This window comes from Suillus discolor, assembly GCF_016758755.1.
Source record: "Suillus discolor strain FC423 chromosome Unknown F5147scaffold_114, whole genome shotgun sequence".
NCBI lineage: Eukaryota > Fungi > Basidiomycota > Agaricomycetes > Boletales > Suillaceae > Suillus > Suillus discolor.
The window spans coordinates 72,090-123,067 of NW_024541361.1; the positions used below are offsets into that span (position 1 = coordinate 72,090).

At 44.6% G+C, this 50,978-nt stretch overlaps 12 protein-coding genes across 12 annotated transcripts; 8 read left to right on the forward strand and 4 right to left on the reverse strand.

The window, feature by feature from the left end:
• Window positions 1-877: 877 nt before the first annotated feature.
• Window positions 878-1,570, reverse strand: F5147DRAFT_780743 (uncharacterized protein; the record flags this gene model as incomplete). Its single annotated transcript, XM_041442502.1, has 1 exon — window positions 878-1,570. The coding sequence occupies one exon, from the start codon at window positions 1,568-1,570 to the stop codon at window positions 878-880; it is 693 nt and encodes a 230-aa protein (XP_041285803.1).
• Window positions 1,571-7,283: 5,713 nt separating this feature from the next.
• Window positions 7,284-7,801, forward strand: F5147DRAFT_587331 (WD40-repeat-containing domain protein; the record flags this gene model as incomplete). Its single annotated transcript, XM_041431983.1, has 3 exons — window positions 7,284-7,371; window positions 7,419-7,604; window positions 7,680-7,801. Coding segments are annotated over 3 exons (396 nt in total), but the record flags the coding sequence as incomplete, so codon positions are not given.
• Window positions 7,802-9,018: 1,217 nt separating this feature from the next.
• Window positions 9,019-9,685, forward strand: F5147DRAFT_780744 (uncharacterized protein; the record flags this gene model as incomplete). Its single annotated transcript, XM_041442503.1, has 5 exons — window positions 9,019-9,096; window positions 9,144-9,219; window positions 9,288-9,506; window positions 9,554-9,592; window positions 9,627-9,685. The coding sequence occupies 5 exons, from the start codon at window positions 9,019-9,021 to the stop codon at window positions 9,683-9,685; spliced, it is 471 nt and encodes a 156-aa protein (XP_041285805.1).
• Window positions 9,686-19,526: 9,841 nt separating this feature from the next.
• Window positions 19,527-20,045, forward strand: F5147DRAFT_780750 (uncharacterized protein; the record flags this gene model as incomplete). The annotated part of the gene is made up of 2 exons (XM_041442504.1): window positions 19,527-19,814; window positions 19,863-20,045. 2 exons carry the CDS (start codon window positions 19,527-19,529, stop codon window positions 20,043-20,045), a joined length of 471 nt encoding a protein of 156 aa, XP_041285806.1.
• Window positions 20,046-20,422: 377 nt separating this feature from the next.
• Window positions 20,423-23,133, forward strand: F5147DRAFT_658498 (uncharacterized protein; the record flags this gene model as incomplete). Its single annotated transcript, XM_041434450.1, has 7 exons — window positions 20,423-20,514; window positions 20,754-20,823; window positions 21,062-21,433; window positions 21,488-22,142; window positions 22,221-22,511; window positions 22,568-22,716; window positions 22,780-23,133. 7 exons carry the CDS (start codon window positions 20,423-20,425, stop codon window positions 23,131-23,133), a joined length of 1,983 nt encoding a protein of 660 aa, XP_041285807.1.
• A 2,337-nt stretch (window positions 23,134-25,470) lies between these two features.
• F5147DRAFT_780753 (uncharacterized protein) lies at window positions 25,471-27,632 on the forward strand (the record flags this gene model as incomplete). Its single annotated transcript, XM_041442505.1, has 9 exons — window positions 25,471-25,516; window positions 25,580-25,638; window positions 25,690-25,761; window positions 25,821-25,928; window positions 25,988-26,095; window positions 26,155-26,388; window positions 26,446-26,658; window positions 26,730-26,747; window positions 26,808-27,632. 9 exons carry the CDS (start codon window positions 25,471-25,473, stop codon window positions 27,630-27,632), a joined length of 1,683 nt encoding a protein of 560 aa, XP_041285808.1.
• A 4,532-nt stretch (window positions 27,633-32,164) lies between these two features.
• On the reverse strand, window positions 32,165-32,586 carry F5147DRAFT_658500 (uncharacterized protein; the record flags this gene model as incomplete). The annotated part of the gene is made up of 2 exons (XM_041434451.1): window positions 32,165-32,181; window positions 32,214-32,586. 2 exons carry the CDS (start codon window positions 32,584-32,586, stop codon window positions 32,165-32,167), a joined length of 390 nt encoding a protein of 129 aa, XP_041285809.1.
• Window positions 32,587-33,068: 482 nt separating this feature from the next.
• Window positions 33,069-33,664, forward strand: F5147DRAFT_587320 (uncharacterized protein; the record flags this gene model as incomplete). The annotated part of the gene is made up of 3 exons (XM_041431980.1): window positions 33,069-33,362; window positions 33,419-33,511; window positions 33,563-33,664. 3 exons carry the CDS (start codon window positions 33,069-33,071, stop codon window positions 33,662-33,664), a joined length of 489 nt encoding a protein of 162 aa, XP_041285810.1.
• A 2,449-nt stretch (window positions 33,665-36,113) lies between these two features.
• F5147DRAFT_522814 (uncharacterized protein) lies at window positions 36,114-36,272 on the reverse strand (the record flags this gene model as incomplete). The annotated part of the gene is made up of 1 exon (XM_041429942.1): window positions 36,114-36,272. A coding segment is annotated over one exon (159 nt), but the record flags the coding sequence as incomplete, so codon positions are not given.
• Window positions 36,273-39,260: 2,988 nt separating this feature from the next.
• Window positions 39,261-42,023, forward strand: F5147DRAFT_788514 (uncharacterized protein; the record flags this gene model as incomplete). Its single annotated transcript, XM_041442991.1, has 4 exons — window positions 39,261-39,390; window positions 39,448-39,722; window positions 39,774-40,659; window positions 40,717-42,023. The coding sequence occupies 4 exons, from the start codon at window positions 39,261-39,263 to the stop codon at window positions 42,021-42,023; spliced, it is 2,598 nt and encodes an 865-aa protein (XP_041285812.1).
• Window positions 42,024-42,146: 123 nt separating this feature from the next.
• On the reverse strand, window positions 42,147-45,848 carry F5147DRAFT_841199 (uncharacterized protein; the record flags this gene model as incomplete). The annotated part of the gene is made up of 9 exons (XM_041444357.1): window positions 42,147-42,489; window positions 42,543-42,595; window positions 42,649-42,719; window positions 42,776-43,160; window positions 43,236-43,448; window positions 43,504-43,602; window positions 43,652-43,791; window positions 43,849-43,959; window positions 45,776-45,848. The coding sequence occupies 9 exons, from the start codon at window positions 45,846-45,848 to the stop codon at window positions 42,147-42,149; spliced, it is 1,488 nt and encodes a 495-aa protein (XP_041285813.1).
• Window positions 45,849-46,584: 736 nt separating this feature from the next.
• Window positions 46,585-47,317, forward strand: F5147DRAFT_658504 (uncharacterized protein; the record flags this gene model as incomplete). Its single annotated transcript, XM_041434452.1, has 5 exons — window positions 46,585-46,597; window positions 46,672-46,705; window positions 46,822-46,915; window positions 47,007-47,091; window positions 47,205-47,317. The coding sequence occupies 5 exons, from the start codon at window positions 46,585-46,587 to the stop codon at window positions 47,315-47,317; spliced, it is 339 nt and encodes a 112-aa protein (XP_041285814.1).
• Window positions 47,318-50,978: the final 3,661 nt, after the last annotated feature.

Here is a 50,978-nt window from a genome sequence, read left to right on the forward strand (position 1 = left end):
GTAAGTGAGTAAGTAAGTATGTACTGCTGGCGCTTAAGTATGGCGCCTAAGCGCTGTCATGCGGAGCCGAAGCGCTACCGAGTAAGGTATGTAAAGATATATGTAAGTAAGGGTCCATGATAAAAATAAAGATGGAACGATATGCAAATGTGAGAAATGGAAATATACGCACTAGGGAACTTGGTGGACAGTGGATGGATGCTTCTGGATGGCTGGCGCTATAGGGCGCTACAGCGTGGGAAAGCGCGCGCGCATATACATCGTGAAGCGCGGGAAAGGTACGCGCGCATGGCGCGCGTTGCGCGGGAAAGCTGCGCCTCATATAGAGATAGCTGCAGGTAGCACACAGAGTGATGCTACAAGTTCGTGCCATGTACTCCCCAGTGAAAACTGCCATATTGCACAATGAGAGGCATGAGTCTCTACAACGTTCAGGATCATAAATGTAGATTTGAGTGTATGAAGGCCGAATACCTTCAGGGGGAATCAGGCTGCCCATAAGGTGGTGAAGAGATCCATGGATATGAAAAGAATTTGGGCCAGAGCCTTGAAGGGCCCTATCCTCGATGGTGACGCCTATGGATGTGAATGCAAGAGCACTGTTGTACTGGTGAATCTTGGAGACAAATGTTCTGTCTCCATATGCCTGTTGCAGCTCAAGTGGCCATGCTGGAAAGGGAGGAAGGTCAACTTTTCCCTCCAAGCAGCACATACCAAACTGTGGATTTTGTGCAGATGATTTCATGAGTCTTTCACATGCAAAATGCATGGCATGGCAGTTGGGGCACTCCACATTAAGAGGACCAAGAGTGTGGCGATTGATGGGCTCTGTGTATGGTTGAGCTCCATCTGGGATAGGGACATTTCGGACAGGTGCCTAGTTGATATATTCATCATCCTCTGCATCGTGCTGCTGGCGACGTTCTTGCTCTTGAGTTCTTCTTCTTTCCTCGTCATCTTCATGCTGCTGCTGAGAAGCAGGATTATCATATTTGCGCAATGCCTCTTTAAGACGCTCCTGTTGCTTACGATTCCTCTGCTCCTGGCAATGTTGTCCCTCTTCTGCCTGTTGACCTGCTCGCTGAATATCCTGAGCCTGTCTATCAGCCCGCTCAGCTTCCTCCTGCTGTATGTGATGAACCTCCTGATCTTGTCTATTACGCCTCTCAGCTTCCTGCTGCTGCAAGTAAAAGGCCTCCAAGTTTTCTTGAGCTTGTCTATGGATGCGATTAGCTTTCTGCTGCTGGAATTGCTGCTGGATCTGCTGTTGATGGAATGTCTCCTGTGCTTGTCTCTGAAGTAATTCATCTCTAATCTGCTCATTTTCCATCCACTCCTCTTCAAAACGATGCTGAAACTGAACATTAAATTGATGATAATTATGTTCAGGAGGTGCAGGTGGTGCAGGATTGGCTGCAAAGTAATGGAGGGGATTTCCAAAGTTGTGAGGACCAACTGCACCCTCATAATGAATAAGGCCATACATAGGATTAGGAGCAGCAGCAGGAACAGGAGGAGCAGGTTCATTATGAATGTGAGGCACCTGTGGATGCTGCATTCCAGCTGCCATGAGCTCTGCCTGTGCCTGCTGGCTTATCTCATCTCTATCCTGTGGACATCAGAGATTCTGCTGACGGTGTCTGTTGTTTCCAGCTGCATTCATTTGCTCATTCAAGCACGCATTATAATCAACAGGAGGAAGATGATGAGGACGCTCCATATGTGCAATGGCATTTCGTGGCAAGCCAGGATACCACTCAACTGGTAGCAGTTGATATGGGAAGTATGCAGGGGGTTGCCATGCAAAAGGTTGTAGAACAGGGCCCGGTTGTGGCTCATTGGCTGGCATAAAATTTGGCTGTGGTATAGCAGGCAGTGGTCTGTCTTGATTGTCATGAGCAGCATGGTGACAATTATGCCTGGCAGGTGAAGTCATTTGAAGTCGATCAAGTCTATCACGTTCTCATTGTGACTGACGATCATGCTCGGGGGTTATCTGTTCATCTCTAAAAATGATGATTAGCATCATGTAGCAATATATATCATCAATAGTCAGTGACTCACTGAATAGGGATATTTTGAGCCATCTTTGTTATGTTATTATATTCAAATGGTTGTTTAGCAAGTGCAAAACTTTGAGTTGCCTAAACTCATTAATAAGCCAAACAATTTATCATTGTTGATAAGAAATGACACCCACAACAAGTGTATTGCACTTTATTACACTTGGCTGCAGGGGAAGGCAATTTAACTTGAGAATTCTAATCAAAAGCAGCAGCCAAGTTGTGTAATGATTTGTGTCACCAATGTAACCACAATTTTGTGTAACCAAATTGTGTAACCAATGTAACCAAATTTCTATTATTGCTTTTGTTATTCTCAATGCCTTTCCCCCATGGTAGGAAAAGTGAGTTGTTTGTCCCTATTGTACCTGTGGTGCAGTAAGCGTGAGGATTACTGTCCACTATATCGCATTTCAGACTCCATAGAATTTTGCTTGTTGAAAATCTCATTTTGGAAGTCTTTTTCACACAGTCACATGGTGAGTTGCCAAATCGAGCTCTAAGCGAGCTAAGCACTCCCATGTGGCCTTTAGCGAAATAGGCAAAAGCCACGCGAGCGCCCATGCATTTCCGAAAACCGTCGTACTTTACTTCTTAGATGAGCGAATATTTGAGGCATGTTCTTATAGAAAAAAATGTGATGTTTCACAGGTTTCAAACCTGTTGTGCTCCAATAGAAACAGATTTGGATTCTGTTACATACAACTACCACTTGGCTAAATACAGCTCTGATCAGCTTGCAAGCTGACCAACCATAAGCATATGTCAAGGTGTGCCTTCATAGAATAAGAATAAAAATGTTATCATTGGCAGGTTTCAAACCTGCACTGTTCCAGAGAAACAGATTTTGACTGTGGTGATCACTTGATATTTTCATCTTTAGCGGGTTTTGAACCCATGCAGACAGATTTAGATTCTGTCATATCAACTGCTTGGCTAAGACCAGTTAGATTCCTGTCCAATGAACCCATTCAGAAGTGAGTACTCAAGGTATATTTATCTGCATTTTTTCAGCTCTTTCAATAGCATGGTCAGTGTTGATTTTTTATCCTACTCTTATTGAAAAGACACAGACTTCCTGCTGGGGCTCTTGACTTCAAGACCTGTTTGTCTAACAATTTCCCTGAAAAAGTGCTGATGGAAGACCATCACAGTGGTCCATGAGTGAAAACTGACAATGAAAGGATCACACAGTGTATTTTTGACACAGAGTTTAATATATGACCAAAGTCTTAATGTGAACTTGAAAGGATAAGTAAAATAACAATATAATTCTTTCTAAAGGTCTTGACTTGGTTGAAGAAGAAAAAGAGCAGATTACACATCAAACTTTCAAGTTTGATCCTAATAACCTGGGGAATTAGTAAAAATACAAATCTATTAAGGCTGAGGTTCTTTATTTTGTTTATTCAAGTGATTGCCAGAGTCAAAATATATTTCTCTTGAACTAAGCAGGTTTGTAATCTGTATAATGACGTGTATTTTGCATTAACTCATGATTCGTCACATTCCACCATTTTGGATTTCATAGAATGAAAATGTTGTTATTGGTGGATTTTAAACCTGCACAGTTGAAGAGAAACAGATTTTAAATCTGGTGACAACTTGACGAAGACCAATGAAGATCAATGGCTGAGATGCTGTCTATGAGCAAATATTCAAGTCACACATTCTTAGAGAAAAAATGCAACATTCAACAAGTTTCAAACTTGTTACACTCTGATGGAAATAGATTTTGATTCTGTTATGACAGCCACTTAGCTAAACATGACTGTGATCAGCTTGCAAGCAAACCGACCATGAGCAGACTTCAAGGTGTGTTTTTGTAAAATAAATTGTATGACTCAGTGGCAGGTTTCAAACCTGCACAGTGCAAGAGACACAGATTTTGACTCTAATGATCACTTGGCAAATTCATCTTTAGCAGGTTTTGAACCCACACAGACAGATTTAGATTCTGTCATATCAACTGCTTGGCTAAAACCAGTTAGATGTGCTCCCAATGAACCCATTCAGAAGCGACTCACATACTTTTGCCTATTGGCTGCACTTCTGACTTGCTTCCACGCGCTGAGAACACAATTAGAATTACTTACATAGCACCATGTATATTTCGACTTTGAACAACCCTCCTGTTACGGTCAACTCACACCCCCACTTTTGACTATAGAACCGGACTATGGACTATGGAGGTTAAGACCACAAAGAGGGTCATCACGTTCCAGTACATTTGTCATGTCATCACTAAATCCACTTATCACGTTAGCAACCAATATTGTCCCCATGCATAGCCCTTATCTTTGGACCTTACCATCTTCTTGTACTTCTACCTTGATAGTGCATCCTATGCCTTCCTTTCTTAGCTTGGTCTGTGCGCTCCATACGGACTATTTAAGCACAGTAGTGACTGATTGTATTCCTCACTTTAATCTACTGGGTTTTACCTGGAACTCGTCCTTTAGCAAGGTCTCCAACCTTGCTATCTAAGAAACACTATTCTAAGGGAGTTGCCTACACTTGCCTTAGCCAGAAACCCCTTGACCTCTCTTTAGAGAGAAGAACCACGTCTGTCTTGCTCATAGCAGATTGTCCATTCGGACTTAGACAGCTCGACTTATCCCAGTCGTAACACCTCCACCACCATCTTGCTATAACTGCTATTTGACACTGAGCGCTCAAAAGCACCTAAGTGCAGAATGTTGCACTGTTGTCTAAATACTTCTGCTTTATCTCAGAACTTCCTCAGGTCATTAGAATCAAACTGGAAAGTTTGATGTGTAATCTGCTCTTTTTCTTCAATCAAGTCAAGATCTTTGGAGAGAATTAAATCATTCTTGTACTTATCATTCCGAGTTTGCATCAAGACTTTGGTCATACATTGAACTTTTGTGCCTTGAGGGTTCACTTCTGAATGAGTTCATTGGAAGTGCATCTCACTGGTCTTAGCACCTGAGACAAAGCCAACAAAGTGCTATTGGCAGATGCAATACATATCCTGAGAAAAATTGTACCTCCATTGAACCATTTCTTTATTGTGCAGATAGCGGACAATTTTATAATAAAACCATGAGCGTGCATAAGGATCAATTGTTTGAACTAAATTCAAACTATGTTAGCTAAGCATAAGGAAAATTGGTCCAAGAATCTGGATACGTCGCAGATTGACTTAATTTGCTAAATGTGTAGATGGCTGTGAAATTGCCTCAGATGTTGCAACTGGCTGTGCATATTACGTATGATATATTTGAGGGAAGATTTAGGAACAAATCACATATCAGGCGTGAAATCTGCCTCAGTAATTCACCCGAAATCAAATTCATAATTGTATTATTATATACTGAGACAACAAATTCAAAACCAATTTAAAAATATGTCACAAAATATGTACTAGTGGGGTGCTGAGTTCCCTGCCTATTGCCCTACTAGTACTAACAACAATATTACCATGTTACCATATTGCAAAAAACAATGTTAAAGAAAACCGATGCCAACAAGGTTTCATTCCCTAAGTTTGATTCAGCAGCCACTCGCTGCTTGCTAACCGGGCGTGGGATAGTGGCAATACCCAGGCTGAGTTCTATTCACTATATAGGCCTCTAAACCTTATACGATTGTTTTTCTTCTTTTCCCTCATCGTCTAGTACTTTCATTACACAAAATTGTACTATAGGACTTACAGACTTTATGTAGATGTTTAGTATTGTTAGTACTAGTGATCAATATACAGTTATTGTTGTAGATTGTAACAAAAAAATGCTTGCCATTACGTTCTCTCCGGGCTTCCATCGGGAATGGTTCATCATAATTGGCAAGCACAAACTAGACAATGTACGTGTACAATTTAGATAATACATTCAATGTAATGACTTATTTTACAGTGTTGCATCGAATCCTCCTGGCATTGTTGTAGGGTATACTACTTCGCCTTCGGGAGTTACATCATGTAAACTAAATTTAAGCTATGTGCTCTCACCTGCATCAACAATCGGTTCTACTGACTTCAGGTTTGCACTCAGTGTATTTCTGATTGACCGCAGTCCCTTAGCCACACAGTTCACGATGCCTCGTGCTACTGCAGGAGGTATGATATACTCATTTGTTGTTTGAACCTAATAACATATCAACCAACCATACAGATAGCTGAGGTCAATGTTCGGCCTTACTATTGTCTCGCCCTCCCTGGGCTGAGCGTAATCTGCGCTCCGGTAGTGTGGTATCATGCCATGTATATCAATCCCCAGCATGGCAGCGCGGAGTGCTATGTTCACGCGCTTGCATAGCTGTTCGGTGCGCAGGTCATCTGTTTTAAAGTGATGTCATAAATACTTATCCACAGTTTTCTGCAGGCCGCGAATGAGTTTGGTCCTTTTAGTGCAGTAGTTCTCGCAGCTCTCGGTGTGCGCCCTATTGCCAGCTGCAACGACAGGGAGGGGTCCAGTCTCTCACTCACGTAAGCCGTGAGATGTACCAGCATAGTTGCTGTGCTAACCTCTTTATCTGCCATAATGGTGTCCGTACATCCATATGTCCTGTTGGAAATGATGGGCAGGTCAATCTCCATATCTGATCCCATTTGCATCTTCTAACATGTTTAAATTATCACGAATTATAGGTAATTGATTGGCTCAACATCGTCACGACTCTCAACTCATTTTGATAAGATCTCCAGGATGATTGGATGCCCCATTCAAGGTCTTGACTGTCGTGTGTCGCCAATGACCTGATGGCGTGCGGGGACACTCGTTCATACGGTTTGAACCATGTAAGAGTGCTTTGTTTGCGGAGAGGTAATTTGGATTCCATGTTGTGTAGTAGCAACTTACTGACTTCGTGACTTAGAATTTGATCGAACAGTTTTGTTGCTGTATCCGACTCCGCAAAATGTCATGCTCTTGACAATAGTGTAACCGTATTGATGTACTTATTGTGAATGAGTGTTACGCAATTTCGTGGTAATTCTTGATCGAGTTCTATTTGAAATGTTCAGCGATGCCTTGGCTGTCTCCATGACAAGTGCAAACAATCGATCCTTGAAGTGTTAATTGTTGAATGGTAGTTTCCTCTGCATCTTGCAGATCCTCTTTGTGTCCCGTTTCTTTGGGTGACACTGAATACTCGAACACTTATATATCGCTAATCACTGCGACATAGATCAGATCCTCAATTATGGAAGTATGTATTCAATTCTACTGTGATGCTATGTTCGCTAATACCACATAGTTTTCCAACAATTTTACACTAACTCATCACACTAAGGCGGTCAATGTATTGGCTGTAAGCAAGCTCAGAGCATTGCTCCTCACCAGGGGTAGCTCGTCATTTTTGTTACTATACTTGTGCTGAAATTGCGTATAGGCAATGATGGTCGGGTTGTCCTGTGGAGCCTCGCATCAGGTGAAATGATTCAAGAAATATATTCACCAGTGGCAGGATATATCAGTGCAATTACCTGGACAGATATTGATGATCGCGGAGAAACCATGTTCGCATTTGGGGCATCTGACGGTAACATCCAAATGTATGAAAGAATCAATGATGTAAGTACATGATACGTGGTGCCATCGAGTTCGGCTTACACTTACCGTCATTATATTAGGCACTTTTTGAATTCCAGAGTACTACCATTGGTCACTCAGGCACTGATTGAGTCGCTTGCATGGGATCCCTATCATTGCAGACTGGCAAGTGTTGGTGACGGTCACCCGCAGGTTTGGAACCTGACACCAGACAGTTTGTAACCATTGTAGTGTTGTGTGTGTATTAATAAATACATTTTGTAGAGACATTCATGTTGGTGGTCTCGCAGCCCTAGAAGCAGGCATATGTTGCGCACACTGTTCACTTTTATGACAAGGTGCTTCTTTGTTGGTGTCATACCTGGAGAGCGGTGATGTGTTAGTCAACATTTCTTGATTCTGGTTCTTTATCTGACACATTCTCAGATTTTGTTATTCAATAGAGCCTTGGGATCTCAAATGGCACAAAAAAGTATCAAGCAGGATGTATGTCGGTTTTGACTCAACACTTGTACTTCCATTAACCAGCACGTTTCAGCGGCAATACCGCTCTCAATGGCAACTACTTGCTCGTGAGCAACCTCAAAGACGGGGTTGACAAATACACCATTCCCGCCCTTACACAGGGTGCAGTCCTTCAACCATGTAATCTTGCGCAATGTTCCTTTGCAAATTTCTGTTGCTCGACGGTCAGGGTTGCTATTTGTTGGCGGTGACGATGGTTTTGCTCAAATTTTTGATTACACCACAGGTGCATACTGTGGACAATTGGACCACAGTAATCATGGCGATTGCATCACACCTGTAGTAGTAAGTAACATTCTTCTCAGCGGTTGATGACGTAACTATAACAAGAGTTAGTCTCATGAAGGACACTCAAGGTGTGTTGTTGTCACCGGCACCTGCCTTAATGGGCACAGTAGTGTGAAAGTGTGGGGGGAGGGTGATGTGGTACGTTAAATCTGCTTGATTTATGGCCATTTCTAATTTGGATCAGATGTTAAAGGAGCATGCGACATCCCTTCCATCCTCATTCCCATTGACCACACTTCAATTGATTCAGATTTGCCATCATCTGCATTCTTGTGAACATTCTCATGCATGCCCTGCAATCAGGTGCCTTTTTCCACTCTTTACATGCTACTTCAACATGTACACATATCCCTGTTGTCTGGACGTAAGATCATACTTGACATCAGAGTTGCAGTGCAGAAACTGTATATATCCATACACTTCATTTTTGTGTACTTACTACTTATACTCGAATAAACTCGAATAAAGTCATATGCTTAGTCACACAATGCCCAAATTGGCATTCACTACAAATAGGTGCAGGTGCTTGTATCATGCTTTCCTTTCCTACTTTCATCATCCATTAGATATTAGTAGAGTAAGCGCTAGACTTGATTAAAACACTTGAGTAGTCAGTTGCGTACAAAATGCATAAGTGCCCATCTAGTACCCAAGCACATGGAAGACGTCATAAACGTAGCAAATCATCTCGTGAAAAATCTCAAGTAAGGCATTTACTAGGTGACGGTGTCGGTACTAACAATGCGCAAAGGTCGTGTCCTTTGTGAGTCTCGAGGCAGAAGTCGCCTCAGAGGACAAAGATTCGGAAGGTGAAGAAGATGACGATGGTGAAGTTTGCTGGTTGCCTTATCATACACTGTCTGATTCCTCTTCATGCAGATCGATTGTTTGTCAGTCTCAGACAACAACATTGTAGACGATGAGTCTGATGACAATGTCATGCATCCTTCGTCCTCATTGAAGGATGTTGGTGCTTGGGACATCTTTCGGGAACACCTAACGACCAACATGTCGTTCGAGGAAATGCTAGAAAAGTTGCGTGCTGTTAAGAACGTGCTCAAGGGTTGGATCCAAAGGGCTTGGCTTCAGCTCGTGTGCTGTGCCCCTTACCCGAGTACGTGCCCCTAACTTCCGAGGGCTGTTGGATGATGTCTGAACTAGAAAGGAAACAGCAGAGGACTACCAGAGGTAGAGGCAGAGGTGAGAAGTCTATAGGAGTTGATCCTAAAACTAGCAGAGGACGACGAGAGGAGAAACTCAAGTCAGACGGAGGAGGGAATGAGCAGAGTCTAAGATAATATTTGAACTGAGGAAATACAAAGATTCTACAGGGTTTATATACTATCGAGGACTTAACGGAGAATCAGTCTGTGCAGTCCGAAGCTATGTGAGGCTGTGGGTGGAGTGTATAGAAAAGTCAAACACTAGTCTATCGGAAAATAGTAAATGAAGATGGAGATGAGAACATAGGAAAATAAAGGCGGAAATGAAACGAGGTATGGAAAATGAGTATAGTCTAACTGGAGAAGGAACGTACAAAGGGATAAGGCATGGAAGATAGACTGCGGTTTGGATCTGGACGATAGATAGAAGTCAGCTGGATCCGGAAGTCCGGAAATGATGTGTGTGATAGGTCCGGGTCTGGAATGCAGGATATGACAGTATCCCCCCCTTAGGGCCGAGCCCATGAGGCTTTTGATCCAGAAGTCTGGACCGGACTTCTATGAATGTGGGATGATGGGCGGAGCTCGTAAAAATAGAACTGGACATATAAGTAGGCCAGGGCGCCCATGGGACATCTAAAACTTTCCCCCTAACTCCTATTACTGCTTTAACATGTCTAACTCCACTTCCGGCAACACAAAGTCCGCCTGGCAACTCCTCCAAGAGAGGCAGGCAGAAATGGCGGCCGAAATCATGCGACTCGAGGCAGACACTCAGAGAGAGGCAGAGGAGGAGGAACACAAGCACAAGGAGGCGGAAGAGGAGTGGAAACGGATGGAGGAACAGAAGCGGAAGGATATTGAGGAGACTTGGAAAAGGTTGGCTGAGCGCAAGCAGGAGCATTTGGCAAAGGTTAGGATGGGCAACAGCGTCGGAGGTGAGTCGGATGAGGTTTTTTGTGTTTTTCCGGAGTTCAACAAAATGTTAGTCCTCCGGTCCAGCAGACCCAGAGGTCGCATGTGAGATGTGCATCCTTAGGTGCAAGATTTGCACCTGGGCAGTAGCAGTCTAAGATGCCTAGGGATGAGTTTTCTGTTTTGTCCGGATCCAGATGATTACTGATGATTCCGAAAGATCCAGACTTGTGACCAGTGCCGCACGTCCAAGGAAAAGTGCGTTGGCGGAAATCCGCCTGTCAAGGCGCCAGCCAGCAAAGGCAAAGGCAAGAAACACGTGCGTCCGGAGGGATCTCCGTCCCCAAAGGGCAAGGGCAAAAGACATCAGTGCAGTCCAGAGGACATTGACAACAATGTGGAAATAGTTTCCAATCCCCGGACGGTCATTGGGGAGGATCAAGACTGGGCGGAGTATGATGACCAGGCCTGGGTTGCAGCCGCCAACAACATTGTGGCGGAACTGGCCTGGACCAATGGGCTGATGGAGAGAGGTGTTGCAGTGGTGGAAGGAAGTAGGGCTGCGATGGACCGGGTAAGTGAAAACATGCTCTGGTTCATGGAGGAGCAGAGGGTGTTTCAGGCTCTCTTCATGGAGAGTCTGAGGAACGGTTTCTGGATGCATGTGGAGGATGCTCCGGAGGAGGAAAATGGGGAGGAGGCGGAAAAGGAGGCCGGCAGATCCGGCGGAGACATGGAGATGGATTCTTAGGTCGTCAGATCTGAAGTCCGGAATGTCGGACACTTAAATAATGTACATATATGCATGTCCCTCTTACTCTTTGTTAGAAGTTGGTCCTGGCTTATCCAGATATGCCGAGTGGAAATCCGATAGAAGTTCCAGCGCATTTGCGAGTTCGGTTGTGAGTATCCAGGAAGTTTCTTTGTCTGTTCCCTCATATCCGGCCCAACGTACTAAGTATAGTAGTTGGCAATGACGTCTCCGGCAGTCGATCTTTGAGTCCAGAATTTCGGAGATTTCATATTCCAGTTCTCCGTCGACTAATACCGGAGGCGGAGGAGGTTGGATGTGATTGTTACAAGTAACATTGGTCACATGGCCCCCCTATCATTTTCCCTTCATCCTCGCCCTCACCATCTACCCACTCGTCCTCCTTTACCAACTTTCCGTTGACCGGATCCTTGGGACCGTTCCCATCCCTCACATTGCCCGCCTCTATGCACGTGCACGCACATTCATCCTCTGACTCAACCACCAATGTGGTCCCACACCTATGACTCAGTCTGACTCATGCCACCAATGTGGCTTCCCTTTCCTGTTCTCTTCTGACTGCGGATTCGCGCACGTTGTATTCTTACTGTTGGACCATTCCAATGTTTCTCGGTCTCATTCCACATTCGACCATCCATCACTAATCCGGCTCTGTTGCCAACGCACCTATACCATTCTCATTTCCCCTTTACCCCTACCTACTGTGCGGTAGCCTTGCCCTTAACCCTCTCCACTTAGTATAAGTAGTCGGTCACCCTGTACTAAATTCTCTAACTTGAATCTACTCAATCTTCCCTGGAACATACTCTTCTCTGAACGCCCCTTTGGCTTCAGTCTCTAGTATCTTTTCTTAGTTGCTCATCGCGACTAAGTCTACTTCGATCGACACTCATCGTTCAGACAAGACTGTCCTTACTTTGAGCCTGGTGACTTCACAGACATCCGTCTCAGAAGTCATGTGACACGTGCGTCAGTGATCACTGCTGACTCGTCGTCGCCAGTCTCACTCGCCATACCGAATCCTTCCGGTTATGTCAACGACTGTTAGCGGACGACGCCCCTCTTAGGGCTCCGCATAACAGACCTATTTGAGTGCGTAACAGCAATTAGGAATGGTGTTCGGAGTTGCGGGTTCTAACTGAGAGACGTGGAATACGGGGTGCACGGATCGCATGGCGTCCGGAAAACTGGATGGTGAAGGAGTGAGTGCCTGGGACGAGTGATGATGTCGAATGGACCGAGATTTTTTTCTGAGAGCTTCTTTGATGGTCAGGTCGAGTGGAAATATTTTGCTTTAACGAAGACCTGATCTCCGACTTTGAAGTCCAGAGCGGGTTTCTGTCTAGCATCCGCAGGTCCTTGATATTGTGCTTGGGCATGGGACATTTTTTCTTGGAGGAATTGGTGAAGCTCATCTAAATCTATAGCATAATCCCTGGGCACAGGCGGAGGAAAAGATCACGCTCCGGATGTATGGAAATGTTCGGGTGATAACCCTTATTGGCAAAGAATGGTGAAACTCTGGTGGTAGCACTCAGAGCATTGTTGTACGCAAACTCGGCCAAGGGTAACAGTTCCGACCAATTATCCTGCTGATAGTTGCAGTAGATCCGGAGGTATTGTTCTAGGGTTTGGTTAGCTTGCTCGGTTTGTCCATCACCTTCCGGATGATATCTGGAGGATATCCGGAGGTAAAATGCAAGATCATGTCAAGTGCTTTTCTGAGCGACCAGAAGAAGTGGGATACAAATTCCGTACCACGATTGGAGGTGACATGGGACGGAACTTCGTGCTTAGAAAACACATGGAGGAGGAACAACCGGGCGAGCTCCGGAGAGGTGATGGTGTCGTAGGTTGGGATTGCTTGGATAGTCGATCTATGACTACCAGGATGGCGGTGAATCCAGAGGAATCAGGGAGTTGTTCGATGAAGTCCATGGATATCGAATTCCACGGCTTCTCGGGGATGGGGAGTTGCTTCAACAATCCGTATGGTTTATGCCTCGGAACTTTGGCTCGGTGTAGCACTCGAGCTCGCGCTGAGCATGTATTCAGCTATTTTCCCATGCATGTCAAACACACGAATCACTTCCAATGTTATCCGACACTCATCCGCTCAATCCAATGTTTATCCGCTAAACCCGACGCTAACCCGCTAAACCCGACGCTAATCCGACGGACCCGACATTTCCCGCGCATCGGACCCGATATTTTCCCGCGCACTTGTCCTCCCTATGTCTTGTCCTGTCGTATCTATCCCCACTAGGTGCGCAGTTATTCATTTTCATGTCGCTAACATTGTAGAATGTGTTATTACATGTCCGCAGTACATCGTGTCTTATTACATAGGACATCGGACCCAAAAATCAGCACTACTACTTTCGCCTATAGCACTCCGAAATTCTATATAGATACTATATATTTCGCATACCTCCTACCTATTTACTTTACCTTTCTACCTCCGAGTAGGAGGAGGTCATCCGATATTCGTAGTTCTTAGTTGGATTCCGCAATATCATCCATTCTTTATCCGAAACATCTGACAGTAACCCACCATTTGCTATCCCCGACATTTACTATATTCCCAATGCAAACCCGACTGCTAACCCGACGCAACCCGACGCAAACCCGCTAACCCGAAACCCGAAAACATCGGACCCGACGTTTTTGACATCAGGACTCATAATTATACCTTCAGACTTTGTTTCCCATGCTTCGGACTATCTTCCTTTTGATATAACTGATTATTCTAATACCAACAGCAAGCCCCTCGGGTCGAATGCACTTGTCTTGCAAGTATAAGCAGACTAGGCTGTGCACGACCACAACATTTTTTATATTGCTGGCTACTTACTTTGTGTAGTGCCCAGCAATTGTTGTATCTCTACATCAGGCACAGGTCATGCAAGACTTAACATAGTCCTTGACATATGCGCGGATTCCGGGCCAGGTATATTCCTGACGGATAACTTCCAGGGTCCGGTTCTGACCGAAATGTCCGGATAGCGGGTGGTCGTGCGTATTCCGGAGCACTCGGAGACAGAGGTCATTGGATTCTGGAACGTCTATATGGTTGTCGCAACAGAGGAAACCACTCTCGTCTACTGTCCATCTCAGGTCCGACGGACCTGGAAGATGACTAGAAGCGATAGGGTCATTAGGGAGGGCGGACAGAATGTCCTTATGAAGCTGCTCGACATCCATTAGTACAGCCGCCCAGAGCACCGTAATTGCTAGGTGTGATGCCCGGAGGGATGAAGCGAGCTGTTCTGTGGTAAATATCGGCCGGAGGTTGTGTGGATTAACTTGAGCATAGTCCTTATCCCCCTCTTTGGGGTAGACGTCCCAACGTCTAGTTAGGCAGTCAGGCTTAGCTCCGAGTTTTCCGGGTTGGAAACGGATAATGAGGTTGAACTGATGGAGGTATTCCGACCAGCGGGCCTAGTGGTGGGTGAGGAGTTTTGTTGTAGCAAAGTACTCAAGGTTCTTGTGGTCCGTGACAATGTCTATTGGCTCGGCAGAGCCTTCAAGGTAGTGTCGCCAGGACCGGAAAGCTTCGTAGATAGCTAGGAGTTCTTTATCATGAGTGTCATAGTTGAGTTCCGGAGCCGAAAGGGTTCGGGAGTAAAAGGCAACCAGGCGGAGCTCCTGGTCCGGACATACTATAGAAAGTATTCCGGTGATAGCATAGTCAGAAGCGTCCGTCTCAACGACTGATAGGAACATCTGGCATCCAGTGCGTAAGCACCGGAGCGGTAGTGAAGGCTTTCTTGAGAGTTTCGAAAGATTTCCAGCAATCCTCGGAGAAATTCCAGGGAGCATCCTTGCGAGTGAGCCGCGTAAGCGGAACTACAATATCCAAGTAGTTAAAAATGAAGTGACAATAGAAATTGGCGAACCTGAGGAACGATTGAATATCCTTAACTTTCTGGGGTTCCGGCCAGTCACAGATAGTCTGGACTTTGTCTGAAGACATGGTAAGGCCGGCTGGAGATAGGAGGTAGCTGAGGTATTCTACTGGAGTCGGAATGGAATTCGCACTTCTCCGGTTTAGCATATAGATGATGCTTCTGGAGGCGTCGGAGAACTTCAAGGACGTGTTGTTTGTGGGATGCAAGGTCTGCGGAATAAATGAGGATGTTGTCGAGGTACACAATAACGCATATGTCAAGCATGTCGGCGAAGATGGTATTGACAAAGCGTTGGAAAGCTGCCGGAGCATTGGTGAGACCCTTGGGCATAACCAACCATTCATATGAGCCATAGCGCGTTCGGAAAGCAGTTTTCCACTCAGTCTCCTTCCGCCATCCGGACTAGATGGTAAGCGGACCAGAGGTTGATTTTAGTGTAAACTTTTGTGCTGGCTCGGAGAATCGAGAAGGTCAGAAATGAGGGGAAGCGGGTAGCGGTCTTTCTTTGTGATTTATTAAGGCCTCGGAAATCTACACAGAGGCATAGGGAGCCAGTCCTTCTTTTTGATGAACAGGACAGGGGCTCCATGCGGAGAGGATGAGGAACGGAGAAGTCCGGTCGCAATATTCTCATCAAGGAATTTGCTGAAGATCTACAAGCTCAACCAGAGAAAGGGAATAGATGGTGCCAAGGGGCAGAGCCACTCCTTCCAAATCGATCTTAAGATCATAGGGATGATGGGGAGGGAGCTGTCCGGCTTTGCCTTTATCAAAGACATCCGCATACTCGTGATATTCCAAAGGGATTCCAGATAGGTTCGGGGGTTTGGAGGAGAGTGTAGCGGAGCGGAGATTGACACCGGTGGGTCGGATGAAAATACTGAACTGTACCGATCCCTCTAACTTGCAGGCCCGGCAAAAGGCAACTGCATTGATCAGGGAAATATTGGGAATGGCGTTATCAGCGGAGGGACTCGGCGAGGTTATGGATGGGATTTCCGCCGGAGCCGGCAGAAGTGAGGTCAGAGGGGTCGGAGGCAGTCCATGAGGAATCGGATGGAAAATGATGCTGCCCTTTACCCAGTCAATCAATGGATTGTGTCGGGTGAGCCAGCTATATCCTAGAACAATGGAACAGGATGAGTCCAACGGAGTAACATAAAATGTTTCGGAGGTAACCATGCCGGTTGGAAAACGGATCGGTAAATCTACTGCCTTAGTAATCGTGGCATTAGAAGTACCATCAAACAAGTGAAGTGGAAGCGGAGGGATTGCATAGGTCAGAATGTTAGTTTCTCGGATTAGTCTGGTTTCTACAAAACAATGGGAAGAACCACAATCTACAAGAGCCGGAAACAGAGAGATATCGGGAAAAGTAGAAATGGAAATATTTGGCATAAGCGAGTTCGGATCAGAAAGAGAAACAGCATTGAGACATAGCTCCATTGCGCGGGTTGAGTCAATGCAACCCTCGTCCCGCGCGGAGTCAAGAGGGTTGCGGACTAATTTTTTGTCTCTTCCGAGACCTCCGGTTTGGCTTCCGGAATCACCATGCTGGCATGACCTTTGGCCACACGGGAAGTGGACTTTAGGCAGTCCTGGGCAGTATGACCAGGTCCGCTGCAGAAGAGGCAGAGCTTCTTTTCCATGCGCCTCTGGCGCTCCTTGGAGGTGAGTTTACTGTCTTTTCTGAGCTTGGACGTCAAGTCTGGAAGTTTGGTAGAGGAGGAAGCCAAAGTGTTTCCGGATTTTCTGCCGGAGTATTCTTTTCAGTCGGAGGTGGAAGCTGACTGCTTAGCAGGAGGGGTGGATGCAGAGGGTTTGGTTTCGCGGGAGACTTCTCCCTTGCGTTCCCAGTATTGAGCGTCGATAGTCTGGGTGTGTTACACACTCAAATAGATCTGTTATGCGGAGCCCTAAGAGGGGTGTCGTCCGCTAATGTTCGTGACGTAACCGGAAGGATCCGGTATAGCAAGTGAGACTGGCGACGACGAGTCGGCAGTGATCACAGTACGCGTGTGTCACGTGACTTCTAAGACAGGTGTCTATGAAGTCGCTCAAAGTAAGGACAGTCCTGTCCAAACGATGAGGTCGATTGAAGTAGACTTAGTCGCGATGAGCAACTAAGAAAAGATACTAGAGACTGAAGCCAAAGGGGCGTTCAGAGAGAAGTATGTTCCAGGGAAGATTGAGTAGATTCAAGTTAGAGAATCTAGTACAGGGTGACCGACTACTTATACTAAGTGGAGAGGGTTAAGGGCAAGGCTACCGCACTGTAGGTAGGGGTAAAGGGGAAATGAGAATGGTATAGGTGCGTTGGCAACAGAGCCGGATTAGTGATGGATGGTCGAATGTGGAATGAGACCGAGAAACATTGGAATGAACCAACGGTAAGAATACAACGTGCGGGAATCCGCAGTCAGAAGGGACAGAAAGGGAAAGCCACATTGGTGGCACGAGTCAGACTGAGTCATAGGTGCGGGACCACATTGGTGGTCGAATCAGGGAGGGATGTGCGTGCATGTGTGTAGAGGCGGGCGATGCGAGGGACGGGAACAGTCCCAAGGATCCGGTCAATGGAAAGTCGGTAAAGGAGGGCAAGCCGGTAGATGGTGAGGGCGAGGACGAAGGGAAAATGATAGGGGGGCCATGTGACCAATGTTACTTGTAACAGGGTGAGAGTTTTGTATTGGGAAAACGTAGTAGGTTTCCCTTGACGACTGATCTTGTCTTTGATGCGAGCCGGAAGTCCGTTGTAGAACTGACGGCGCAAAGCTCTGTCGCCCAACCTCGGACTTGGGAAGCTAGCCATTGGAACTCTACAACATACTTGTTGATGCGCTGTCCGTCGCGCATATAGAGCTGTTCCAGCTGCATTTCCGCATCTCCGACCGGGTCATGAGGTCCGAAGTTAGTTTGGAGTTCTAACATGAACTCGGAGTAGTCATCCATCCATTCCAGACGATCCACGAGATCATCCGAAAGGAGGTCTGGCTCAAACCATTCAAGGGCCATGCCCTTGAGGTATGATTGTGTGAAGTTGACCTTAGTGCGGCCGGTGCGGAAAGACTTTGGCTTAGCTTGGAAGTTAAGCTCACATTGGACAAAGAACACCCGGAGCTTCCGGGGCTCAGTGCCATCGAAGGTGTCCGGTTCTCGGACTTTGATTTTAGAGTCATCAGGGATGGCAGACCGGCGGTTGTTACGCGCCAGGTTATTGATTGCCTGAGACAGGTGGAGGAAGACTAAGTCTTGTGGACTGAGACCTTCGTTTTCATCGTCAGTTGGGTCTTCTGGAGGTTCATCATCCAGGTCACCTCCCCCGTCATCTGGCGGATCTCCGCCCGGAGTATCTTCGTTTTCCAGAAGGAATCTGGCTGGTGTGCGAGTTGGGGTTTCTGGGTGTGGACGATTCATGAGTTGAGAGATGCTGGATGCAGCGCCCTGCGCGCTAGCGCGACACTGTGAGAAGCTAGTGAATGCATCGACTATGGGAGTAGAGTCGCATCGGGCAGTTACTAAGCCCGCCACGTGGAGGTTGGTCTGAGTGGTTGTTGGTGCCATGAATTTAGTTGTAAGTATACTCGGTAAGGTGTGAGTTCGAATATACTGTTAAGAACGTGCTCAAGGGTCAGATCCGAAGGGCTTGGCTTCAGCTCATGCACTGTGCCCCTTACCTGAGTACGTGCCCCTAACTTCCGAGGGCTGTTGGACGATGTCCGAAGGTTGTCGGACGAGTCCGGAGTCCGATGTCCGATGTGCAGGAATTCCGGTGGACATTCGGGAACGAGGGATAAGACTAATCCGGACAATGTCCGAACTAGAAAGGAAACAGTGGAGGACTACCAGAGGTAGAGGCAGAGGTGAGAAGTCTATAGGAATCGATCCTAAGACTAGCAGAGGACAACGAGAGGAGAAACTCAAGTTGGACGGAGAAGGGAATGAGCAGAGTCTAAGATAATATTTAAACTGAGGAAGTACAAAGATTCTACAGGGTTTATATACTACTGAGGACTTAACAGAGAGTCAGTCTGCGCAGTCCGAAGCTATGCGAGGCTGTGGACAGAGCATATAGAAAAGTCAAACACTAGTCTATCGGAAAATAGTAAATGAAGACGGAGATGAAGACATAGGAAAATAAAGGCGGAAATGAAACAAGGTATGGAAAATGAGTATAGTCTAACTGGAGAAGGAACGTACAAAGGGATAAGGCATGGAAGATAGACGCGGTTCAGATCCGGACGATAGATAGAAGTCAGCCGGATCTGGAAGTCCGAAAATGATGTGTGTGATAGGTCCGGGTCCAGAACGCAGGATATGACAGATCCACAGATCCCCCACTCCAAACTCCTTCACCAGCGAGACATTTTATAATGCCCTCTGCCATCGAAAGTCATCTTGACCGGCTTGTTACACAGCGCCTTCTCGAACTGTCTCATAACGTGTTGATGCCGACTTTGAAGAATGCTATTGATGCCATGATTCCTTCCATGGTTGAATGGCTATCAGCCGATATGAGAAACGTCCCCATTGGTCTCCAGCGTCATACTCATAAGGAGTATTCTTCGTCCAATACTCAAGCAAGTGACAGTAATGATGATTTGACACCTCATCCCTGCCGGAAGCGCCCTGGTAAGAGAGGCCCAAAGAATCACTTGCATGTACGTATGTCAACATTTTGATTTGACCATGGTAACAAATTATATCAGCTCGCATTCCGCAGCTATTTACAAGAGAAGAAGCTACTCAAGGGTAAACATGGCTCACTGCCTCAATCTCCTCCAATCGAAACCATTCAAGCCTTCAATCACAATCACGACTGCTGTCCCACCCTACAAGACCTCTTCATTGACTGGAGTGACTCACTAAAGAAGTCTTCATGGAACACATAAGTAATCAACCTCGTAGTCGTAGACTTCCAAGCAAAGATCAGGAACGGCACCTATGCGCAAGTTCTTTTCCATGCGGAAGCCATGAGTCTCGACAATTTGCATTCATTGTGCATTGAAAAGCTACGCAGAACTCAATACCAATGTTGACAACGTGCACAGATCAGTAACTATATCAATCTCGACGAGATTAATCATGTGTCTCATCAATTGTTGACACGCAACGAGCGAAGGCAGCACTTAGATAGGTGTAACACTCGGAAACATGGGGTAGGCAGATAGTGTTTTATCCTGGTATCATCTGAATGCCTTTTTAGACTCTTGAGAGGCGTATAAAGATAGTGGCACAAAACCGACACCACAGCCCTGATACTTGGGACATGATCGAACATATTATCAATCGGTTAGATGTTGATGGTGTTAGTGGGGATGAAATGGACACGCCAATTGGGGCGACACCAAAGGTAGTAAGGTGAGTAAACCTTCCATGGCTCAATCCCGACATCACTCATTTACTCCATGCTGTGGAGTCATATGCTCCAGCAACTCATGAGGAAAATATGACCATTCCAATTGGAAACTCGTCTCTTCCACATATCTCGGAGCCGAAACACATGGCTCAAAATTCCATTGCCATCCAATGGCTTCCATGCAACTGGTATAATGACCACTGGTATAAAGCTAATTCCACCAGTGCCCGCGCTCTCTTAGGGGCTCGCAAGTCATTGATCATCCCAATGTTGGAGCCCTATGGTTCTCAGAAACACCCATAAACTACAATGTATGTCTATCTGTACGTACTCCCACCCACTTACATAGTGGACAAATACCGGAGAGTGGATTGCGGGAATGTCTGGCTGAGTTCCATTCATTGTATTCACTATATAAGCCTCCGAATGTTGTTCTTCAATTCTCTTGTCTGACTTGTCGTCTGCATCACATACCCGTTCCGTCATACCAACATTTGTATTAATAAATAAATATATTCAAATATCATGTTCCCTATACCCGTTTTACAGGTGTCTGCTGAGCCAACCGACAGTGACACCACTCCTGCAGAACTAAGGACGCCCAAGCTGCCGCTACGGACACTAGCACAGTCTACCACACAGGACTTGCAGCCAGTTCTCCCTATGAATGACACACCCATCAAATGTAGCTGTTCTACGATGCAACCTTACACAACCAATACACGCTGCCGAGATACCACTCTCAATGCCATGGGCAAGGAGATGAAGGGATGTTTGGTTGGTCCAATGCCGGTGGAACAATTTCTCAAGGAGTTCCTACCGCCTTCAGCGATCCCAAATTATGAACCTTTAACCTTCTCTGATGGCGCGTTCGAGAGCACACTCTCTGCTCTCCATGAGACGAAAGCTTATGAACCATTTGTAAGTGCTTCAACCATTATATTAAGATCGCTGCTAGTCTGACTCCGAGTGCAGATTGACACTATGTCATCTTTTGCCCCTGGTCTATCGTTTATCGACACCCACAACCATCCAGACACAACCAATTGCAAATCATTTACATTTCAAATCAAACCCGACATCTGTGTTTATGCTGATGGAACCTCGCCACCCTGCGCTAGACAATCATCCTGCGATGTCTCTGCTGCGGAAGTGATTATCGAATTCAAGTGGGATCCCCATCATAATCCATTCTATACGCCTGCAAGTGGCCCAAGTACTACAGCACACTTCATATCTGAAACTGACAAGGCCATGGACACACTGGGCCAAATAACGAGTTATACCGCAGCTCAGCTTGGCGCACAATACCGAACTCACGCATTCTCCATTCTGATCATATATGATCAAGCTCACATAATAAGATGGGATAGGGAGGGAGCTACCATTTCTTCTGCCATCTTCTACAATGAAGAACCACATCTAGCTGATTTTTTCCATCGTTACGCACAAGCATTGCCTGCATTGCGTGGTTTTGACACTTTGGTAATGCTTGCTAGTGCCGAGGAGGCTCACCTTGCAAGGCTGCAGTTAGGCCTTTCCACTACTAGACGCATGTTGAAAGTGGCTGTCCCTGATGTCGATGACACTGGCTCGATTACCTTGGTGTTTCCTGCACCTTCACCGGTCGGTCAATCCCCTATTGGCTGATGTACATGCGCATGTCCTGCGTACGATATTGACAATGACAGAGTTGTCATGTTCAAAGACTCTTGGTGGGTCACGATCACCGATGTCCTACCAGAAGGCGAGACATACAAAATATATATAAAAAACAATGTTTCCAACATTGCGTCATGCATTGCGTGTCACGACGTACCCTCTATCCCTCAACAAACCCTGCAGACTCACAAGTTCGCAGATGCTGTCTGGGCATGTTCACATGATGTGATCATTCCGCACATTCATTATCGCCTGGTCCTCAACATTGTGGGCAAACAGTTATGTGAATTTGCAAGCTCTCGCCAGCTCATTACAGCCGTTTGTGATGCATTAATTGGTACATATTTTTGCCACCTCACCCTCCCAAAAAGCATTATATTCATATTGCTACAGCTCACAAGGACGCATATCACAAGGCGGGCGTATTGCATCGGGACCTCAGTGCAGGAAACGTTGTCATCCACGATGGCAAGGGCATCCTCATTGATTGGGACCTATCAAAGTTAATTGACATCAAGGGTGCTCGGAAAGTAACGTGTACGGTTCGTTCATTCTGTGCCAAAGTTTGTTAGTATACTAAATCTGTTGAATCTGTTGTCAATAAGGGAACCTGGCAATTCATGTCTGCCCACCTGGTCGAAAATGAAGACGCCACACATGATGTCGAGGATGATCTAGAGTCTAGTCTCTATGTCGTCCTGTGGGTTGCCTTACTGTGGGCAAAGACTTACCTGACTGTCCCTGCGTGGTCATTACTCATGAAGCAGGTCTTCGAAGTTGATGAATTGAAGGGGGTTGGATCATCCACTAAATCGGCTTTTCTCAACTCGAGAACACAACTTAGGGGTGATGTGTTTATCGACTGCAAACTGCTCGACAGGCTCATTCTTGCACTTACCAAGCTCTTCGCACTTCGGTATATTGTGGTCACTCAGGAGCAGCAGGATGCTTATGATTAAACATGCGAGCACATGGAGAAGACAGACACCACTAACATGACCTTCATCATGAACCTCTTGAAGGTGAATCCTGCTTACAAGTTGAAGATGGACATGGAGATCTTGAAGTTGCACAACAGGATCATTGAAGTTTATGACTTTCACCTTCAATTAGAAGGCTGGCCTCAAGATCCTCCTGTGGAGCAAATTCTCACTTCCAACGGGAAGTTCCCCATGAAATGCCGTGTCTTCACGAAGTCACTATGTCCTTCACAGGTAAAATTAACGACATCTAGCAAGAGACGTAGAGTTGGGGATAATTAGCCATATGGGCATATTGCCTTGTGTTTGGTTTGGTGGCTGTCTCGATTACCTTGTGTTTTAGCCTTATGATACTTTTCAAATACTCGCTCTGTTGCATTGCATATCAATCTTGATTCATGACTCACATATGCGACATTGATTACTGCAACAGTAAGGCGCATATAAGTTACAGCCTGAATAGAAAAATCGGATGTCTTTTGCCCCAAATGCGATACCCACTTATACCCACTTAGATAACTTAAAAGCATTCATATAGGGTCACCATGTTCACAATATCGAGCCCTGTCTCATGATTTCATTGCCATTGACAAGTGCCTTGGCGGTGAAGGTTCAACGATACAGCGAGGCACGAACAATGCTCCTGACTGTATCTATATAATTGTTGTAAGGTCGTGCGTTGCCTAGTCTGCTATACTTGAGATGACAAGTGCGTTCGACCCTAAAGGGGAAGCGAGTGCAGCAAGGATCTAGAGGTATGCGCTGAAAGCGCTACTGGTTGGCCAATGCGAAGCGCGAGAAAGCGCAGGTGCGCGCAAGGCACGGGAATGCGCGCGTGTATGGCACGAAGCGTGGGAAAGCGTGCGTGTGTATACAGATACGAGAGAGAGTAAGAGTGAGTTTGCTTAAGTGATGATATGATGTAAGACAAGAGAAGAGAGATGCGAGGTGTAAACAAATAGATTTCTACTATGTTCTGCTAGGTGAATAGTGGGTAGTAACCAGTAAGTCCTCTGTCGTTCTGGTGGGAGAGTAAGTGAGTAAGTAAGTATGTACTGCTGGCGCTTAAGTATGGCGCCTAAGCGCTGTCATGCGGAGCCGAAGCGCTACCGAGTAAGGTATGTAAAGATATATGTAAGTAAGGGTCCATGATAAAAATAAAGATGGAACGATATGCAAATGTGAGAAATGGAAATATACGCACTAGGGAACTTGGTGGACAGTGGATGGATGCTTCTGGATGGCTGGCGCTATAGGGCGCTACAGCGTGGGAAAGCGCGCGCGCATATACATCGTGAAGCGCGGGAAAGGTACGCGCGCATGGCGCGCGTTGCGCGGGAAAGCTGCGCCTCATATAGAGATAGCTGCAGGTAGCACACAGAGTGATGCTACAAGTTCGTGCCATGTACTCCCCAGTGAAAACTGCCATATTGCACAATGAGAGGCATGAGTCTCTACAGCGGATCGAACGTGACGAAGGAGTTCGAACTTGTCGTCATTATTCAGCGGGTGCGTCTCCAATACATCTGCCATGATCTTGGACATGACTACCTTGTTCTGCAGGAGAGAACCAACTGTAACCAGGCACAAGAGGGACTTATAAAAGGGACAAAAGAGAAAATACATGCGAGAGGCTGGTAATTATAAGACCGATGCGCAACAATGTACAGGTGCCTCGCCAATAAAATCCTCTCTACTCCATAGGTTGGGGATTGTTCATACTACATTATTACTATATTACTACGTACAGCTAATCATGATGGAAAGAAAAAAGAAACAAAGCGAACATTTGAAGCTTAAGTAATGAATGGAACTCAGCTGTTGCCGGTCAGCCGGTCAACCACCTTTGTCAGCACCTTCCGGCAATTTCCAGTTCACTATTTAATCCTCTTTAGACCTTTCTGATTCTCTTTTTTTTTTACCATGCACTCAGTCATAGTTATGGCGCTTTTAGTATATTTGTGTTGGAGTGTCTTCGTCATAGTCGAGACTCCTGCTGACTTTTGGGTTGCTTGTCGCGATGCTAGTGTTTCATCTTGTGTCTTGTCCCTCACAATGTTCATAAGTAAGTTTCTACTGTATTCGCAAGTTAATGAACCATTGTAGTCTGTAGATTTACCCTATTGTCATCCCAAATGTTGATTAATTATGTTTAGTATTTATAATGCTCCCAAGCAGTTAGTCTATTGATTGTTGTTCTACTAAGTGAGTCTGGTAGCAAGACTTCCATCGAATGAATTGTCAATTTATAATCCACTCAGTCATTCACAATAAAGAGAAGGCATGCACCCTCCAATGCGGTCATTGCACTGTGCAATGCATCCCGGACAGATCACAATAAGACGGACTGGTATTGAAACAAGTGAGCAAGTTTGCCATTTTTACAGGATGGCGCTGATCATATAAATTGGATACTACATTGCAGCTATTCTTCATAAGCCTCATCCTGTCATGGGTATCTTTCAAAGTCAACCCTGCGCAAAGGTAATACCTCCTGTACGACATGTTTTGCAAGATACATGAATTTCTCTGCAGATTTTGTTAGGCATTGGAAATACAGATTCTCTGGCATCACTGGACTGCCTCTCATTGTTGCACTTCATGGAGGTATGTTTAAATAAATCAAGATCTCATTGCATATTACTCAATAGCTAATTGTTCTGCAGGAGCACGTTCCTTTGAAGCGAAAGGCTGTAGATCACTTTCTTGATGGTTGTGAGCGGCCCACTCACAAGAGACGTATGGACTGCCTTTCATTGTTGCACTCCCTGGAGGTATGTTTAGATAAATCAAGATCTCATTGTGTATCACTCAATAACTAATTGTTCTGCAGGAGCACGTTCCTTTGAAGCGAAAGGCTGTAGATCACTTTCTTGATGGTTGTGAGCAGCCCACTCACAAGAGACGTATGGACTGCCTTTCATTGTTGCACTCCCTGGAGGTATGTTTAAATAAATCAAGATCTCATTGTGTATCACTCAATAACTAATTGTTCTGCAGGAGCACGTTCCTTTGAAGCGAAAGGCTGTAGATCACTTTCTTGACGGTTGTGAGCAGCCCACTCACAAGAGACGTACACCTGCCTTCTGGAATGGAAAAAATCAATCTTCACAGGATCCAATCCACTCAGATCTTCGACAGGCCCAGACATTGTCATTTGTACGTGACTTTTCCAAATCCTCAATCCCTAAGAAATGCACTCTGGTCTGCATGTATGTCATCGAAGACCTAAGTGTAGGTCACCCAGTTCATTATTCATATATGTTGTTTAAGTCTCATTGTGTTTCATAGGTCCAGGAAGAAGGTCCTCTAGGCCATTTCTCGAGGACTCATGAAGGGCTCGAACAAATTGCCAGTATCACAAAGCCATATGTAAGAGCCAAAAAGCAAGTGTCAGAGAATTTTCTGGAGCAGGATAAGGAAAGGGCAAAATGCAAAGCCTCTGATGTGCCCAGCAGATCTTCTCCTCCAATGCCTAAGAGGTGCTCTTGGTCCCGCTTGTCTGTAATTGCCGACCAAATCATGAGTGCGCCAGATAACTCATGGCCAAACTTGTCTCATCACATTTTTGACAGGGATTACTTGTAACAGAGGTTTTAACTGTCCAACCACCATCCTCATGTTAGCCATTTCCCAATGAACTTGTTTTAAAGATTCTGGAAGACATGCCAACTCAGGATCTGCGAGTTGTTGCGCAGGTATCTTGTCTCTCTCAGGAGTTAGCCGGTCCTCTTTACCTCCATTACGTAGGCTTATCATTTGATGATACCTCCCTGTGCATCAGCACACAAGCGTGTTTCACCCTTCTCATGTACAGGTGCTCAACTTTATTTCGTGTGCCGAAGTATCTGCGATGCAATCTCCTCGATGCGGATGATCGCCACCTCCAGGCGCTCTCGAGCTTCATAGAGTTATTGGGAAGCAATTCATTGTTATTTGTCTCCATTGTGAAAGATGGCGAGATGCTGGGAGATTTTGCGCCTCTTTTTCAGTCCATCCGAGACTCAGGCTGCAGGAGTCTTCGGTTCTTGGATCAGTGGGGGTCTCACCTTGCATACCCTCTGCTGACTCTTCCTGATTTCATTGCTGCTCCAGATCCTGCCATCACAAATAACTTTCACATTTTTCATGCCAACTCCCCAATATTTTTCTCCCGATCTATGGTCGCACTTACCCTCTCGTCCTTGCGGGGCTCTTCATTGACCGACCTCAGCCTAACTCATACTTCATTGAGCGTTCTCCAGTGGACGGTGTTAATGCATGACATTCACTTCCCACGGCTTCATTTTTTGTCTATCGATGTCGAGTGCCCTGCCACCACGCTCATCGAGTTCTTGACACGGCATGAAGTTCACCAACTCTGGCTTTACAGTATGTGTCCAGAGATCGTTTCTCTTGATGGCATGGACCTTACGCAAAATGTAACCATTCCCCGCATTCCCATACATAGCTTGCACTCTCTCGCTGGACCGCACTAGTACATTTTGTCGCTATTAGACAAGGTTCGTTTGCCTCTACGCATTCAAAACCTCGACTTGGAGCTGGATCACCACTTTCTGACATCCACTCCCAATTACTTATCGGCAATAATCAATATTACCCAACAATTTATCTCCATAGATCACCTGCGACTCAGTTTTTATGACGGATCATTGATTTCCCAAAGTTTTGATGTCTCATTGGACAAGTATCGAACTATCTTTCTACAACACTGGTACAAATATTCAGATCAACACCCTTTGGTGAGCACTTCATATGAGGCCTTTTCACGTTAAGCTAATGTCATTTTAAGGTCAGCTGCAGTCCTTGGCTACAGCTGTTATGACTAGAATAAGTCTTCTCAACACTGGTCCGAGTGGACCATCGTGCGAAGCGTGTCAAGGTCTTCTTACAGGTCGACAGAACATCGAGAGGTCTCTCCGTCTATCTCGGTAAGGGCGGCACCTCATCGAGATGAAGGTCTAGTGAGAATATGGCTAAGGCGCGGGGAGCGACTTAGAAGTGCAGCGAGGTGTTCAATGAAGCAAGTGGATTAGACAAGCTAAAGACCAAGTTCTGGGGATCTACCTAGTAGATTAAAGTAAAGAACTAATACAATAATCTATCTGCTTATATACTGTCTGTACATAAGGGTTCAAGCTCAATCTGTATCTATGGGATCTATGGTATCATGATAAGAGAACATGAGGTCAACCATGAGGATTAGATAAGATACATGAGGCTTAACCTCTGATCAAGCATGAGGCGCCAAGAAGTGCTCCGGATCTACATGAGGCGGCAACAATCAACATGTGCCGATCTAGGGTGACCATGAGGCGTACAGCCTCAGAGGATCAGGTACAAGGCCTTCTAGGCCAGGGGCGGTGTCACAGCAGTCCAGACCGCCTGCTTTCTAAGTGCTGGCGGCGTGCCGCCGCTTTGGGAGTCTAGCAGAGCGGGGGCTCTTGTAGATGTTGCAGATGACTGTAACACAAGCCTTCCAGCACATTGAGAAAGTTTTTCTCAGGCCTGGAGATGTAACAGCATCTGAGCGGCAGGAGTTGGAGGCTGCTTATTGTCGTCCAGAAAATCCTTATTGTTTGGACATTGGCCATTTTGTGTAACATCTATATCTATATCTATGTTGTACCACTCCAGGTGTATTGTCTTCCTCTACTGCTGATGATCCTTATACTCACTCAAATACCCACCTAGTTTACTCTAGAATGTACTGCATCTGAATATACAGAATTTCCAGGCTGAGTTTCATTCACTACATAATTCTCGAAGCTTTGTGTGTGTTTCTCTTTCTGCTTCAATGTTAGATTATTAACATAGCCATGATAGTTGTGAAATAGCAATATACTACAAGGTAGCATCGTGCTTTGGACTACACATCTGCTTGCAGACATACAGCGCTGAAATCCTGAGAACTGTCAGTCATCATGATTGTCCAAACCATGCCCTAGGACTTACCCGGTTCAAAGGTTTCAGCACAATGTTGGTTTCGCCCCATTTCATTGATATTGAGTGGCAAATGCAACTAGTGCCTACTGGAACGATGTCGAGATGCTGGCTGTGGGTAGAACTCCAAAGCTGTGTGCCAAAGTCCCCATACACTTGGAAAGGATCTTGGTGTTCTGCCACTAGAGGTATGTTACGCCGCAATGCAAAATAGTATGTTTGCTGATCTTCCTCCCCTGTGGAAAAAATGTACTTGATCACGCCAGGCACAAATTCTTGAAGCGTCCGCTGGAAGAACACATTTGAGTCTTCATTTGACCAGGTGTGACTGGAGTACTGCACATCCAAAACATTCATGCACTTGTATAAAATAAGACACTTGCTTCTAGCATGAGGACGCCCCTGACATAGGTGAGTTTCTGCTATTTGCCATGCTTTCTCAAGATCATTGGGAACAGGGGTCTTGAGGATGTGGATATCCTGATGAGAACTGGTGTTTTGTCTAACCGTGGATGGAATGTTTATGTTGGTTTTCTCGCCTCCTGTGAATGGGTCACAGCATTGACCCAAAATTTTCGCTGCTTCATTAAGAATGACAGGTCCTGTAGGATTCTGCATCATAGCTTTAATGTTCACAGCCGCACAGAACGTCTCCAACATTGTCTTCTCCAGTTCTCCTGTTATGTCGTTTATACTGTTCATGTCTTTCTCTATTCTTGGAACATATGCTCACCTATCTTGTAGTTCGTGTTTGTTCTTTGCAACGCACCGATGATTCTCTCAAACGGGAACATCCACCAACCATGCATAGGACCATATCTCAAGAGGAACTCATGGATGTGTAGAGCTGCATGATGATTGGGGCGCCACAAATGGTGCGGAAATATCTCTTGGATGCACTCGAGGTACGCCTTCATATACATGGTGTATTGCTGAGCGTGATGAGGTGATGTTACATGTGAAGTTCCCCAGCGGATCACAGTCGCAAGCAGCATTGTGCTGTGAACCAACTTCTGCCTTTGAGATCTGTGCTCCACGCCATCAGCTGCACGTCCTGATCCCCACAAATCCATAAGGGCCACTGGTAAGTCAAATTCAATCGATGATTTCCATTGTTCTGCCTTAAGTTTGCCGTGTTCCGCATCCCCTTGGTTTTTTGGTGGGCCACGGTGCCACGATGGTCTCAGAACCCTTCCTAGCCTTTCCTGAATATTGTTGATCTCCCTATCCACCAAGACTTCAGCTGATCTGCTCAGTTTGGTCGTATGCACTTGTGCAGCGTACTCCTCTATCAATTCATCGGTGACAAACACCTGATCACAAGGACGCAGCTCATTCTCCCCAATATTGACATCCATAGGGGCACATACTGGGAGCGCAGACTTTGGACTCGTCAGATGGTTTGTTATTCCCCCTCAAACCGTTGACTCACTAGTAACGCTCCCATCATATCTTTTTTCCTAGGATGTGTTCTATTGGACAACTCCACCCCATATTCCTGGACCAGTGCTTCCAGGACTGCGACACGCAGGCAGGTCATTGCGGACACGGTAGGGTTTGACATTAAAGTTTGTCTGCCTTTCTCTAATTCTTTCAGATTGACAGGTCTATGGTTGCCCTTCCTGAGCTCCTTGTTCACTTGCTTGTCTATCACGATCAAATCCCTGAAGTGGTGTTGAACCAATCCCAAGAATAGATTATGCATGCCATCGATTACGATTAACCTCGTTGGATCCCAGTATGGCAGCCGTAAAAGTTCTGACCATCTCACCCCATATTGCTTGAATATCTTGTCGCAATTCGCCTTTGTCTCCGCATTTTTCCACTTTTCGGCAGCCGCTTTATGTTCCTCAAGTGTACGTCGCGTCCATCTTTCACAATCAAAGTTTGCGATATTTGACTTCATGAGCCAGCACAATCCACACATTTGGTTTGCAGTTGGGCCCGCGCAGCCTGCTAGTTTACGAGCCGCGGGCAAATCGTTGACTGTGATGGCAATGACAGATTGGGACAGTCTTCCTGTTGCGTGCTTGACTGTCTTTGTGAACCACATCCCGTCTTTCCAAGATGGCAGGAAGAAATCGACTACTGGACAAAGGAAATGATTTATCCCATCGACAGCCAGCTCTCTGGGCCCTGGGATGATGCCGACTAGGTACATATTTTCAGCCTTGTACTGGAGGCTTGGTGGGAGGTTCAGCAGTCCCATTGCGATCGACCCAATAGACTTCTTCTTACCCGAGGTTTTATTCCTGTAAGGGTTGAACCAATCCACCGAGAGACTTCACGCTAACCTGAGATTGGTTCTCTTCAATCCATTGATGAAGGGCTTCCCATCAGAACCCAGAATCTCTCCAATCGCTGTGCCATCCTTGATGTCCCATATCTGCAAATCATTGCTGACCCTCGTTCCTCGGTCCATGGCCTCTTCCATACCAGGACGTCTCAGTAGGCCAGTGAGAAAAGAGTTGAAGTCTTGTACGACGTAGGGGCACACGTGTACGTACAATACTTGACCGCTCTCTTTCATACGTTTCACTAGCAATTGCCCGCATGGCTTGCTTCCACAGTACTTCTTGTAGGAACAGCGCTCAGGGTAACCTGACTTCTTCTTCGTGGCTGGTGACTTTTTCTCTGCATTTGGCGGGTAAGTGCATGAACATCTGGTGCAGGTGGCAAAGGTTTTTTTAACAGCTACCAGATTGAACTTCTTCCATACAGAACGGATATCACGAGGAATGTATCCCTTCGACCTGTCATATCCTTCTGAGGTGTTCCCGAGCGTGGTCTTTAGGAGAAGATTCAAGAGTTCCAGAACTGCATTACACCATGGCCGGGTAACATGGCCCAGGATATTCAAGACCAGTGCGATGAACATGGCGAGGAGTAAGGCAGGCTTAGCATTGCTGAATCTTTTCAAGTGGCAGTCTGCTAACAGTTAAGTGATGTGCTCTGTGTAAGTATGCACTCCTGACCTGTTTCATTAGTCTCTGATGTGTTGTCCTTGTAATTCGGATTCTGTGTGGTCCTATGTGCAATTACATGCATGACACTTTCCGTGGCCTCTTTAGTTTCCTGTAACAACTGGAGATGTGCGTGGCAAAATTGCTCATTACAGGCGTCAGTTCCGACGTTCATGTTCGTCACCTCCCTCAACGTCTTCTCCATCCAGGCATGTTCGTCTGAGAGTGCTGCCAGTGTTTCATCATCGCCGGTCGTATCTAGCTTATCTATGACATTCGTCACTGCACGGACATGGTTGTGGGCTTTGCAGTCGAGAAGATAGAGTATGTGATAGTCTCTCCATGCTTCCTCTTCATGCTGACCTGAATGCTCTCTAGAATTGACATCCTGGTCCATGAGTTTCATCTGTGACATGCCCAGGGCAATACTGTGCACATAGGTATCATCTTTTTCTGCTACATCATCTTCCAAGGTTACCCTGAAAATGTTCCTGGCAAGATTCTCATCAGCAGCAGCCTGTGCCATTGATAGCTTTTTCTCAATGGGCTAGATTCTTGGTGCCAGTTAGTGTTTCATTTAGGATTTGAATAATGAATGCTCACAAAGTAAATCCCAACAAGGGTGCAAGTTGAGATACTGAGAAAGAAAAACAACATGTCGAACACCTTTTTGTAGTGAATGCTGGAGTCGTGATCTTTCAGGTAGTTGTTGTTTTTGCTTTACTGTTTTGTCTCATTGTTGTGCTCCTTGTATTCAACCTTTCATTTTACAGTTTTGAGTTGTCTATGTATTCTCGGTGTTGTACTCCTTGTATTTAACCTTTCACTTTACAGTTTTGAGTTGAATCTATGTATTCTTGGTCTTGTTCTTTTGTTTCCATCGTTGCCATTGTCTGTGTCATGTCACATTTTGACATCATCGAGTAGTAATGTTTGATATATACCCCAAAATACTTTGCTTTTACGTGACCCTTCTTGCACCCATCTAATTTAACCCCCAGCCTGCCCATGCCCAGAGTTTGCTCACACTGGCGATATAATCGCCATTTTGTGCCTCTTACGATGCATTGTAAATTTCCTCCAGAACGCCCACTGGACCCTCCTGTGTTAACACAGCATAAAGTCTTTCCACGAGAAGTCGATTCAATTCCTCCCATAATGCCAGGCTTACCAGCTCCTTTGACATTATTTGCTTCTCTCAACATTCTGAAACCTCGAGGCAAAGTCAGCTGTCTTAACCGAGGAGGCTACAACTTGCAAGAGAAATTAGGGTGGTCATTATCAGAGTACAAAGAAGTTTGCGTATGTGTCTACTATGCTGGGTTTTGTGTGCGTGCCTACTAACACTTACTTTGTAGAGTTTCGTCATCCATTTAGCTCACAAGCACCTTAATGTGCAAAGGTCCTGGAAAATGCAGCTGGTTCCAAAATTGCAATTAGTTTTTTCAGAGGTGAACACTAATTACTCCTCATCTCGAGTTGATGTTTACTTACTTCACCAGGCAAAGAGCCACTATCCTGTTCTCAAAGAATATAAAGATGATTGGGTAGTGTCGGATTTCTTGCGGGTCTATCTTAAAAATAGTAGCACTCGCGCGAACTAGCTGACAGAGAATGTAATCGGAGTATGTCTGTTGATGGCAAACCAAATCTTGGCCTCCCCTCCATTTAGTTTCGTTTCCTAACTTCTATGGTTGAGCCTTTTAATTCAGAACTGAAGCCTCGATTTCATCTTCCAGAAGGGGCAAGGGAAAGAAACCAATCACAGTTGTCTCTGATGCCTTGGGTCTTTGTGGTGGATTAACTCCGTGAACCGTTGGGCGAGTCGGGATTGGCGCTCGCGCCTCTACGTTAATGTAAATAGCATTGATTTTATAGTAAGGTCGTGAGTGCTCCGCTTAAGTGGCCCAAGTGGCCCATAAATATGGTACTGAATGCCCCACCTAGCGGGGCACTTGTATGGTCTAAGTGCAGTTCTAAAATTGTGGCTAAAATAAGGCTCTCGACATATTCATGCACATGTTCAGCATATTTCTTAGCACTTCTCGCACAACATAGTCAATGTCTATTCTGTTGTCAAATGTAGAACAGAGTTAAAATATAGTACATATTTAATCATTTGACATATCTAAAATTTACTATTGTATCTGCACATGAATTACAGACGTAACATCTCCTTTATCTGGCTAAGAATCTAACAATATATCAGCCCATGTCCACATATTTAACATTTTTTACCCACACATATTCACCATTTGATCACAAATATTTGACCACAACTAATGGTGAACATGTTCCAACTCTGGTCTTAGATCTTTAGTGAAAATACAGCCTTGTAAATATCAATAATTTGTCCCTGAATTTGAGTAGGACATGTTGTGGAGGCATATTTGGCTGTGTCTCAGGTGTAGCCAAGCAGTCGATACAACAGAATCTAAATCTGTCTGTGTGGGTTCAGAACCTACCAAATATTAAATAGCCAAGTGATTGCTAGAGTCAAAATCTGTTTCTCTTGGACTGTGCAGGTTTAAAACCTGCCAAGGATAATTTTTATTTTCTATAAAAATGCGCCTTGATATATTCCCATGGTTGGTTTGCTTAAAAGCTCATCAGAGTTGTGTTTGGCCAAATGGTTGTCATAACAGAATCAAAATCTGTTTTCACTGGAACGTAACAGGTTTGAAACCTGTTGAATGTCGCATTTTTTTCTATTAGAACATGCCTTGAATAACATTCACTCATAGACAGCATCCCAAACACTGATCTTCATTAGTCTTAGTCAAGTTGTCATCAGAGTCAAAATCTGTTTCTCTTCGACTTTGTGGGTTTGAAACCTGCCAATGATGACATTTGTATTTCATGAACTCACACCTTGACATTTTCTCATGAATGATGTATGTTTTTTTTGTTTTCTGTCAAAACATGCCTTGACATGGACTCATGTGTACTTTTCTGAGAGCACCATCTCACTGGTGGTGTAATTTCATACAATAAAAATATTATCATTGGCAGGTTTCAGACCTGCACTGTCCAAGAGAAACAGATTTTGACTCTGATGTTCACTTGCAATTTCATCTTTAGCAGGTTTTGAACCCACACAGACAGATTTAGATTCTGTCATATCAACTGCTTGACTAAGACCAGTTAGATGCACTTCCAATAAGCCCATTCAGAAGCAAATCCTCAAGGTACATTTATCTGCATTTTATCAGTTCTAACATTGATTTCTAACATCCCCCTTGAGTCCAATCATATGTGATCCTTCCATTGTCGGTCCTCACTCATGACATAGCTGTTAATCCCAAGACATCACAAACATCATCGGCCCACCATGGTGGTCTGTCATCAGCACTTTTTCAGAGCAATTGCTAGATAAACAGGTCTTGAAGTCAAGAGCCCCAGAAGAATTCTGATATTTTTTGCAATAAGAGTAGAATAAAAGAATCAATCATGGCGACCATACTATTGAAAGAACTGCCTTGAGGATTCACTTTTGAACAGATTCATTGGAAGTGCATTCAACTGGTCTTAGTTAACCAGTCGATACAACAAAATCTAAATCTGTTTGTGTGGATTCAAAACCTGCTAAAGAAGAAATTGTCAAGTGATCATCAGAGTCAAAATCTGTTTCTCTTGGAATGTGCAGGTTTGAAACCTGCCAATGATAAAATTCATTTTCTATCAAAACACACCTTGAAATTTGCTCATAGTCAGTTTGCTTGCAAGGTGATCAAAGTTCAGACATTCATCTTTTTTTTTCATGCAAGCTTGCGCACCTTGCGAATAAGTTGAATTCAATGGTGAGTTTCATTTTCTTGCATGCACTTACCTTGATAAGTGCTAACTTCACTGGTTGAATCTCTTTGTTCAGTGCGATGTGACATGCTCACCCTCATCCAATAACTCAGCCTTTTCAACAAATATGTCTTCATTATATACCTCATATGTCATTCCTGCCTCATCTATCATCCCTGGATCCTCTTCCACCTCCATACTGAGTTCTTCCAGCTCCATCTCAGTACTACCCACTTGGTTGGCTCCTTGTTTCTTCACATTGAACTCGTTGATCAACAATTTCACTACCAGGTTTACCATGTAGAGGAAGCACCTGGTGTGTATCGCTGCTCCACTGAACCCGAGCACTTTATCACTCAGTTTGCAAATTATTGTGTCATTATTGGACACATTATCACATATAATACTCAGCATCTGTGCCCCATGGATTCATTTGCATATAAGTGTGTTTTGTTTTTATGAATCATACCTTTTCTGATATGCCAAATTCTTCTAGCATCTTTGCAAATATCTCTGCAAGCTCTTTGCCAGTGTGGGACTATGAACCTCTTAGCTCACATACACCTACTAGATAGGTAAGTTTTTACCTTCCCGACTTTGACCACATCTAAAAGTACATCCAAAGTACCAAAGTACTTGTCCAATGCAAGTGAAGGTGGTCCAAAGTCAAGAAATGAAGGTCTGATGATGCACAGAGGCTCTGAAGAGCTTGCAACTAAACAGTGAGGTTTCTGAGAGTCAGTATAATGGGTATGTCAAAGTATAAGACTAACGAGAGTACAAAAGTACAACTATGCAAAGCATATTGAAAGACTCAAAGATAGTGAGATGCAAAATGGCAGCGGTCAAACAAAACAAAAGGATCGATTGGGTGAAGTACGACTTATCTGAAAGTGACTCTACTAACTATGACTTATAGCAAGGGAAGGGAAGGAAAGTGAAGTACAAATCAGCTGGTGAGTGAGATTATATACTACAGCATGAAAGTCTGGAATTGTGTAGGCAAGAACAGTAGTGAGATAAGCTATCTGAAATGTAATAAGACTTGAGGCAAGTCGCTACACTGATATCCATGTAATAATGCATGAGGCATGCTGCTATATGCATTATTTGAGGCTCCCTATAGGCCGCCAACATATATGTTCCTATGACATATTTACTCATATGCTAGAGGCTTAGGCGAGCAAGACCCAATATATTGTTCAGTATCCATCAATCTGAATTATTGTACCTACATCGGGTTGCAAATATAATGTGTGGTCAATAGTCCAAGCACAGGAAACAATGTCTGAAGGTATAATTACGAGTCCAATGTTTTTTGGGTTAGTGGATTAATGGGTTTTGGGTTGCGGGAAACAGGTATAGTGAATGTTGGGGAAGTGAGCGGTATGTGGATTAACAATGATGATGGGTATTTCAGATAGAAAGAGCGGTAATATTTGCAATGTCAACTAAGAACTATGAAATATTGGGTTTGACCCCTAAGCATCAGGAAACAGCTCCCTACTACTTGGATGATGAATGATACTCAAAGTCGGTCCAATATATATGTAAATACACATAAATGCAGAAACCTATAGGCAAAAGTAGCAGCAAAATATTTGGATCCAAAGTACATGTAAACAAACACTACATACTCTGGATGATGGGAAAACATGTGATAGAGCTGGCTGCAATATGGGTAATGTGCAAAATAAGAACTATGCACCTAGTGGGGCTAGCAGGATAGGACAGGACATGAGGAGGACAATTGTGCAGGAATATGTTGGATCCGAGTCGGCCTAAATGATGTGTTGATCAGATAAGCATCGAGTTGAGTGGGTAATTGTCGGGTTGTCATCAGAAAATGATTAGCATGCAGCAGACATCTGATGTGTATCGGAAAATAACTGAACACAAGCTCAGCGCAAGGCTGAGTGCTACAGTGCTGTGTCTCTTACTCAAGTAATTACCCTTAATTTCCAGTGGCTGAGAATGAACTCCAGAAGTTCAGTGGATATTCAGAAAACTACAGAAGGACTACTATGGACAAATTCTGGAGTGGAACCAAACAGAGTATGGACTGCCAGAGGTAGAGCTGAAGATGTGAAGTCTTCAGAATCAATCCTAATACTTAAGAGAAAGACAAGAGATGAGACTCAAGTCAGACAGAGACAGGAATGAGCAAGGATCTAAGATGATATTTGAACTGAGGTGTTACAAAGAGTTGGAAAAAATGTGGTGTTCAACAGGTTTTGAACTTGTTGCACTGCAATGGAAACAGATTTTGACTCTGTTATGACAGCCACATGGTTAAACACAACTTTGATTATCTTGCAAGCAAACTGACTATGAGCAAATTTCAAGGTGTGTTTTGATAGAAAATGAATTTTATCATTGGCAGGTTTCAAACCTGCACATTCCAAGAGAAACAGATTTTGACTCTGATGATCACTTGACAATTTCTTCTTTAGCAGGTTTTGAATCCACACAAACAGATTTAGATTTTGTTGTATCGACTGGTTAACTAAGACCAGTTGAATGCACTTCCAATGAATCTGTTCAAAAGTGAATCCTCAAGGCAGTTCTTTCAATAGTATGGTCGCCATGATTGATTCTTTTATTCTACTCTTATTGCAAAAAATATCAGAATTCTTCTGGGGCTCTTGACTTCAAGACCTGTTTATCTAGCAATTGCTCTGAAAAAGTGCTGATGACAGACCACCATGGTGGGCCGATGATGTTTGTGATGTCTTGGGGGACCGACTTCCGTCAGAATACAAGGACTGAAAAGTCCCTTTCTGACGTTGTATTGAACCGTCACTGTTATCCACGGACTACCCGTTTTGGGTACATCTCGATATCTCGGGTTTTATCTGCTTATATACTACCTCACCATCAACATCACCTCCCCATCGCTGTCAACGCTATGCTCCTGCCGCTGCCTATCTGAAGCTACACCAGTTGACCGCACCTCCTCCTACACTGCACATCCACCTGCTTCTTCGTGCTCATGCAGCAGCGCTTCATCATGCCCTATCTCTGCCTCTGTTTCGACGCGGCCGCGATTCAATGTATATTGGGCCCATCGAGGTTCCACCAATGCGGAGAGAACGACGTTGCATGGAAGGACCAAATCGAGGACATCGAAGGTGAGCAAGTTGAGCAGTGATAACTATCTGACTACTCATGTTGACTAGGCCCACGACACCTGATGTGAATGCCGAAGGGGGCAAATCATGATCAGATTCAGAACTGGCGTCAATGCCATGAGTGAACGGTGAGTCTGTGATCAAATTTTAACGTCATTTGTATCCTCATGTGCTCGTTTGTGCAGCCATCATGTCCGGTTCTTCCCGAAGAATTCAAGAAACGTTGCATCTCAGGAATGTGATGCTAGGGCAGCGCTCTGTTTTTGCAACCACCATGTCTGCCCAACCACTTCGGGGAAGTCGCCTCGTCATTCAGACTCTGAACCCTACACTGCTACCTCCAATGGCCCGTGGACCAAGTGGTTCTAGTCGTGTACTCATCAATAACCTTACGACGAGCACTGGTCAGAAGCGCAAACGTGTGCAAACTCTCATCTCGCAGACTTGATCTACTGGTTTAGCAGACTGTCAGCCCATAGAGTTGCCAGTACTTCCCCCTTCAAACGAAGGTGATATCCAGCCAAATGTGTTGGAGCAGCCATGCCTGCTACTGGAGACAACGCCGTCTGATGCACCAGATGATGACCTCGTTTGGAATTCTGCGTTGCTGCACACCAGTGATCTGTACACCCGCACCTTGTACTGGGATGCTTTAGTAGCAGCGGATGCTGTTTTTAGGATTAGTGTGGATCTGTGGGTATTGCAGGATTGGGATGGCGAAGAGGAAGTTCTACAGGTAGGAGAACAAATGCATAGCAGAATTTTTGTACTGACTGGACCTTCTCAGCTTGGATCTTACTTTCATGTGGTCTACCTACCTCGGAGTGACGATGAATATGGGGTTGCGTGTATGTGTCCACGCTGGAAGGCTGCTCATGCCTGTATCCACCAGGACACCCTGTGTTCCTTCATCGACACCTTGCGCTGCCTCCCACTTATTGCTCCATTCCCGGCCCCTCCTGCAGTTTTATTACAGTCGACACCCTTCAATGACAAGTTTATTTTCTCTTGTGCGTCGGCTATGGGTCGCTATGAGTCTGGAAAACGTGTTGTTGTTACGTTGCAGCAAGATGGCCGTTGGCATTGCCATTCGTGTCGCTACTCAGATGCTTGCAAGCACAAGCCACATGCGAAAGCTTTTGCATTGGAAGCCGGACTTATGGTGAACATGCAGGATGGTCATCAAATGGGTGCGACGGATGATGCAGCTGGTGATGAGGAGAGCGCTGTCCTTGTTCGTGCGGCACAATGTGGAGTTAACTTGGCAAAGCATCGTGCTATCTCATATCTCCCCATTCCTCCTCCGCGATGGTGTGCTCTACCTGCTGAACGAGCTACCCTTCCTCTCCGACAAGTGTCGACCAACTCTCACTTCGCAGTTGAAGATTCATTGCAGTGTGTCTGTGGGTTATCGATGCCACAAGCAGTCCTCCAAGGCCATTCTGGTCCTCGAGTGTTAAAGACAGCTGTGTTATATGGACTTACTGCCCGACGAACAGTGTCAATTGAGTTGCTCCCTTGTCCAGTCTGTTGCCATTCTCGTCGTCACATCGGCCCTGATCTCAGAGACCATGGTATATTCAACTGGAACAACACAATGTTATTTTTGCACAAGCTGTTGAATGCATACACGAATTCATACACTGCATCGGAGACACCATTCTCTGCATTTTGTTTGACTGTGTGACGTTCCTATCAAGATGCTGGAGATGAAAATAGCTTTTGTTCAGATGACACCTTTGTTCGAGTCTGGTTTGCCTTCACTCGACGACAGTGTCTTGACAGTGGTATGCAATGCCCTACATGTGGCTCATCTCCTGACATTGTAATTGCGGACGGAGTCAGTCTGGGAACTCATGTATCCAAATTGACGAAGTCCATCTCACCACCAACCTCTGTTGATGAGAGGAGTGAGCGGGTGGACTCCATATCATCATATCGTGCTCGATGCCTTCCAGCTATCCCTCAGAAGGACATTCGTACCACGGTGAACAAAATTTTAGATGCTACAGTCACACATATTCCTAATATCCTGCCGGACATGTCAAAGATCGACGTGCAATACCCAGAATTGTCATCTTTCATCCGCCTCTATTGTTCAAATGGCACAAACAGCCCATATTATCGGACTTATCGAGATCTCATTCAACAAATTGCTGCACCTGATATCGTATTGCAGCTAATACCAGTGGCAGCAATTGAGCCATTGCAACAACTGAGAGAACGAGGGAACCCACCAAACTGGTTACAGAGTATATGTCCAGCGTTCGGAGCTGTCATCAATGCACATGTGAATGGGCAATGTCCCATCCCAAATGACATCCGAAATATTGCAGGTTGGCTTGCAGCTCGTGCGGATGATGTTTACACTCGTTTAGCACAACATGAACCTAGTCCCATGCTTCAGCCCACATCTGAGCCATGGGAGAAAACAGGGACGTGCTATGGCTTACCAGAGATACGGAAACGACGTATATACTCAAAACTTCGGTATGACAACCAAGGACTTGATCGGGATGCAGAAGAAATGGGTGACTGCAACAAGTTTTACAAAACCTACTCCAAAAACAATCTCACTGGCGGCATTCTCGTACTTTGTTGCACACATTCTGTCTGTCTCGGCTTTCACTCTATCCCAGTTGCAGAAGGCCGAAATGATGTCTTTTCTGCAATCTACACCCGATTTCTGGTTGCACCAAAAGTCATAATTTATGACTTTGCTTGTCAACTTGCACCATACAGCTTCGTTCGTGAAGCCCGCTATTTCCAGCACACACGGTTCCTTATTGATGAAATGCATGCTCATGATCACACTCGTTGTGGTAAAGCATGTTTTGCAAGCAATGCTATGCGATTTGATGATCGTGTTCGTGCTGTAAACACCAGTACAGCTGAATGCGGGAATAAAGGTATCAAGAGGATACGCAAAAGTGTCAGTTTCATGATTCACGATCATGCAGTACAGTACACCAAAGTTTTTCTTGATATCTGGAATTGGAACACGATCAATAGGATATATACCATGCATGCTAAGTAGATTTATTGCCTGTTGTGATTAGCCAGTCATAAATGTATGTACGTAGTAGCCAATTAAGTGATTGCAGTAGAAGTTGCAAGTAATGTATATGTAGATGTCCATTGACATCGTCTCGTTAAAACCTTAAATATTATATGCACTAAGTTCAAGTTGCTGGGTAAGTGATGCAAGCTGAGCTTCGACTGCCTGACAACGTTGCTGCTCAGCCAAAAGCTCATGACTATGAGCCTCCTGAAGATTTTGGAGCTCATTCATGACTTGGTGCTTCTCAGCCTGTGCCTGATGAACCTCTGCATTGATCGCAATAATGTCCTTGCTGCTCAGTACTTGTTTACGAACATATGCCATTGCCGTCTCATGAATGTCCATGATGGGACGGTGATCTCCCTTCGCATCAAAAGCTGCCTGTAAGGCAGGAGATATATGGATCACAGATTTTCCGTTCTTCGATAAGATAGATTCTGGTCTATAGAATGGCAATAGTAAGTAAATATGAAGGAAGAACAAAAGCACTCGTACCTTGCAATATATAGGAAAATGAAAGGTCTTGACACTTTGTCCAGATCCTTGACCTAGTAGGAATGATCACCAATGTTGAATGAAAGACATAGCATTCAAAACATACCACACGCACGAGTCTACTTGCTCGTTCACTATGAGCTTTGGTCCTATTACGATCATTTGCAATATACAACACTGGCAAATAGTCAGAGTCAGTACCATTCAGCGGTCAGCACAAAAGAACATGTTACCTGAGCGACGTCGTTTCTTATTCAGCCGCTTGCCTTCAGTTTGCACCCGCATGCCTTCAGCAGTGTTATTCCGATACTGCAAAGGAGGAGCAACGTCCCCTGCAACATCATGAACAAGTGTGAAGTCAGACGAGCGATATTGACCATCAACAATCTGATCTGGCTCATCTGCGCGGCAACTAGCAGGAATCAAGACATCACTATCAACAGCACTAGCACTCGGCTCCAGCGTGACATCAGTACCATGCACATTGGTATCCTCGCTGCTCGACTCAGCAGTCACACAAGTGTTCATATCTCCGCTGTTCATCTCCAGAGTTACACCAGTACCTTCAAGCATATCAAGTTCACCTCCGTCATCACTGAGATGCCCATCCATCATACCCTGCATTGAACCAGCAACCAGCATTCAGGAGGTCTTCATGCACAGTACACATGAGAAATGAGTTGAGAAACAGACATAGCACGACAGACCTTCCAATGGATACCAGCCAGGAGGTCCTGACACTTTATCTGGCTCCTGCGTCTCAGCAGAGTAGCCCTCGAGAAAACGAAGAAAATCAGTAAAGTTAATGTCGCCATCATTTGACTCAGAGTTGGCAGGTTCTACCCCATCATCAGAGGGTGTCGCAGACGAGCTAGCTGCTGTATCAATAGCATCAAAGATGGGCAACTGAAAGGCATGTGAGTCGATCAATTCAACATCACAAAACATTGCCATCACTTACTGTGAGCAATGGCCCAGGGACAGAAACGTTCACTGTATCTACAGATGATATCACATGTGTCGGATCCCCAGGGGGGCTGCTCACATAAGACCGAGTCTTCTATCAAGCAAAGTCAATGATTATAGAAAAGAAAGCTACAAAAATCCACCTGTCGCTTGGATGGCCTAGCACTATCATCCAGTATGTGTATGGGTTGAGCTTGAGATGCTTTGCGAAAAGGGCACTTGTGACCCTTCAAAGGAGGTGGTTGACCAGAGTCGTCAATACATCCTTTCCTGCATTTGGGGGCTATATTAAGGTCAGAATCAGCGTGTTATAAATGAGTCTGTGGGTACGTACACATACTAGTACTTGCACCAACTTGAAGTGGAGGTGGGTGTGCAAGGTGGGAGAGCACGTCAAGGTCTGACTCAAGGATAAGAAGTAGGCTAGATTCAGGAGGTGGGAGAAGACGGACTGTGGGAGGCAGGAGATTGTTGATGAAGACGAGGTGCAGCAGGTGGGATATTATCAAAGATGGCGAGCCACGGGAGGCAGGAGATTGTCGACAAAGACGAGGTGCAGCAGGTGGGAGATTATCAAAGACAGTGAGCCGCAGGAGGCAGGAGATTGTCGACGAAGACGAGGTGCAGCAGGTGGGAGATTATCGAAGAATTGATGAAGACAAGGCACAGCAGGTAGCAGAGTGCGTCGCAGAAGACAAGTGGGACAAGCTGGAAGAGGTTGTGCACGAGGGGCAGATACTATCCAAGGGAGACCCGTGCAAGAGAGTGTCAGAGGCAAAACCTGCTCATCGTGCTCACCGGCGAGCACAGTAGCAGCGTTTCAAGTGTCAAATGGGAAATGAACGCTTAATGAGAAGTATGAGAGGGTATAAGAAGGTTTCGAAACGGAAACTCCCGTTGTTTCCCGATTCGGTGATCCTGGTAAAACACGGACAGGTCAATCCTTGTCAAACGCGGTGTTATCAGTCTTGGTACTTCCATCAGCGGTTATCCCTGTCTTGGGATTAACAGCTATGTCATGAGTGAGGACCGACAATGGAAGGATCACATATGATTGGACTCAAGGGGGATGTTAGAAATCAATGTTAGAACTGATAAAATGCAGATAAATGTACCTTGAGGATTTGCTTCTGAATGGGCTTATTGGAAGTGCATCTAACTGGTCTTAGTCAAGCAGTTGATATGACAGAATCTAAATCTGTCTGTGTGGGTTCAAAACCTGCTAAAGATGAAATTGCAAGTGAACATCAGAGTCAAAATCTGTGTCTCTTGCACTGTGCAGGTTTGAAACCTGCCACTGAGTGATAAAATTTATTTTACAAAACACACCTTGAAGTCTGCTTATGGTCGGTTTGCTTGCAAGCTGATCACAGTCATGTTTAGCTAAGTGGCTGTCATAACAGAATCAAAATCTATTTCCATCAGAGTGTAACAAGTTTGAAACTTGTTGAATGTTGCATTTTTTTTCTAAGAATGTGTGTCTTGAATATTTGCTCATAAACACCATCTCAGACAGTTATTTTCATTGGTCTTAGAGATGAACCTGAGCACGCGCCAGACACATAGTGTACAACCACTTCCCACATATCACCTGACACTCTACTTGTATATTCCACTCTCCATATCATACAACAAAACAAAGGTGTATTGGCGCCAATAAGCAATTCTAATCTAAAGTATGCTAACCAATGTCATCTACTCCCCAAGCTCCTTCTCCCATGACCCCCAATTGTGTGACAGCAAGTAAAGGTGGTTGCTCATATGGAGCAACTCTGATTCTTGTGTCCAGGAGTGCTGATCATCAATCAGTGTTCTTGAGCCAGAGCTGCGCAGCTTTGGTGTGTGCTTTGTCCAACTGGGCCTCAATGTTGAGGCAAGGACACTTAGGCTTGGGTGTAGGATGAGAAGCAAGCAGCCTCTTCATGCACTGGACCACAATAGTCCTAGGACCGTCAGCAACCTTTCCACCAGTAGTCCTATCTACACAATGTCAGACGCACTAGCTTTTGACATGTTTTGAGATCAATGCCGATGTCTGTAAAGCATAAAATGCTTAGAACTGTGAGGTAGTAAGTTTTATGCAACATTGTCAAATTGCAGCATGTATTCACGGTACATCCTGATGCCAATAGTCTTGTATACATATTGGCTTAATTTGTAATGATATGATCAGAGATGGGATTAGTGTTGGTATCGGATAAGCTTGTCTAAGAGGCATCCCTGCGCACTTTGTCAGTTTATAGTTTTTCAATAATGTGATAGCTTACCCTGCACATTGCCAATGCATCTCCATCTCCATTGATCATCGCAAGCTTCCTCATGTAAATATGCGGCAGTCATGTATGTATGAACTAGTACTATGTAATTGTAGATGGCGACCAAGATGATTCATAAGTAGTAGGTGGTTGGCATGCATTGTGAGGGTATGATTGGGTTATGGAATGTGATTGGCAAGTATCAGCCAGTATAATATTCATCCCTGCACACTATTTAGTTTAAAATGTTCTACATGAACCAATGACTTACCCTTCACAATGCTGATTTTAGGTGTTGGATTAGATGAGCGCAAGCCGTGGCACTGTTACACATCAACCGCCTTAGCAGGCACAATGTTGTGGGGTTAGGGGCCTTGAGTTTGTAAATCAGGACCTGCATGAGTGACGTAGTACTGAATACATTACTACTGTGACTTTTGCTGCGAGGTATTCAAGTTGTGTCTGTGAAATTGGGTGTATTGTGGAGATGAGATTCACGTGCGATAAACTTATGATATTGTTTACATTGATGCCAATGTGAGGTAAATTCAAAATGCAAGACATGTTTTTGGTCTGACATTTAGATACAGATGGGTATGTTTAAACATCCTTGCATCAAGGTCAGGAAAGCTTGTTTGTTTGGTAACTCTGCACTGTTGGAAGTCACTGGGGTTGTCATCAGGATGAGGGAGAAGTATGACACATCTATAAAAAAAGTTTAAGACACAATAATATACTAAAAGGCCAATAAATATATGCACACACACGACTGACTGAACACATACACATTTGCATTTTGGTTCTTGGAAAGTGCAATAATAATGGCTGAGTTCTGTAAGCAAGGGCATTAGCAGCTTTGCGTACTTGCTTGTTATTACAACCACTGGGCCAAACACAACTTTGATCAGCTTGCAAGCAAACTAACCATAAGCATATGTCAAGGTGTGCTTTCATAGAATAAAAATAAAAATGTTATCATCGGCAGGTTTCAGACCTGCACTATTCAAAAGAAACAAATTTTGACTCTAGTGATCACTTGGCAAGTTCATCTTGAGCAGGTTTGAACCCATACAGACAGATTTAGATTCTGTTGTATCAACTGCTTGGCTAAGACCAGTTAGATTCACTTCCAATGAACCCAATGATTCAGAAGTGAGTCCTTGGGTACATTTATCTGCATTTTGTCAGTTATTTCAATAGCATGATTACTGTTGATTCGTTTATAATGCTCTTATTGCAAAAGACACAGACTCCTGCTGAGGCTCTTAACTTCAAGAGCTGTTTATCTAACAATTGCCCTGAAAAAGTGCTGATGGCAGACCCCCACGGTGGGCCCATGAGTGAAAACTGACAATGGAAGGTTCACAGAGTTCAATATATGACCAAAGTCTTGATGCAAACTCGGAAGGATAAGTATAAGAACAATATAATTCTTCTAAAGGTCTTGATTTGGTTGAAGAAGAAGAAGGAGAAGAAGAGCAGATTATACATCAAACTTTCAATTTTGATCCTAATAACCTGGGGAATGAGGAAAAATACAAATCTGTCTATTAAGGCTGAGATTCTTTATCGTGCTCGTTCAAGTGGTTGCCAGAGTCAAAATATTTTCTCTTGAACTAAGCAGGTTGTGTAATTTGTGTAAAGATGTGTGTTTTGCATTAACTCATGATTCATTATGTTCCACCATTTTGGATTTCATAGAAAAAAATATGTTATTGGCAGGTTTCAAACCTACACTGTTATGCTGACCGTCGGTCGGCGTGTGCGAACTAGGATAGGTCTTCTCAGCGACGACTCGAGTGAGTCTACTGAAGCTGAGCGTGGTTCTAGGCTTGACGGAACATCAAGAGTTCTCCGGCAATCTCGGTAAGATGGCGCTCGTCGAGATGCAGGGCTAGCGGATACGTGCTAAGTCGTAAGGGGCAACTTAGAAGTGCGGTCTCACACAAGGAAGCTGGTAAGGCTTAGATGAGCAAGTTCTGGGGATGAACCTAGTAGATTAAAGTAAAGTCTAAGTACAATAATCCTGTCTACTTATAGGGAAGTACTACAAGTATTCTAGCTCAGTCTGTAATCAATAGTATATCTATGATCTATGATAACAAGACATGAGGTTCAGATAAGTACATGAGGCTTAACCTCTGATCAAGCATGCTGCGCCAAGGGCAGCTGCGCATAGGTACAGGAAGCGCCAGAGCGCTCCGGATCTTCGTGAAGCGACATGCAGCATGCATGCACTTTGATCTAGGGTGACCATGAGGCGTACAGCCTCCATGGATCAGGTACAAGGCCGTCTAGGCCAGGGGCGGGTCATAGCGCCAGGGCGGGGTCACAGCGGTCCAGACCGCTATCTTTCTAGGCACGGGCGGCGCACTGCCGCGTGGGGGTCTAGCAGAGCGGGGGCAGGCGTAGGCAGAGCTGGGGCTTCTGTAGGTGTTACGGATGCCTGTAACATACACAGTTGAAGACAAACAGATTTTGAATCTGGTGACAACTTGACCAAGACCAATGAATCAATGCATGAGATGCTGTCTATAAGCAGATATTCGAGACACACATTCTTAGAGAAAAATGCAACATTCAACAAGTTCAAACTTGTTGTACTTTGATGGAAACAGATTTTGATTCTGTTATGACAGCCACTTAGCTAAATACAACTATGATCAGCTTGCAAGCAAACCACCATGAGCAAATTTCAAGGTGTGTTTTCATAGAAAATGAATTTCATTGCTGGCAGGTTTCAAACCTGCACATTCCAAGAGAAACAGATTTTGACTCTAATGATCACTTGGCAAATTCATCTTGAGCAGGTTTTGAACCCACACAGACAGATTTAGATTCTGTTGTATCAACTATTGGCTAAGACCAGTTGGATGCACTTTCAATAAATTCATTCAGAAGTGAATCTCAAGGCACATTTCTGTATCTTATCAGTTCTTTCAATAGCATGATCGCCATTAATGGTATTTTAAACTTGATTAATATCACTGTTGGATTTATGCACAAATAAGAAACTTTTTTTACTAAAAACTTACTAGAGGCAAATGCAGTATTCTTGATGCAAACTTGGAAGGATGAGTACAATAACAATAACAATTTAATTCTTTCCAAAGGTCTCAACTTAACATCAAACTTTCAAGTTTGATCCCAATGACCTGGGAAAGGCTGAGATTCTAGTCCAAAATGGATGGAGACCATATCATAAGAGCATCAATTTACTGGATGCTGAGCTGATATTTGTGTAACATGAGAAGCCTCTAAATCTGAATCTAAATGTGTGTGGCTGAACCAACAATTACTTTAAGGTAATCAAAGCTCGATCATTGTTTTATCAGTGATCTGATGTTACTGATTTAGATCTAATGATCTCCCCACTGCATGCTCACCACCCAAGCCTTTTGCATTAAAAAGATCAAACAACACAAAAATATATCATTTGACGGGTTTTAAACCTGTAGGCCTTGATTAGAACAGATTTTGAATTCATTGTGGTGAAATTCATGGCTAAGACCATTTCAGATGAGTTTTTGAGAAAACTATTCATGAGAAATGTCAAGGTATGATTTTAGAATAAAAATGTTTATCATCGCAGGTTTAAACCCACAAAGTCCAAGAGAAACAGATTTGACTCTGGTGACACTTGACTAAGACCAATGAAGATCAATGTCTCAATACTATTATTAGAAAATTCAGGGATTTCTTATAGAAAAAATGTGACATTCAATGGGTTTCAAACCTGTTGCACTTCAATAGACAACAGATTTTGATTCTATTATACAACCGCTTTGCTAGACACAACTCGATTATCTTGCAAGCAAACTGACCATGAGCATGTGTCAAGGTGCATTTTCATAAAAAATGAATTTCATCATTGGCAGGTTTCAAACCGCACAGTCCAAAAAACAGATTTTGACTCTGATAATGCTTGGCAATTTCATTTTTAGCAGGTTTTGAACCTGCATAGACAATTTAGATTCTGTTGTATCAACTACTTGACTAAGACCAGTTATATGCACTCCCAATGAACTCATTCAGAAGCGACTTACATACTTTTGTGAGCAAATATTCAAGCATGTTCTGATTGTGTAATCTGCTCTTCTTCAACCAATTCAAGACCTTTGGAGAGAATTAAATTGCTCTCATACTTATCATTCCACGTTTGCATCAAGACTTTAGTCATATATTGAACTTTGTGTCAAATATACTTGCATTTGCCTCTAGTAATGTTTTAGAGCAAAAAGCAGATAAAAGAATCAACAGTGACCATGCTATTGAAAGTACTGACAAAATGCAGATAAAATGTGCCTTGAGGATTCACTTCTGAATGAGTCAATTGGAAGTGAATCTCACTGGTCTTGGCCAAGCGCTGGTGCATGTTCATTTTCTCTCTGGTTTGACCAAATGATAGCAAGGCTTATTACATGTATCTGCATATTCTGTTCCATGCATAGTTCATTACATATTACCTATCTGCCTCATTTTCATCGCTACAGTTCTCACCTACAGGTTCCAGATATTCACACAGTAGGATAAAAACCTTGTGTGCTACATACAGTAGGACACTTCCCTTCCCTCAGATGCTACCTTTGTTTTGCGGAGTCACCTTAGTACTTTGTTCAAATTGACAAGCTTTGTTCATTCTCACTCTGCAGCGTATTCTTGACTGCTCTCAGGACGTGCCTCCAAGTTTTCCTCACCTAGGCTCTGCACAGATCCAAACCACTCTTGTGTTCCAACTTAGCACTTTTTATCTAGTCATACCTCGGCCGTAAACTTTGTCTATACCTAGCCACTACTTGCAGAACCACACTTTACCTAGAACCTGCTGCTCTTTACCTAGGATCCTTTTGCTTTCATTTTTTTTACATCGCGCTCCACCGGACACATGGTCTGCTTTCACTCTCATTGGTGGACTCGCATTTCCAGGATCGCTTTAGTTCTTTCCATTCCGCTGTAGGACTTGTAGTCCTTGTAGCCTCATAGAGGCTATTTTTGCAGTGTCCCTCAGGTCCTAGCGCAGCGCGTGCTATCACTACCACAGCGCGCACCTTGTCCTTCCTCCGTCCTATCCATGTCCTCCGCTGGTCCATTGGTGCGTATTTTATCTCATTTGCGTTAGACTGATTATATTTCCGAAGGTGATATCACATATGTCTCGTATTGCATTATAGACCCTTAATGTATTACTGTTATCTTCTCGGTTCCGAACAGCGCT